This window comes from Triticum urartu, chromosome 3A, assembly GCF_056163025.1.
Source record: "Triticum urartu cultivar PI428250 chromosome 3A, HENAU_Tu73, whole genome shotgun sequence".
Classification (NCBI taxonomy): Eukaryota; Viridiplantae; Streptophyta; class Magnoliopsida; order Poales; family Poaceae; genus Triticum; species Triticum urartu.
In genome coordinates this window covers 309,969,688-310,041,776 of record NC_141875.1, presented here as the reverse complement: position 1 = coordinate 310,041,776, position 72,089 = coordinate 309,969,688, and the positions used below count along the sequence as shown (strand labels likewise).

General features: G+C 46.5%; 1 protein-coding gene across 1 annotated transcript; it reads right to left on the bottom strand.

Annotated features, from left to right (window-relative positions):
- Positions 1–12,825: 12,825 nt before the first annotated feature.
- CLPP3 (CLP protease proteolytic subunit 3) lies at positions 12,826–49,476 on the bottom strand. The gene is made up of 5 exons (XM_087546996.1): positions 49,138–49,476; positions 47,934–48,048; positions 21,026–21,201; positions 13,446–13,541; positions 12,826–13,360 (listed from the first exon to the last, which is right to left on the bottom strand). Exons 1-5 carry the CDS (start codon positions 49,393–49,395, stop codon positions 13,082–13,084), a joined length of 924 nt encoding a protein of 307 aa, XP_087403122.1. The 5' UTR covers positions 49,396–49,476; the 3' UTR covers positions 12,826–13,081.
- Positions 49,477–72,089: the final 22,613 nt, after the last annotated feature.

Genomic DNA, 72,089 nt, shown 5'->3' with positions numbered 1-72,089 from the left:
AACTATCATATTACTTTGCTACTGATCACGTTGTTGTAGATAATTAATCTCCAGGTGTGGTTGAATTGACAACTCGGCTGCTAATACCTTCAAATATTCTTTGGTTCCCCTTGTGTCGAATCTATAAATTTGGGTTGAATACTCTACCCTCGTAAACGTTGCGATCCCCTATACTTGTGGGTTATCAAGACCTTTTTCTGGCGTCGTTGCCGGGGAGCATAGCTATATTTGTTGAGTCACTTGGGATTATTATCAATTTATCACTATGAAGATTCTGAAGGATGCTAAGACTAAGATTTAGCCCATTTTGCGTGACCTTCCTATCGAGAATAGCCATTTGAGTATTGCCGACAACGTTACTTGTGCACATTTGTGATCATACTTTCCCGTTGCATACATACCATATCATAGTGGTACAAACATCTTGATGTCATCTCTTCTGTCACAAGTTTGTCACCGCATATACACAGTTGCTACATTGGTTTGTGAATTCTTGCATAAGTGGCCACCAAAAGAGCTCAAAAGAGAAAGCGCCAACAAGCTTTTATGCAAAAGCAAAAGATAATCAGAGAGCTTTTAAGCAAGAACCATAGCATCATACTACATTAAGATTGTCATACTCGATCATCTTGGACCATATCATCGGAACACCATACATATAGCATACTTAGGATAGAAGTCGTTGCATTTTGCTTAGTAAGTTGTGCACAAGTCTCGTATCTGCCTATTGTGCAATCGTGCTAGCGTCTCTCTAGCATTGTGCAACAAGAGCATTTTTCATGGATTCCACATTTTGGCTTGTTCCTTGGTTGCACAACCCCATCTATCTATCTGTCTGTGTTTCCATGTGCCACATATTGCTATTGGTGTACTTGTTGCATTTGTGAATTTGCGAATCTTTTTCAACATTATTGAGTCTTGCTAACATTTGCATCAAATTATATGCCACCATCCTCACGAAGCTCCACAAAAGGCTTTATTTGTGTAGGTGTGAGAGATTGACGAGATACAGTACCAATTGTGCTATTTCCTTGTTACATCATTGAGTGATCTTTGATCCATTCTCAACATCGGTCAAGGTACATTTGGTACAGTTCTTTTCTTTCTCCCACTCACACATTTACTTGAAATGATGGATAGGCAACTACTTCTACCAACCCACTCTTCATCAAGCAAGACGAGGACCCAAACACCTATGTAACCAAGAACCACCTCTTCGGCGCACAAAGAGCTTTGCATCAAGAACAACAAGCCTTGAGCGACCGCATCGACAATCCCGCCACCGACTTGCGACATCACGAGCAACGCACAAGAGACTACTTCGACAACAAGCTCGACGAACAAAAACAAGAAAGCAATGCAAGAATGAACGAGATTTGTGCCTTGTTGGTCAACCGCTCTTCTACCTCTTCGTCACATTCAAGACGAAGTCACTCGAGTCTACATTCCTCCGACACCATCTCCGGCTCAAGTACACCGACATCGAACACTCTTCGTCGAGCCGCATGCCACGACCATCAAGCAAACCGCAATCCTCTACATGGCACCGATCCTCAAGAGAATCTTGTAGAGCAAGAACATCAGCGTCATCACAATCGAGCTACCCTCGAGCAAAACATAAGAAAGGCAACGCTTACGCCGCCAAGAGGAAGAGCGGGCGCGCCAACACCAAGATGCACAAGATGTCGAAGCACAACGTCAACAACAACAACAACAACAACAACGGCGTGAAGCTCAAGCACTTGAGGCGCAATGTGCCCTCAGAGACACAAGTCGCGTTGTCGCTACACGCAACCGGCATACTCGTGAGCAAGAAGAAGCACTTCGCGACGAAGTTCAAGAGAGGAACTATCAAGCACGGTTGCACCGACAAGTTCCACAAGCTCCTGCACAAGCTAGACAAGAACCACAAGTTCGTCAAGAGCAACAAGACAATGTAAATCCTCCACGCCAAGAGCAACTAGAGGGCGACAATCCTCCGCATCAAGGGCGTCATCACCCCTGACCCCAACACAATGAAGAACAATGCGACGGCAAGATCAAGTTCACCATGCCCAAGTTCTCTGGAATCAATGACCCCGAAGAGTACCTTTCATGGGCGTTGAAGGTTGACAAGATCTTTCGTTTGCACAACTATGAGGAAGAGAAGAAGATCGCCATGGAATCCCTTGGGTTCCAAGACTATGTCCTCATTTGGTGGGAGCAAGTCAATGAGCGTCGAGAAGCAAGAGGTGAACCACCAATCACAACTTGGGATCAAATGAAGGATGTCATGAGAGCATGCTTTATGCCAAGTGCCAACATACTACAACCGCGACCTCTTCAAGCAACTACAAATCCTCAAGAAAGGAACACAGAGCATTGAAGAATACTACAAGGAAATGGAGATAGCCATGATACGAGCCAATGTCACGGAAGATGATGAGCAAACTATGGCACATTTCTTGAATGGACTCAATCATCCTATCAAGAAGATCACCGACTTCCAACCTAACTCCAACCTCATCGAGCTAGTGCATCAAGCTACCAAAGCGAAGTGACAAGTGAAAGATGACTTCAAGTATGCCAAGTACTATTCCAAGAGCTACGGCCCCTACAACCAAGCTTTAATGACTCCACCGACTTCTACCTCAACCAAACCTTCTACAAGCACCAGCGACAAGTCAAGTTACAAGAAAACATCGACAACCTCAAGTCATCCTCCTACTACAATCAACTTCAAGCCGAGAGCCTCATCATCTACAACTCCACTGGATGAGACCATCAAGACAAATTCCATCAAATGCTTCACATGCGGCGGCCGAGGCCACAAGTCCTTTGAGTGTACCAATAAACGCACCATGATCCTCAATGACAATGGCACATACGACTCCATGAGTGAAGGGGAAATGGAAGCCATTGAGCATGTGGCTATGCACTGGCAAGTTAATGAATATGAATATGACCAAGTCTATTGTGACAATGATTCGAGCCCCGCTCTCGTTGTCTCCAAGGTCTTGACACTTCAACACCAACAACACGAAGACCAAAGATGCCATATCTTCCACACAAAGGCGGGCATCAATGGAAGGTCCGTGAAGGTCATCATCGACGGAGGAAGTTGCCATAACTTGCAAGTGAAGAGCTATGTTCCAAGCTACAATTGGTCAAGATGAAGCACCATCATCCCTACATGGTCCAATGTCTTAGTGACTCTGGAACTATTCAAGTGGAGCACATGGTTCAAGTTTCTTCAAGATTGGAGCATATGAAGACACTTTGGAATGCGACGTGGTTCCTATATCCGTTTTCCACCTCCTACTTGGACGACCTTGGCAATTCGACCGAGGTGTCATCCACAACGGGCGAACCAATCACTATAGCTTCAAGATGAAGGGAAAGGAGTACGTGCTACGACCTATGTCACCAAGTCAAGTGATCGCAGACAAGCAAGCAACCAACCATCGTGGAGAGAATAATGAGAGAGCGAACCACCCAAAAGAGAGTGAGCACCACAAGCCCAAATTGAGTGCCTCCACGATGAGCGACAAGAAAAACTTAGTGTTATTCGCTACCAAAAGTGAGATGAGAGAAGTGTGTGAGAACCCATCAAATGCTATGCACTATGTCCTATTGTGCAAGGAAGAGGCACCTAAAACTAACACCTCTCACCATCTACATTTAGTGTTATCTTCTCTATTGCAGGAATTCAAGGACGTTTTTCCCGATGAGCCACCTCCGAGACTACCTCCACTATGAGGCATCGAACACCGCATCGACCTCATACCCGGAGCACCTCTTCCTAACAAGGCTCCCTACCGCGTCAACCCCGAGGAAACCAAGGAGATTCAACGGCAAGTATAACAACTCATTGACAATGGGCATGTGCATGAAAGTTTAAGTCCATGTGCCATACCGGTAATCCTAGTTCCCAAGAAAGATGGTACATATCACATGTGTTCCGATTGTCGTCCTAATGCTATCACCGTCCGCTATAGATATCCTATTCCTCGCCTTGAGGACATGCTAGAAGATACTTAGTGGAGCCACAATTTTCTCTAAAATTGATCTTAAAAGTGCCTACTATCAAATACGCATCCAAGAAGGTGATGAATGGAAAACCGCTTTCAAAACCAAGTTTGGCTTGTATGAATGGTTGGTCATGCCAATGGGTTTATCCGAAGCACCCGGCACCTTGATGCATGTGATGTGTTTTGTTCTTTGCCCTTACATTGGTGTATTTGTTGTGGTCTATTTTGACGATATTCTTGTTTTTAGAAAATCTCGCAAAGATCATGTCACCCATCTCAGAACCATTTTGCAAACTCTTAGAAAAGAGCACCTTTATGCTAATATGGACAAATGCCTTTTTGGTGTTGATATGCTAGTTTTGTTCGGTTTCGTTGTCTCTTCTAAGGGTGTTCATGGAGATGAATCTAAGATTGAAGCTATTAAAACTTGGCCCCAAACAAAAAACTTGCAACAAGCGCGTAGTTTTCTTGGTTTAGCTGGATTTTATCGTCGTTTTGTGAAGGATTTTAGCACCATTGCTTTACCTTTGCATTGCATGCCTTGAGTAAGAAAAATGCACCATTTGTTTGGGGACCATCTCAAGATACCGCATTCAATGAGCTTAAGAATTTTCTTACACATGCCCCTTTGCTTGCATTGCCAAACTTTGATAAACCATTTGAGATACATTGCGACGCTAGTGGCTACGGCATAGGAGGTGTGTTGATGCAAGAGAAGCGTCCAATCGCTTACTTTAGTGAAAACTTTCCGGAGCACAACTTAACTACCCCATCTATGACAAAGAATTGTATGCCTTAGCAAGAGTCTTGCATGTTTGGGAGCATTATCTCTTCCCTCATGAGTTCATTCTTCACACGGATCATGAAACACTTAAGTATCTTAAAGGTCAAAATAAGTTGAACAAGTGTCATGCTAAGTGGAGTGAATTCATTGAGTCTTTCCCTTATGTCATCAAGTAATTCAAAGGCTTTCCCGTAGATGCATGCTTGTTACCCAACTTGAATTGAATGTCATTGGCTTTGAGCACATACAAGAGTTATATGTGCATGATCCTACTTTTGCTATCCCTTATGCCAAATGTTTGACGCATACATCTTGGGAACGATATTACATCAAAGATGATTATCTTATGAGAGCTAACAAATTATGTATCCGCGAGTCTTCTCTTCGTTTGTTACTTTTGCAAGGATCTCATGGAGGAGGACTTATGGGACACTTTGGACGCGACAAGACATTTGCCACACTCTCCAAGAACTAATTTTGGCCCAAGATGTTCCGCGACGTCTCACGCTTTGCCAACCGATGCTCTACATGTCGCAAAGCTAAGTCTAAAGCTCAATCCCATGGTCTATATATGCCACTTCCTATTCCATATCACCCATGGGAAGATATTAGTATGGACTTTGTGCTTGGTTTGCCTAGAACTCGAAATGGCAAAGATTCCGTGTTTGGTGTTGTGGACTGATTCTCTAAAATGGCTCATTTCATCCCATGCAATAAGATAGACGATGCTTCACATGTTGCAAATCTTTTTTGTAGGTAAATCTTGCGTCTACATGGAGTGCCCAAGACTATCATATCGGACCGCGACGTCGAGTTCCTTAGCTACTTTTGGAAGACCTTATGTGCCAAGCTCGGAATCAAGCTTTTGTTCTCTTCAGCATACCATACACAAACCGACGGCCAAACGGAGGTCACAAACCGGACACTATCTACTCTCATACGCGTGTTGATCAAGAAGAACATCCAGGAGTGGGAAGAGTGTTTACCCATCCCCGAGTACGCCTACAATCGAGCACGACGCTCTACTACCGGCAAGTCCCCGTTCGAGGTCGTCTACGGCTTCAATCTGTTGTCCCCATTGGACATTCTACCTCTACCACTACAATAGCGCACCAACATGGACGCGAGCGCTGGAGCGGGCTATCTCAAGAAGGTGCATGAAGATACAAGGCACACCATCGAGCACCAAGTACAACGCCTCGCGACCAAGCTCAACATCCACAAGCAACCTATGGTATTCCATATTGGAGATCTTGTGTGGCTACACCTTCCCAAGGACCGCTTCCCCAATGAACGTGATGTAGGGTGGAACCCTAGACGGCCGATCTTTCACGAAAGGAGCGGATCCCGCGATGAACACGAAGAACACAAGGGGAAACACGAGGGGAAATCACAAAGGGAAACACAAGGGAACACTCAAACCAACAAGTATGATCACACATGTGCTAGATCCATGAACACAATGGGAGATACATGATCCACGATCAACAAGGGACGATACACGGTAACCGGTTCTTCTCCAAAGGAGGTCTTGATGGGGCCACCCAAAAGGGGGCCTTGAATCCAAGGTGGATCTTCTCCGAAGAGGGGTCGCGGTCTCTCTCGTGGAGTAGATCTGTAATGGATGAGCAAAGCTCTATCTCTAATGAGCTACTACTTTGCTAACCCTAGCTAGGAGGAGGGAGAGGTCTATTTATATTCGTAGTACAAAAGGGGGGCAAAGTGAAGGGGTACATGGGCCTCAGCCCGCAACTGGACACAGCCAGGGACTGGACGTCCGTAAGGTGTCGGTTGTCCGAAGGCTCGCAGAGGTCCGGACGTCCAGTGTTCCTCGGACTTCCGTAGATTCTGGCTTGGTCACTGAAGTACCGGATTTCCAGAAGTGGCCGGTCGTCCGGTCGCCGGTCGTCCAGAAGTGGTGCTTCTCTCGCGGACGGAGAAGGAAGTGTTGCCCTCGCTTGTAGGTGGTCGCCTCGTTGGTGAAGATGCCGATGTAGGCGAACTCATGGGAAGTAGGCTAAGATGTCGTACATCCGAAGGCGAAGATGCCTCAAGAACACTTGGCGAAGATGCTGAAGTGTTTGGTGTAGCCGTAGCTCCGTCTTGGTGGTGCTTCTCTCGCGGTCTTCTCTTATGCTCATGAAGGTTGGGCTTGGCATGAAGTAGGGCTTGTTGGGACTTGTGCATTTGCGCTTGGTGAGCATCATCATGATAATGTTGGTGTTGTCGCACTTGAGCTCGTAGTAGATGTCGTTCGTCGTTGTCGTGCACATGTTGCTTGGAGGTGACTTTCCCTTCATGACAAGGTGGATCACGAACGTGATGGTGGTCGCCATGGAGATATGGACATGGATGACTTGCGCTTGCATTATTTTTGCGCTCCAAAGACTTGTGACTTGAACGTCGCCGCCTTGAGGATGATGAAGGGGAAGAACGGTTGATCAACAAGGTCCAAATCTCCTCCATCCTTGCATCTTGATCCTCTTTTTGTGGGAAAGCTTCTTGTCGATGTAGTCCATTTTCCTTGCTTCGGAGTGGTGAATGTCGATGGAGATGTTCTCGATGCGCTCGCGCAATCTTGATTGTGTGCCTTGCATTTGTCGTTGTAGATCGAAGATTGACGCTTTGGTGATGTAGTTGTTCATGCCGTCATTGTTGTGGAAGACCGGAGATGAAATGCCTTGCCTATCCATCACAATACTCGAGCAAATATGAGTGGAGAAAGGAGAAGAACTTATACCAAATGTACCTTGACTGATGTTGAAGATGGATCAATGATCACTCAATGATGTAACAAGGAAATAGCACAATTGGTACCAATTCTTGTCGGTTTCTCACACCTACACAAAATAAGGGTTATGGTGGAGCTCGGTGAGGATAGTGGCACAAAAATTTGATGCAAAATGTTAGCAAGAGCCAATAATGTTGAAAGAGATTCATAAATTTGCAAGTGAAACAAGTAGACCAATAGCAATAAGTGGTACACGGAAACACACACACACACAGATAGATAAATGGGTCGTGCAACCAAGGAATGAGCACAAAATGTGGACTCCATGAAAAACGCTCGTGTTGCACAACTCAAGAGAGACGCTAGCACGATTGCTCAATAGGCGGATAGGACACTTGTGCACAACCTATGATATGCAAAATGTATCGACTTTCTATCCCAAGTATGCTATGTATGTTGTTCCGGTGGTATGATCCAAGATGATCGTATATGACAATCTTATATGCAATGTGGTATGATGCTATGTCTCTTGCTTACAAGCTTCTTTGCTCTTTCTCTTTTGCTTAAAAGCTTATTCTCTTTTCTTTATGGCCACTTTTGCACAATGCACAAACCAAGATAGCAATTGTGTATATGTGGGAAGAAACTTGAGGCACACGAGATGATATGATACCAAGATGATACCTATATGGTATGGTATGTATGCAATGGAAGGTGTAGATCGATGATCACTAATGTGCACAAGTAATGTTGCCGGCAATACTCAAAGGCTAGTCTTGATAGGCAAGTGACGCAAAATGGGGGTTATCAATGCAATGGCAAGGGGAATATACAATGGAGGGATACCACGATACCAAGAGGCAAGATGATATGGAGGTTACCGTCCTTGGCGATGATGAGTGGCGGTGATCTTGATGGAGACTCGTCCCTAAGTAGCCGAAACACCTTGGGAAACGGGAAAAAAACCGTGAACTCAAAATCTCAAAGGCAAATGTCAAATGGTGGTAGCAGGATGCGGTGGTGGTTGCGGAAGCTCAATGGGATTGCGGAAATGGAGGGTAGGGTGGTGGACTATACACAGTGTCGGAGTTGGAAGCATAGTCCCTTAGTAGCCGAAACACCTTAGGAGACACAACTCACAACACAAACAAAATTGGGTTAAGTCTATGTGGCGGAAGTGTATGGTGGGTAAGCCTATACGGTAGTAGTGGTGGTGGATGATGAAGAAGCAACCATCCCTAAGTAGCCTAAACACCTTAGGAGACTCAAATCACAACTCAAACAACCACTAATGCGAAGGGGAACAAAATTGGTTAGGTTGCGGAAGTCGGTGGTGGTGTAGCGGATGATGTGGTGGAAGCCCTAGGCAAAGATGCCAAAGTTTCAAAAATTTGATGGAGTCAAATGATGTTGGTGGTATTTTTGTGGGAAGGGGGATGTCAAGAGCTTCAAAACGAGCTAAAGAACGTCAAAATCCGAGTTTGGATGAATTAGTTATGGCCGAAACAAGAATCGGCCGAAGTCTGAAACTACAGGTTACGGACGTCCGTAAAAGGACGGATGTCCGGGGGCCAGACGTCCGGAGGGCTCGAAAATCCGTAAATTCTGCTCGGGTTAGGGGGTTCCGGTCGTCCGGAAGGTTGCGGACGTCCAATCGTTCCTGGGCTCCGGACGTCCGTAAAAGTGACGGTCGTCTGGTGTATCGGGGTCAACGCGGGATTTGGGATCCGGGACGCGATTTTGGGCGAAATTTGATGATTTGGGGGTCAAAATTGATGATATTTCGTGGATGAAAGATGGGGAAACTTGGGGAGATGCTAGATCCACTTGAAACCAAGCAAATCCATGGATCAAATCCAACAAAACTTCGTCAAACCAACAAATCACAAAAAAAAATTGGGGCTATTTTTGGTGGGGATTTTCGAAATTGGGGAAGAACACAATAGAATTAGGCTAGAAAACGAAGAGGGGAGGCTCCGAAATCGTGATCAACATGGCTCATGATACCAAGATGATGTAGGGTGGAACCCTAGACGGATCTTTAACGAAAGGATAAGATCCCGCGATGAACACGAAGAACACGAGGGGAAACACGAGGGGAAATCACAAAGGGAAACACAAGAGGAACACTCAAACCAACAAGTATGATCACACATGTGCTAGATCCATGAACACAAAGGGAGATACATGATCCACGATCAACAAGGAACGATACACGGTAACCGGTTCTTCTCCAAAGGAGGTCTTGATGGGGACACCCAAAAGGGGGTATTGAATCCAAGGTCGATCTTCTCCAAAGAGGGGCCGCGGTCTCTCTTGTGGAGTAGATCGTAATAGATGAGCAAAGTTCTATCTCTAATGAGCTACTACTTTGCTAACCCTAGCTAGGAGGAGGGAGAGGTCTATTTATAGGCGTAGTACAAAAGGGGGCAAAGTGAAGGGGTACATGGGTCTCAGCCCGCAACTGGACACAGCCAGGGACCAGACGTCTGTAAGGTGTCGGTCGTCCGGAGGCTCGCAGAGGTCCGGACGTCCGGTGATCCTCGGACTTCCGTAGATTCTGGCTCGGTCGCTGAAGTACCGGAGTTCCGAAAGTGGTCGGTCGTCCGGTGGCGTCAGACGTTCGCTCGTTTGGCTCGGGCTTCAGGCTCCGGATTTCCAGAGACGTTCGGACGTCCGGTCGCTGGAGGGGAGTTCGGACGTCCGGTAAGGACCGGTCGTCCGACGGCTGTAGCCTCCGGGTAGCTCCTTCTCTTGTTCCTCGCACTTGGTGTCCTCGCCATCTTGTCCATGGTCTTCCTCTTGGTTCCTGGTCATGCATAACACACATGTTTGAGGTAGTAGCCATGTCTCATATGTGGAAAGTGACGATTCGGAGAGGAGCGAGTTCACCTTGTGTCCGATGTCATATCTTCGAGGTCTCGTCGTATGTCCTCTTGGGGTTTGGAGAGTAGTCGGAGTGTACATGGGGATGAACATGGGATGCTCCGCATCAGAACACAAGCCAAAGCTTCTACCTAAAGATGATGGACCCTTCAAGGTGCTCAAACGCTACAACAACGCCTACAAGATCGACATTCCACGCGACAAGTACAACGTGAGTGATATCTTCAACGTCAAGGATCTCTCTCCCTACCATGGTGATGAGGATTTCGATCCGAGGTCGGATCTTTCCCAAGGGCGGGAGATGATGCAGAGCATCCCAAGGTCATCCCCATGGACCTACCATCGTCTCACCAAGTGCCAAGTGGACCTATGACTCATGCACGTGCAAGAACTCTCGAAACCAAGGTGGCATCTCTTCTCTCGCAATCCCCCTTCGATGCACATGAGACATGGCCACTACCTCAAACGGAGACACTATGCATACTCAGGTACCAAGGACTTAGCCATGGAGAAGCTAAGGAGCAAGGAGGATCGAAGGAGAAAGACATACGCGAAGACGGAGAAGAAAACGACCAAGTCTGCACTTGCCCAGACGATTCGAACCGTCGTCCGGATGATCCCGCCTCAGCCCGGACGATCCGGACCCCGGCCCGAATGATCCGGATAAGTGGCACCCGAGACCAGCAAGCCTCCCCGCGAAGTTGGGCGATCTGGACCGACGCCCGGATCATCCGAAACCATCCGGACGTCCGGACCAACTCCCGGTCATCCGGACCCCCCCCCCCTCGACGGCTATGACACATCCGGACAATTAGGGCGGCTACCCGGATCATCCGGACTCCTGACACCCGGATCATCTGGGCCACCATCCAGATCATCCGGACAACCACCTGCGTGTGCGTTTTGGGCCGAAGCCCATGTACCCCTTCGTCCCCCTAGCCTATATAAACAACTCCACCTCCACCTTTCTAAGGTTAGCAATGTGATAGCTCATTTTTGGAGATAGAGCTTTGCTCATCCACTCGATACTTTCTCCTTCGAAGACCGCGGCCTCTACGGAGAAGATCCCCCAAGTGGATTGAAGACCCCTCACGGGAAGACCCCTCAAGACCTCCTCACGGAGAAGAACTACCACCTCTTGTATCGTCCTTTGTTGCGTTTGGATCTTGTATCATTCTTTATGTTCATGGATCTAGCACATGTGTGATTGTTCTCGTTGATTTGAGTGTCTTTCTTTTGTGTTTTCCTCTCATGTTCTTCGTAGGATCCTCTCCAAATCGTGAAAGATCGGCCTTGGGGTCTCTCTCTCCATCTCCCTCCCTCCATCCCTCCCTCCATCCCTCTCTCTCTCTTTCTGGCGCCAAATCCACCAACTTCGGTCGACGATTTCCGCGCGCACAACCCCTCTGCGACCACCTCGATGTTGAGCGGAGGACGCCGGCGTGGTGGCCGAGGGGGCCGCGGTGGCTCGCCACCACACAAGCAAGCCCACCACAACAACGAGACCAGGAGCTTCATCCATCCAACGTGCAAGAGGGGAATACCACGCCCGAGATGGCCTCGACGCCTCGCTGCCGCACAAGCAAGCCTGCCACGACGATGAGGCCGAGAGCTTCAACGCTCCCCGATTGAGGAATGGCACCGCGTGCAGGCGAGGGAGTAATGCGCCCTCTCCTGCAATGGCGGTCAGAGGACGTGGAGGGAGTTCAACCGCCTCGACGACATCCTTTGGCCGACCACCAAGCATGCAATGGTTGTCAAGAGGGCGTGGAGGGAGTTCAACCACCTTGACGATATCCTTTGGCCGACCACCAAGCGCTTCCGCAGCATGAGCTCGCCGAGGCGAATGAGGCAGTCACGGCGGCAAAAGGTGCCGCCGCATGGCTCGAGGCAATAAGGAGATCGAGCTCCCCTTCGTTCTCTCCAACTCCACAATGGAGTTTCATCTCCATGTCAAGGACTAGAGCAGTTTAGATTAGGTTATGTACTACGTTTATGTTTGTGCGATGAACTTCCAGTGAACTGTGGTGGCGAGAACTATGTTTATCTACTATGTGTGAATTATGCAGTATGGTAAGAAGGATCCGCTCTGCCATGCCTTCCGCGGTACCGCAAAATGGTTTCACAGTAGCCATTAAACAAAAATTGCGGTACCGCGAATTACAGGATCTGCCAGAGATGCACGTGTACCCCATGACAAAAACAAGTATACATCAAGGGCGCAAAATAAGCAAGGGGTGCTACCTGTTTGTTTTGGCTTTTGCTTTTGCTTTTGCAGCTTTTCCACTTTGCCAAAAAAAGCCATAGAAGCTCCTAAATAGGTGTTTTTCGAGCTTTTTTGGCTTGAGCCAAATAAGCTCCAAAAGCACCTATTTAGGAGCTTCTATGGCCAAAATGGAAAAGCTACAAAAGCAGAAGCAAAACCCCAAACAAACAAGGCCTATATTCTCCTGCAAAATGATGGTTGCACTGCAAGATCAAAAAAAATCAACCGTATACAGGAAAAATAATACAATACAGCATACAAACAGCACTACAGCCAATCTTCGAGTACCGGCAAGGCATACAGACCTGCACCCTGAAAATTGCACATTGTATGATCTGGCCTGTATAGCAAGCCACATCTTTGATCCTAAACCCATGGTGATGCTGTAAGCTGGTAGACATATCTCAAGTTGATGAGGCCTCCTTCAGCATTCCATCAGCTCCACTTACACTGCCATTGCCATTTCGAATGAGCTTTTCCTCTGAAGGTAGATTTTTCATTATTTTTCTAGTTGGTCCTGAAGCGTTCCACAAGTACCACACACGTGATTTTGGGGGTGGCACAGCTCCCGATACAGGAGCTACCAATCCAAGTTTCCCCTCATCTATAATGCTGTCAATTATTCCATAATCCTTGGCCTCCCAAGGACTCATGAAACAGTCAAACTTCGTGTCCTCGTCAATCTACAAGAAACAGCAATCAGCACAATGCAGTTTTCTGTTGCTGTTGGATAGGCAAAAGCATGGGCAACAAGTTCTGGAGGACTACCTGCTCTTCAGGCTTTCCAGTGATCCTTGACATTATCTTGTTGATCTTTATCTTCTCATAGAGCATTTCTGTTATCTGCAATCCCATCTCTGTGGCCTGCCACATGCATGAATCAACATATTACGCTTTTGAAGAAAGAATGGCTGTGAACTTGCAGATCAGGATCACCTGCCAGGATAGCACTTGCATGCTAGTCAGAAATGAAGATACCCCAGCCTGATTTCTAAAATGTAGGCCATCTGGCAGTCTTGTTCAGATACTAGGAAGTATAATGGCACGTTGTAACTAATACTTTCAAGTCTCACTTTTTCCACCAATTTCATCTCAAGTGTGCTATACGTTGCTCACACTAGGCCTCCCATCTCAGAACTTACAAAATAAAACATCATTTGAGGAACAGCGAACAACTTGAATGATGAATAAAGATAGCATATTATCGATATTCTCCATACTTTACCAGGATAGTAGATCACTAACCACTGGTCTAAGGAACCTGCATGTGCATAAGACCAACCACTGGCTAATATGAAACTGTTTCACTAATCTTAGCCAGAAGCAAATTGGATTATAACATGTGCACACTGATAAAGGATAAGAATCAATGTAATGCGTAGTGTGTTTGTATTGGGCCTCTCCGGCGGTCTATATGGAGTACAAAATGATAAATTTAGGTGCTTCAGGGTGTATTTATCAAGTATATTGCACATCCTACATCTAGGTAGGGTTCTAGTGCATCGTCTTCAAAAAGTAATGCATGGTTATGAAAAACTTCAATTTACTTTCTGGAGACAAGTTTACACTGAAATCTATTTATTTTTTCAATGAGTTTGTATTAACGGAAATGCTATTTGGCGAACGTTCACCTGGAGGCTGATGCTGGCGAACACCCTTCCTGCCATCTGATTTGGCCACACGGATCTTGGCGCAAATTTGACACCACGTCAGCTCCCTAAAAGAGTTCACTGCAACTGCTCTCCTGGCGAACGACCTTTTTACTTTTTTTCTTCAAAAAAAGTGCGGATCGAACTCATGCCCTCCTGCAGTATAGCTACGCGCACTCACTAGTTGGGCTACAGAGGTGTTTGTGAACACTTTGCGCTCAAACACCTTTTATGTATTCAAGTTATTTTGTTTTTATATTCATTTTTTATTTGAAAAAGAAAAAAATCCCTAAATTTCCCATTGTTTGAAAGAACAAAAATCCTTTATTTTTAGAGGTGATTTTTCCCCCTAAACTTGCCATGTGCATTTTTATTATATGTAGCATGGCAATTTCCATGTCTTTTTCAATGCACCCATGAAAATTTTTATTAAGAGCATGGCATTTTAATAATTAGTAACATGAAATTTTTATGATTAAGAGCATGTCATTTTTATTACTAATAATATGGCAGTTTTCTTATTAACAAGGGGCATGGCATTTTTTTATTGCATGGCAGGTTTTTTTGGGGGCTTATCCAGATAAAATATTTTCTCTAGAGGATGTCAGTTTTATAAAGTAGCACGGCAATTTTCAATATTTATTCAGAGCATGGCATTTTTACAAATTTGTGCATTTTTTTTGTTCATATGACATTTTTTATATAAAGGATGGCAGTTTTAAAGTTTAGCATGGCCGAAAATATCTAGATCACTCGACATTTTTTTATTTCAAAGTTTAACGTGGCAGTTTAGAAAAAACACTTAAATGGGCCTTATGTGTCTCAGGGTCACCCTGACACCCTACCCTGGCGAACGACCAGAAATGGTCGCTGGGAGCTGCTCCCAGGGCGAACTAATCGTCACATGGGAGCTCTCCCCTAGCGATCACTCAATATTAGGGTCAAGTGGGAGTTGCCAACAAAATGGGTCAAAATTAGGTTAAGGTGGTCGAAGAGTATGGTGGGTGGTGTATGCGAAAAGGAAACAAAGATGGCAAAATGGCAAAATTTTGATGGAGTCAAATGGTGGTGGAACCTATCTAAATTGAAGGTAGATGTCAATAGCTATGCAACGAGCTAAAGAAGACGAAATCGGACTCCCGATGTGAAAGTTATGACCGAAACGATGAAGCGGTGCCAACTGGGGGGGTCGTGCGCACAGGGTGTCCAGAGACTTTTCGGGGGCCGTGGGCATAGGGGTGGCTTAAATTTCACGATTTGAACCACAGATTTGAAGGGGAAAAGAAATTTTGGGGGTGAATTTCATGGTAGGGAGATGGGGAAGGCCAAGATCTACTTGCCAAACAACAAAATTGTGGATCAAACACAACAAAATCTCACAAGAACCAACAAATGGCAAAAAAATTGGTGAGACTATTTTTGGTGGGGATTTTCAAATTGGGACAAAAACAAACAAAATTAGGCTACAAAATGAAGGAGGTAGACTCCAAATTTGCGAGAACCTAAGCTCTGATCCAAGATGATGCAGGGTGGAGACCCTAATTGGTGATATTTCACGAATTGGAGGGGAAATCCACGAAGAACACAGGGAGGAATGTGGAGAAATCACAAGAGGAACACTCAAGAACAAGCACAATCACACATCAACTAGATTAACAAACACATAAGATCCATGAGGTACATGAACAATCAAAGGGAACAAGGATACATGGTAAGGTTCATCCCAAATCCAAGAGGACATGAGGTCTTGATGATCTAGAGAGATCCTTCTCCCATAGGAGGTCTTGATGATCCTATGATGGGGATCCTTCTCCCTTAGGAGGTCTTGATCCAAGGAAGAGGTAGATGAGCAAAGCTCTCTCTAAATTATATCATATCCTTTGCTAACCCTAACAAATGACCTAGGTACGGAATATATAGGTGGCTGGAGGTGAGGGACAAAGTGGAAGGGTAAAAGGGGCATTCCCCGTTCAGCTCACGGGCAGGCCCATGCGCACGAGCTAAAGTACCCCCGTGGACACGGGGTCCCGTGTGCACAGTACAGGCCCGTGCGCACAGAGAGGTCAGCAGCTCCAGCGGGTGCCTGTGCGCATGGGGTCTAGGGGGGCCGTGCGCACGGGGTATCCGGAAAGTCTCTGGATAGCTCGTGCGCACGGGGTCCAAAGGGGTCGTGCACACGGGGTCGTCTGTGCGTCGCTTCTTCTTCCAGTTGTTGGGCTCCTCCTTCCATGTGCCCTTCTAGCTCCTCTTCTCGGACTTCGTGAGGTTCCTTAGATCCTTGGCGGGGGTCGTCCACGTACCTAAAGACACACGTGGTTCCACAATGAGGTAGTAACCAAGTCCAATGGATATTCATGCCAAGCTCAATTGAGCTGATATGCAATGGCACATGCATGAGCTCTCATGCTAGGTCTACTTGGGGCTTGGGGAGATGTTGAGGTGTACATGAAGATGACCGTAGTTAATTACCAAAACAAGGCTAAAACCGATACACCCGCCCTCGCTGAGCGTCACGGAACATGACAGTCTCAAGGACACCATCAGCCGACCGAGCACACAACAGAAACAGCACATACACACCATCGAGGATAGAAATACCACTAAGATAGCACACATCATCATCACTCCTTGAGCAAGTGACTCAAACTTTGTTACCGACAACAACAACTGTGTGAAGCCGTACTAAGAAAAAACAATTAACAGGCCACAAACACTAGTGATAGGACTCAACACGTCGAGGACAAGGCAGCTCCGACTTCAACGATGAGCCTCGTATCAGAAAACTGCAAACTTTGTGCTGGAGACCGTCATACAAGAAAACCGCCTTTCTCGAGGCATAGTTGCCGCAATGCTGCCCGCAACACCTGTAGCTCTGACTTCACCGCTACACGACAAGAACATTGCACGGACAACCCAAAAGACCAACAAGCGATCAACGACAGAGGTCATACCGCGACCCAATTCCGCTCGTCACCACCATCATTGCCACACAAGTCGCTCAACTCCATCTTTGCTAGATGACGCCAACAAAGCAGCCTCAAACTATTGGACCCATCAGCCGGATCCGGCTCCGAGCCAATGCGCCCAAGAGGTAACACAACACCGAGCGTTGTCAAAGTCCGATCTTGTCCTGGTATTTTCCTGACAATATCCATCTAGGGGTAGCGCTGGTGTCGGAGATCCGGATGGTGCACATGAGGAAGATTTACCCAAGTTCACGCCCTTCGGTCGAGGTAATATTCTACTTCTTGCTTGTCTGTATTGATGATCTCGCCTCGCATGAGAACTAGGGTTTGTATGGGGGGGGGGGGGGGGGGTAACTGCCACGCCTTATATGTCGTGGCTAGGTTGATAGGATTCCCAAGTCGGTTAGTATATGCCTAAATACAGAAGAACTAGCTAGATACGTAGCAAAGTTCTTGTCTTGCCCACCAAGGTGGCGATGCGCCCTGTATTGCCAGAGGAGTCCAAGGAATAAAGTTGGGGCACCCTGTGGTTGTTGGGCTTCTTCTGTCCTCTGGGGCATGGAATTGTCAGTAGCCCCAAAGCTCTTCAAGATCTCAGTTGTTGATACTTCATCTAAACTGAGGTTTAGAATCGTTTTCGGACTGAGCGCGCCTGCGCCTTGTCGTCGATCGGCAGACTAGCCTTGATGAGCTCAAGAAGTTCATGAAATAAGATGATTAGTAATTCATAGGTCTAAACAACCTCTATCCTCGGACGAAGAAGCCCGCGGCCGTTATGTGAGTAACAAGTTAATCGTCTGACTTTATTCTCACCAATTATCCTGAGCACGCCATGAATTCAGACAGAACTCCTGCAAGGTATCTAGCGTAGGAGTCGGTCATGTTGCTAGCAAGAGCCTATGGGAGGGATAACCTAAGAACTCTCATCCTAACCAAAAATTGAAGTCAAAATGCTTCTTGGTCAAATTTGTTGTCGTCTGACCTTTCGCTCGTAGGGGAGCAGACACTATGGATTCCCTTCACAGGAGAGCTTTCCAAGACTGTTGTAGAACCCTTGGTGGGTTGCCACCAATGGTTTTCCGAACAGGCAGAGCTATTCTCGTACCTTTAGAGCTACGCTCCGAAAGTTTGACGTCATCGGAGCGAGGCTCTGGCGATTTAACCACCATTAGGGTGCCCTGAAATTTGCATAGCTATTAGAGCTCAACTTTGAAATCTGCGTTTTATCAGAGTTGTTGCTCTGGCGAACTAATTGTCGTCAGGGTGATGCACTGGCATCTATGTCCCCGCCAAAGGTGCTCCGTTAGTCCAAGTTCAATCAAAGCGAACGACGGCGCGTGACGCCCCAGGGTCGGGCTTGAATAGAATGAACTGGTCTAAGCCCGTTCCAAGCAAACGGGAGCTCTAAGAGTCACCAGGTCTAATTGAAACAAGTCAATGTTGGTCAAAGGAGCACCAAGAGACATGCCAATTGTGTGTGACGTCAGCGGTTGCCATGCATGCCCATTAACCTCCTCGATCTTCGCACGTCATGGGATGTTTCGGAGAAATAGTGGGGCACATGGCAAACAATCGGTGACAGACGCTTCAATGTCTTTGGTCATGGATAACAAAGAGGGGATTTTTACCTTTTACCGCGCTCCATTGCTCTTGCATGGGTCTTCCTCGCACTGCATTAGCAAGCTTCGAGATTTTGGCTTCCACCAAATCCCGCGCTCTCACCACCCAACTCTTGCTCCGCTCAGATGCGCTGCAGCAAGGGCGAGGAGCAATTCGAGTTCCAAATCAAGGAGCCGCTTTGGGACTGCAAGGAGGAAGTTATCCCGTGGGAGACACTCGACCTTCTGGACTTCATGGCGTCGAACTTCAAGGAGTCCACCGTGAGCATCCACGATGTTGACCTCCACCAGGCTTCTATTGCTGGCGATTTTGACCCTACGGCACTCTGCACAAGGAATTGCTGCTTCGGCACCTCGCCCCGACGAGGCGGCTTCTCCACCGCAACCACCGTCTATGACCATTCGTAGCCCGTGCACAACTTGCGGGGGCTGCCCTTCTTCAACGTGTTGGAGCTGCACAATCTCAACCTCAGCTCGATCCTCCATGTGGCGATCTTCATCACGTCTTGCAAGTGCCTCATCAGCATCCGCCCCCACTTCAACTTTTGGCGCGCCTGCGTGAAGCCGCAGCCCCAAGTGGGCAAGACGAACGTTTGTGATGGCGCTATCTTCCAGATCCGGTTGGATCTAGGGGACAAGACAGACATCAAGATAGAGTATTTTGGAGTATACTGTGAACAAGTCGGTGAAGAATTGGCGGGCCACCTGGTTCTACATCGCCAATGGGACTCCAAGTCTGCCAAAGTTCACCATGACTCCTTCGGAGCCAAGGGACTACTTGTCGAGAAGCCAGCGACCAAGGTACTCCTCAAGATCAAGCGGCTAAAAGAGGGAGCGACCGTGTATACACTCCTAATGGCATTTCTGTGTCGCCGAATCCGGCCCCTAAGGGTCAGGTACGACTGCATACCAAAATATCCTAGTTAGGAAGACCCTAATACAATGATCAGCACTCCTACGGACAAGGAGGCCGTCAAAGCTAGGATCGCTAACTTCTTGGAGATCCCCAAGGAGGACCACGACCACCTCTACGTGCTCGGTGAGGGACGTCATGGGTTCAACACAGTCAATCCACCGCCAATAGGCAAGTATTTTTTCCTTCGATTGATTTTTGCTTCCTCCATCAAACTCTGACTTGGTTTTTACTCCCTTGGACTTTCGAAGGTCTTGCCTCTGACCCTCCACTGCCGACTCGTGCTATGTTGCACCACCCCGGTCATGCATCAAGCTATGCTGGCGCAGGCGGCGGTGAAGTCGAGTCCAACAGTGGTGCTAGGAAGGCGGCGTCATGAATAGTCTTCGAGGAAAACTACCGCTAGCGCGACTGGCGAAGGGAAGGCGGCCCCACCTATCAATGCGCACAAGAGGAAGCCTACTATGGGATCCGCATCAAGGAACCCATGGAGGCTGTCCCCATCCGCCAAGCGTCCCTGCAAAGCCACTCTACGGCGGCCGGAGGTGAGCCTGCGGGCTGTGCCAGGCTGACAAAGCCCTCCTCCACTCTGAAAAGGAGGTAGAGGTTGGGCTTTAACCCGCCCAAGGCATCGCGTAAGTACCTTGCCTCTTGTTTGATATTTTATGTATTAATCGTGAATGACTAACACTTATTCTGCTCTGACAGCCTCGAAGAAGAGGAGACCGCTACGTGGAGCGGCAGCGTTGTGGCCGAGGAGCACTTGCAGACCAAGCTGCTGCCTCGAAGAGTTTAACTTTGATCATAGCCCTCTATATCACACAAACTGATCATAATTTTCTTCTTGGCACATCTACCTCGAAGAATTTAACTTTGAAATCACACTTGTTTGCCTCAGTCACATCACATTGTAGTGTATATTTTTTAAAATTTATTATATATTGAAAGCACATAAGGAATGCACGGATTATGCCCCCACAAATTTGACACCTCACGAAACAGTCAAGGTACTGTATCAGAAATAAGGTTTGTTAGTTCAATCGGTACTGGGCCATTTTAGTTTCCAGACTTCAACATAAGCTGTTTGATAATACGACACTACATCCATTAATCAAAAAACATACATATGATTTTTTAGCAAGCTAATTCATGATTCCATCACTAACTATTTGCAAAAATGAACTACATTAGGAAATCCTACCTTCCCACCAGCTCCCCCTGATGGCTGATGGATCATAATTCTCGCATTTGGCATGCAAAATCTCTTTCCCTTTGTCCCAGCAGCTAACAAAAATGCACCCATGGAAGCCGCCAATCCAAAGCAAACAGTTGAGATATCAGCCTTGCAAAATTTCATGGCATCATAAATCCCCATTCCTGGTAATTGATGTGGCAGAAGTTATACTAGAGCATACAACATCAATTAGAAAAGACAGAAATTTGGGAAATGGTTACAGAAGTTATCAACGAGTTGTAATTTCAGTCGGTTTAACTGTTAAGGCAGGCTAAGACACTCTAACGTCATACAAAAGGAAGGCCAAGAAACTTTGAACTAGAAAAAAAAAATCCATGTACAGAAGGTAGGCTAAGACAAGCTGAACTAAACAGATAAAGAAAGCTCACTGAGCTAGCAAGATTTCGATCAAATAAGTCGAAATGGTTAGCTTCAAGGAACCGTGCGGAGACGCTGAGCTTTCTATAAACAGCCTAAAAGTTGTGATGCTGTTTAGCAACTGCACTTGACATTCTGGTAAACAAGTCATGTGCTCTGATGTTTCAGGACATGCTTTAAATGTATTGGCATCTTGGCACCTCTGCAGCTAGTGATGGCCACTTCGACGAGGCCTTGGAGACATCCTCGAGCCAGCGCCAAAGTACGCCCAATAGAGACCATCAGCTGGCGGTGATCACGCCATGTACTACTATGGCAGAACCTGTGTGTACTGACTGATTGGTTGGTTCTGTACTTGAATTTCCTGGGAGCAAAAGGAAGGGTAGTCAAAGGATGATGCATCCAGCAATAAATGTGAGCCATCAGCCACTTGCAAGACATGCAGGATATGGTGGATGCTGACATTAGCTGACTGATGGATGAATCGGAAGGGGGAAGGGGCAGCGATGATGCAAATTGCAATGTATTTTTACTCACATATAGGGAAAGAGTTGATCCATAAGATTATTTCTTTATCCGCAAGTTGGTGCCCATGAAAGAAATGGTCAGCTGGGTCAATGGAGTTGATAAAAATATCCTGAGTTGATACAGGTGTATTGACACCATGGCTTGGATGTTGCCAGTTTGCCATGATAGAGAGGTGGCAGGAGCTTGTGTTACTGCTACGTGAGAGACTAAATGACTTGGTGATGAGAAAACCATAGTGATGAGGTGGCAGTTATTGATTGGAAGGCTAAGAGCAAATAGGCGTGCTACAAATTTTATACTTCACCTATGTTGTCATCTTTGATTGGAAATTCGTTGTAAGCTTGCAGTGTTCTATTTCAACAGCAGTGGCTATGGTTGCCTGGCTGCTGGTTTAAAGATTTTCATTTTGCTCCTGACAATGTATAAGGGTAATCTCAGCACATCTATACCTACTAATAAAAGGGCTATTGCTTCTTACCACCATAATTTCGCCCGTGTTTTCGTCCGTCCATCCGCCCCACCTTTTTCGTACATCGCGCGCCACTGGGCCCTCAAATTGTTGCATTGTCAATCTTTTCTAATGGGCCACGGATGGGCCTTTTCGCAGGCACACAAAAAAATGGCCAACATCAGGGTTCGAACTCGGGACCTCAATTGTCGTCGAGAGCTGCAGCAACCAGCTGAGCCATCTATATTACATGTTCAATTATCCCACCTCGCTGCTTTAGACAGGATTCTACCAGTTTATAGGACCGCAGCTTCCCTGCAATATGAGCAGGGCGTCCTAAAAAGGAGAGTGGGAAAGGAGAGTGGGAATAGACTTGAGGCTAAACGGAATTGTGGGCTGTCTTTCACGGTATTAAAGGAAGGAACTATGGATTTCCATAGTTGAAAGGAAGGAATTGTGGGATGTCTTGGGGCTATTATTAAAAAGGAAGGATGAATCTCGGTTGATGCCGATGGCGACGCAAGCGAGGAGACAAACAAGACGATAAGCTTGGAGGAACGGAGGCAACCACCTCGCCGGAACATGCATAGGGTGAGATGTAAGGGGGTCTCGATGGGGGACATTGGCTTCTGAATCGGCGCCGCCGGGGAAGTGAAGAGAGGAGGAGCGGGAACATGCGCTCCATTGCCATGGATGCGGAAAACCAGACGACAACAACGGCAGCCGAGAGTCCAGCGTCCAGAGCTACGGGAAGCGCGGCGCCGAGCTAGCCGCCGCTCCTCTCGGCGGCCCCGAACTGACTGCAGGCGGCGCATCCGAAGCCAGGCCCGCTCCCCGAACATCGCGGCGAGACCCTCGGCGCCGGCGCCCTAGAGCGTCTCAAAGAAGCCGGCGACCCGTGCACTCCACACAGGGGGGCGCGAATCAAACATTCAAATGAGCAGGAGCAGCGCGGTTGCTGCAGTCTGCACGACCTCCGACCGACCGCATGAACGCGGGGTCGCGGGCGTGGACCCAGAGGCCGAGCACACCCAGGCTCCTCCAGCCTGCCACACGCTCGACGTCGGCCAGCGGCCATATGGGCCATGCAGCCGCTTTGACGAACAAGGAGCAGATAGAGCGGTGGCTGCCTAGAAGAGAATAAGGTTGGCCGTCTAAGTGTATCGATGTGAAGAGATAAGTCTTCTCCGGAAGAGGTCAGGATGGGTCCATGTGCTTGAGCTAAAACCATTCACCAATGGAAATCAATATGTGTACATACTAATACGTACTAATATCTTTACTTTCAGGAACGCGGATGGGACAAATAAAATGCATACTAAAAGGATGGACTGATTGCCAACTCATGCTCCCATATAATCCCTCTGTTTCTAAATATAAGTCTTTCTAGATATTTCAATATGAACTACATACGGATGTATATAGACATATTTAGAATGTAGAGTCACTCGTTGAGTATTACATAAGGTCCAAAAGGCAAATGCAATATCTTTATAAGTGTATGCGTCACTCATCCTAATATACTCACACATTTAAAATAAGTGCATATATGATCTACCACTTGCTATTTGCTTACAAATCATGACACATAATTTTTGGTTTTTTATCGACTTATATCTATATGGGTTCATGAAAGGGGAGTAAATTTCCCAGTAATACTACTCTAACCTTTTGCTACATTTATACAAGATGTGCTTGGTGGACCATGAAGATGACAATAATTTTTCCCACACCTTCCCTCTGCTTGGTGGTCGTGCTAGCAGGAGTAAGATGTGTCGGTTGGCTACGGCGGGAGCAGCAGATGGGCGGGTGTTGCGCCATCATCTTGTGGAGAACATGTACACGATGTGTGTAGTGCGCGATATGCCACCACGTCTTCATTAGCGATCCAGTTATCGCTTGTCACTGAAGCGTTCCTCTCCTGGGCACCGCCAAATAGAAGCTCGCGTCACTGAGGAGTGAAGGTCTTGAGACACTATTATCAGGGCTAGAGTCTGTGATATTCTCCCGTTGCAACGCACGGGCCTTTTTCCTAGTTTAGAAAAAAGGTCATCACAACAACTTAGGGTGTGTTTCGTTTGAGGGATAAGCCAGGGTGGGCTGGGGCCATCCATGGTTTTGACCCTCATCCACCTGTTTGGTTGGGAGTATCAAGTGGATGGTGCGGCCAGAAGAGGAATATTCTACAAAAATTCATGATGGGGAGAGCCATATGAGGTTGCTACCATCACCAGCATCTTCACGTGATAGCAAGTGAAGCTTAAGCCTCACCTTAAAAGCACCTGAAGCATACGTCTCCTCTTTCTCACCACCATCGTTGAGATGGGGTCCAAAGCAATGGCACCGGAATCAGGCCGTGGCTACACTTTTTTTTGTAGCCTTTGCATCACTGCGATGCAAACAGCCATTGTTATTAATTATTAAGTAGAGTACAAACCTAAGACAACTACAACATAACCATTACAAGAAAAATGAATAAAACATCTATGACTAAGTCGACTTCTTCCATAGCAGCGCCTTCAAGAAGGGTACACGTCCTTGCACCGTCGTCGCCACATCCGACATTGTTAGGACAAGGATTTTCATCCTGGTTGCCGAGACCAACCACTAAAAGCCGGTAAATCAGACAAGGAGGCAACGCCTTGAACAAAGTAACGACGCAAGTTCGTTGCTGTTGAGCCCAACCAGTAAAGGCCAGAACAAGAGTTTTCACCCCGGATATGAAGCGGTGTTTCAACCAGCATCTTGATGACGGGTCTCTTGACAGTCACCTTTGCCAGTACTCCACTGCATACGGCATAGTTGCGCTAGCTGATGGGTGGGACGTCTTCCCACCAAAAAAGACGGCCCCTGCCGTCGGGGGGCGCCCATGTCGTGGCGCTAATCTGACCACTGTCACACCACAACGTCGTGAGCTGACGTGTAACATCCACCACATTTCCGGGACCGTTGCCCCGGCATCCTCCATATGTACAGAGGCAGATGCCATCAAGCATGATGTCGATGAGGGAGCGTTGTTGCACTCCGTCCCCATCAACAAACGGAAACCTTGTCGAGCAGACGACAAGTGTCCGCCCTCGGGCCGAACGTCCATCCCAAGGACACCGACACACCACCGTTGAAAGCCATCAACTGCGGGATCAAACACCTCGCAAGTCAACAACAACAAATTGTCCTTCACCGATGCCATGGCCTAGCCACATGCCGTGCATTCTCGCAACCAACTTGAAGCTATGCCCGGGCACATCGTTCCACCACCCTCCTTGTCGAGGCCGTTGCCCTAGTCTCCCCGTCCTATACCTCGGCCACAGTGTCGCACCCCGGCCGCCGCTGGAGGACGCACAACAGCCATTGCACAAGGCTGCCACTGTTGCAATCTTGTTTTTCTGTGATGCGCCGCCATGCTCCTGCAACGATGATGACCACAAGATGGTCCGTTCCGCCACACCTACACCACATGATTCGACCTCCAAAGGTAATAATATAGGTGATGGTGATGCTCTTGTCCCATTACCGGACATGGATTGCTCGCATGATATTAATGCCCCTCTTGCTATGTCGCATGCTATTATGCCTTTTACATGCTTTGATTTGCCACCCGTTCATGATGAGCGTGATCATAAGTATGTGATGACTAGTAGTTGTGATGCCATGCTCCATAGGATATCTTGTGATAATTTCGTATGTGATATCATGTTTGCAACTCCACAATCCTTGTCATGTGCTATGAATGAGATTTCCGATATCAAATCTTTGAGCTCATTTAGTAGTGACTATGTCATTCCATTAAAATGAACTTGATATGTGAATATGGCATAGATGACAAATTCTTGGTTAGTGCTATTTGCATATGTTGTGCTGATATTGCCATGCTCCCTTTACATAATTTGCGCAATTCTTCACATACCCCATACCATGACCGCCTTGCTTTGAATATGCATAGTTTTGATGTTGTTCAATTTCTCCATATAGCACTTGTCTTGATTGCAACCATGCCTATACTATTGCTCATGAGGAAGCCCCCATAGTTTCCTCATGCATGTTAGGAGATTTGATTCATCCTATGCATTGCATGCTCCCCATATTTGTGTGCACAATATGCTTGACTTTGATATGGATGATACAAACATTAATATTGATGCACCATATACTTGCTACCCTTTGCGTCCAATCATGTTAAGCATAATAACTATCAATACATGATGGATGACATTCTTCTACCGTGCATCAAATTTCTTTGAGAATTTCATCGTTTGTTCTAACCCTCACGCAGTGGCAGAGCTAGAAGAGAATCAAAGGGGGGGCAAAGAGAAAATATGCACCTTTGGGGAGCCAAATGACAGCAATCTTTTTAATTTAAGGCTCTTATTTCCTTCCTTCGGTAAATATGCTACAGCTGGGGGCAGCGGCCCCCTCGGCATTGCACATAGCTCCGACACTGCTCTCGCATGCACATACACATCATGATGGATGATGTGTACATATACCACGTGCACACAATGTTTCTTTTTCAATGTTGTGTAGGTACCACACTTCCTCGTCAACCTCGCAAGCGCACGAGTTGACAAAAAGAGCTCTAGAGAGCAACCAAGTTGTGCGTCACCATGGAGTGCTTATTCTCCACCATTTCTCTTCACGCAAGGATTTCACGCACCTCTTCGGTTATTGTCCAATACATATCTTGTGCTCATTTACCATGTTCACATGGCATGCTTCGATCATTTTCATTTCGTTGCCATGCCTTTGTGACCCATGATTTGCATTATACATGATATACCCCTCTATTGCTTGTATGTGTATTTGCAAGCTTGGTGGAGATATTACTTGTTATTACCATGTCCCATCCTTCATCCATGCTATTGATGTTGATTGTATTGGGAGAGTCATGTTGACCAACTGTTCTTTTCATAGGACATCTCGCCAATACGATGACGATGATTTTGCCATGATTTGCTTTAGAGCTTGTGATATGTCAAGTGCATTACTTATGCCCACTATTTGCTCACATGACATGATTAATACTTGCTCTTTTCATGCGGTCGATGGCACCTATTTTCATGCTTTGGACATGATTGTTATCGAATGTTGTCATATGTCCCTTTTAGTTGTCTCTATCATGTTTCTATGTATTGAGTGCAACCATGCTATTAATCTTCCATATGAGAATGCCCCCATAGCATTCTCATATATAATTGGAGCTTTTGACATTTTTCATGTGAAGCATGCTCGTTGTCCTTCTTTGCACAATATACCTAGTGCCATAAATATAAACATTGTTGCATCAAATTATTCATGCACTTTTGATCCTAATGGTTATGTGCAAGAGAAGCGACACATCATGATGGATGATGTGTTGATCTACCATGCGCATACGTTCTTTGCTTTGTTGTGTGCATGTGTAGGAACCTTGGAACACTCGACAACTCCTACTCACCATGAGGTGACCATCGAAGCTCTTGAGAGCGGGCCACATACACCCTCCACCGACACGCTTCTACAACATATTTGCTTGTGCATCGACATTGGGAAGAACGCACAAGGACAAGCATTCAAGGTGACATCCTTCTCTTTTGAGAATCCCAAAACATTGAGCATGGCTATTGTGGATCATACTACATGTGTTGTTTGTACCATGACACATATTGGTCATCTTCGACCACATTGCTTGCACACATGATAGCAATTTTTGCTCTGATTTGTCATTGCCACTTTTCCATGTTTCTTGATATATATACCTTGTGTGTTGCATCAAACTTATTGATTCCAAGCACTTACCATATGTTTGATTGCAACAATGTCTTTTTTTCTCACATGCTATGCACTCTTGATTGCCACTCCCCTTGATCTATATTAATTATGGTTGTACTAAATCAACAACAATGGATATGGACAGGAGGGAGTACATGATTCACTTGGTTGCCTCGCGTATGTTGAACAATTGCTCTTTCATTTGTGTTAAGTGTAACAATACTTTCACCACACCCTATGCACATTATGCTTGGATTATCTTGCACTTGAGATTGCCTATTGCACATGCTCTAATGCACTTGATGACCCTCTCATTGCCACTTCCCATGCTCTTACCAATTTATAGGGCTATAAAGCCCCCTCTCTAGAGACTTGGAGATCATCGAGGCATTTCTAGGGTTTCCCCCTTCCGCCGCCAGTGTTCCTTGTTGGCTAGTTCCTCTTGTAACGTGCTTGTAACCTCAAATCCTTCCTCTGAAAGTGCCATGATAATGCAAACTTAGCCTGAATGTGTGAACTTAGTTCATCCGTTCTACTCGGGTCTGCCAATTGGTAATCATATCTTGATTTAGTCCTTGGCGGTGGTTGGATCTGGGTGCCGAGGAGAAGTTGGAGGAGCTGTAAAATCCTTCCCCTCCCTCCCAAATCTCGGCGACGGTGTGTTCTTGGTGGCGCAGATGGCGACGACTCATTTGGGTGCGGGTTTGGGAGGCGGCACCCAGATCCGGTGTACCTAGGCGACGGGCGCAGGCGGCGGCGTACGGTGGCAGGATCAGCAACAGCAAGATCGGGTTGTAGCTTTTGCTGTGGTAAAATTCCTCCTTTGTTTCGCTGATTTCTTCAGTTGAGGTGCTTAGTTCTCTGCCAGAGCGTAAACCCCCACGGCTTTAGGGTGTACTCACTATGGGAGGCCCAGCAAGTTCCACGGATACTTCTAAATTGGAGTTGCAGTCCCTTCAGCTTGATGTGCAAACTTTGCAGTCCAATAGAGAGGATGATAGGCAGGAGTTCTTGGATTTCAGAGAGCATGTCAACACTAATTTCCAATCCATTCAGAAGACCTTGGGAGATTTACAAACATCTCTGTCCCAGTTCATCACAACATTCCCAGCCCCAAGAACTAACCCTCCCAGTACTCCTGAAGTAGCACAGGGTAGTGGTCAAAATGCAACACCACAGGGAACATTACACACCCCTCCAACAGCTAGTTCTGCAGCACTGCAAGATGTTCTTTCTGGCAAAGAACTCAACTTGAGTGTGAATCTTATCCTTGTTGAGTGAATCATCTTTGTTTGTTTGTGTTTTTCTTCCTTACATCCATCTCCAATTCATGAAGACCGGGCCACCCTGATGCGGAGCATCCTACGGACATCACCATGTCAAGAGCCCCTTCGCCAAGTGACACGTGCTACATCTACTTCATGCATATAAAGGTGAATCATCTCCATTACTCGTGTCCACTTGTACCCTTCAAGGATGGTATGCTACTTGACCCCTCGTGTGCATACATAGGTGCGGAGCTACACATTCATCGAGGAGTCCTCCAAGCTCAAGAGGGCATGTACACCATCATCGAGGTTGACCACATCGAGGGAGCTGATGAGCCTCGCCAAGTACAAGAGGAGGAATGAGAAGGCTACACGGAAGAAGGCCGGCAGCTGGAAGAAGAAGTGCCCAGGCGACCCCGTGCGCACGGCCTCCCCGGATATCGTGCGCACGAGCTATCCAGAGCCTCTCTGGACACCCCCTGCGCACCGGCCCCTTGGACCCCATGCACATGGGCCCTCGCCGTAGCTGTTGTCTACCCCATGCGCACGGGCATGTACCATGCACACGGGACCCCCGTGCCCACGGGGTCCACTTAGCCCGTGCGCACGGGCCCTCCTGCGAGTTGGTCGGGGAATGCCCCTTTTGCCCCTCCACTTCGTCCCTCACCTCCAGGCACCTATATATTCCGTCCCTAGACCATTTGCTAGGGTTAGCAAAGTACATGATATGATCTAGTGGAGCTTTGCTCCTATCTACCCTCTCCCATGGATATCAAGACCTCTAGGAGAAGATCCCTAGTGGATATCAAGACCCCATCTAGGGAAGGATCTATCTAGATCATCAAGACCTCATCTCCTCTTGGGTTTGGGATGAACTTTACCATGTATCTTGTCTCCCTTTGATTTTTCTTGTACCTTGTGAATCTCTTGTGTTTGTGAGTCTAGTGGATGTGTGATTGGGCTTGTTCTTGAGTGTTCCTCTTGTGATTTCTTCGTGTTCTTCGTGGATCCCCCTTCAATTCGTGAAAGATCATCAATTAGGGTTCCACCCTACAACATCTTGGTATCTAGAGCCACGTCGATCACGAATTTGGATCCCCCCCCCACACCGTTTTCTAGCCTAATTTTGTTTGATTTTGTCCCAGTTTGAAAATCCCCACCAAAAATAGCCCCCCCCCCCAAATTTTTTTTTTTGCAATTTGTTGGTTCTTGTGAGATTTTGTTGTGGTTGATCCATGATTTTGTGGTTTGGCAAGTAGATCTTGGCTTTCCGCACCTCCCCACCACGAAATCCACCCTCAATTTTTCTTTTCCCCCTCAAATCTGAGCCCAAAATCGCGAAATTTCCACCACCACCGTACCCACGGGCCCCCGACCACGTTCGCACGGCCCCCTGAAGTCTCTGGACACCCCGTTCCCACGGCCATGTACCGTGGGCATGGGACCCCGTGCCCACGGCCCCCTCCCTCCCACCCCAGTTCAGCCACCAGTACTTCACCGTTTTCGTCATAACTCTCGCATCCGAAGTCCGATTTTGACGTTCTTTAGCTCGTTGAGTAACTATTTACATCCCCCATCCATCTAGATAGGTTCCAACATCATTTAATTCCATCGAAATTTTGACATTTTGGCATCTTTGCCTAGGCCCTCCACCATATCATCCGCAAAACCACCATAGCTTTCCGCAACCTAACTCATTTTGATCCATATAGCATTTGTGGTTGCTTGAATTGTGATTTGAGTCTCCTAAGGTGTTTCGGCTACTTAGGGACGGTTGCTTCTTCATCAACCACCACCACCACTTCCGCATTGCCAACTCCGAAACCACCACCGCATTCCGCTACCACCATTTGACATTTGACGGTTAAGATTTTGAGTTCACGGTTTTTTTTTCCGTTTCCTAAGGTGTTTCGGCTAATTAGGAACAGTTCGACATCAAGAACACCGCTACTCATCATCGCCTCGGACGCAACATCGACAACGACCATATCATCATCCATTCTTGCTTACACTCGACAAACCACGGACGGTAACCTCGACGGCATCATTGTATATTCTCCCTCGCCATTGCATTGATCACCCCAAACCTATTGTGTACCTTACCTATCGAGACTAGCGAGTTGAGAATTGCTGGGCCACACTATTGTGCACCTTAGTGATACGCTTACGCTGCATAGCTAGTTTTAGCATGCAATCATCTTGCAATCATCATTGTGCCATAAGTCCCTCCCGTGCATATCTTACATACTTGTCTCATATCATACTTGGCTCGAGCATTAAGCATATAAAAAAGAGCAAAAAGCTTTTAAGCAAAAGAGGAGATACAAAAGAGCTTGGAAGCAATAGAAATAGCATTGAGCCATTTTGCATAGTACATACACTTGGAGCATACATACATAGCATATTTGGATTTTTAGATGGTACGTTCACTCTCATAGGTTGGTGCACAAGCGTATCTTGCCCATTTGAGCAATCGAGCTATTGCCTCTCTAGCATCCGTGCAGCAAGAGCTTTTTCCATGGTAACACATTTTGTGCTCATTCCTTGGTTGCGCGGATCCCATCTATCTATCCGTGTGTGTGTTTCTTGTGTCACCATAGCTATTGATCTTTTTTTTTAAACATATGGACTTTATTCAACCGAAATAACAGATACATCGTTTGTGAGGAATGGTACAATCTCAATCATAGGCTCCTTAAACCAATCAACAGTGGAAGAAAATCTAGCCAACCTAGCAAGCTCGTGCGCAACCTTATTGGCTTCCCTATTACAATGTTCAAACCTAGAGGTAGGAAAATCACACGCCAAAAAAGCAATCATCAAAAATTGCCACCGCCGCTCCTGCTGACCGTCCGCCATTATTCATCGTTTCAATAACCTCCAAATTATCAGAATTAATAATAAGGCGATTGCAACCCGCACGTTGCGCTAGTGAAAGACCGAATCTGAGAGCCCAAGCTTCCGTTGTTAGAGTATCGACGCAATGATCAATTTTCCAAGTACCCCCTGCAATAAAAATCCCTTTGTCGTTCCTCGGGACAGCCCCAGTCGTACCTTTAAGAAGATCATGATCAGAAGAAGCATCAACATTAAGTTTCACAAAACCCACCGGGGGACGAATCCAACCCCTTCTTTTCATAGAAGCCCTTGGACTGGAAGCAACAACATAATTAGCCGTAAGAGCTTGTATCCCCATTGCAATCTGTTTTGCATCTTGAATTCTCTCCTTGTGCACTAATTTACGTCTTTCCCACCACAAATACCAAGACGTAATGGCAATCATCTCCCGGATATTCTGGGACCCCATAATAGATAAATCTTGGTCAGGATGTGCAACAAAAAACCGAGGACCGCCTCTCCAGCACCGTCAACTTCACAAGCTTGAGCAATGATCTCGTCTAAGCCAAGCCTTCTCTAGACCTCTTTTGCCTTCTAGCACTGAAACAACAGATGCTTTGTATCTTCTAAACCAGAAGCACAAAAAGGGCATAAAGGTGAAACTTTCATGTGTCTATTAGCAAGCGTAACACGACATGGAAGAGTACCATACAGCGTTCGCCAAATAAAAAATTTCACCTTCGCTGGACAAGATAACTTCCAAATCTTACACCAAATTGGATTAAAGTTTGTTCGACCCATTCCATTAGTACGACGAAGTTTCCTTCCATGTTGATAATCCCACTCAACAAAATATGCAGACCGAACAGAAAAAAGCCCACTCTTAGTATGACTCCAGGCAACAAAATCTGACATATCAAACTGAGGCAGAGGGATAGCAAGGACCCGCTGTGAATCAACGGGCCACAAGGTTTGTCTGATGAGATCCTCATCCCACCTGTTTTTTTTTGACTGGGGACTGTAGGGAAAACCCCCACAGCATATCAAAACTTTATTAAAAGGCAGAACAAGTACAAGTACAAGTGGGATTACAAGGGGTAATCAAGCTAATCTAAATAAAGGAGGAACAACAAACAGGCTCAAGGTGGTAGAAAAGAGATCCATTTGAGGAGTTCATCCTTATAAGCAGGCTTAATCCTATATTGCATTAAAGTAATATCATGTAGAAAAGCTGTTCTCCATTTATTAAATCCAGCTCTCTCATGCCTAAAGACCTTAGCATTTCTGACAATCCATATATTCCAGCAAGCTATGAAGACCACTTCAGTGAAGAAAGGTTTCCTAAAACTCCTTTTGGCATTGAGGACCAGCTCCTTCATCGAGTCACCTGATGACCAATCAATTTGCAAATAGTTCCAAACCCTGACACTAAAATTGCAATTGAAGAACAGATGATCTCTTGTTTCCCTAGCCTGCAAAGGGCAGAGAACACAGTTTACTCCATCCTCCAAATGCCAATGCCTCCGTTCCACCATATCTTTGGTATTCAGCCTATCCATGAAATCCGACCTGTTCGAAGAGGGGTCAATGAAATCCGACACTTTTGATAACAAATGTTGCCCCTTTGGAGTGATGACTTTTCTGTTAGCACAGTTAAGGATCCAAGCATCTTCCCAAATGTCAATTTTCTGACCATTTCCAACTCGCCAAATATAACCATGTTTTAAGGTATTAACCCCTGCCATAATACTTTGCCATGTGAAGGATGATCCCTTTTTTAACTTTGCGTTCAATAAATCTCCATCGGGGAAATACTTAGCTCGCAAAAAGGTGGCACACAAGGAATCTGGGTTCTCAAGGAGACGCCAAGCTTGTTTAGCCAACATCGCCAAATTAAAACAATGAATGTCATGAAAGCCCATTCCGCCTTGGCTTTTCGGGACACACATTTTCCACCACGCCATCCAATGCATCCTTCTCTGGTTATCGTCATCACCCCACCAAAAATGCGACATCTCGTCAGTTATTCCTTTACAAATTTTTTTAGAAATTTTAAAGACCGACATAGCATAAGTTGGGATAGCTTGAACAACAGACTTGAGAAGAACTTCCTTGCCTCCAGTGGATAAGAGTTTTTCTTTCCATCCGCTAATTCTCATAACAATGCGATCAATCAGATATTGGAAACAATCGTTCTTATCTAACCCCACATGTGCAGGCAGGCCCAGATACTTATCATTGAGAGCTTCGATCATGATATTCAAAATTGAGCAAATTTGTTCTCTAATATCCCCACTCGTATTTGGGCTAAAAAATATGCTAGACTTTTCAACGCTCACCATTTGTCCAGACGCATCACAATATAAGTCCAAAATTGATTTAAGTGTCTCTGCATTTTTTTGATTAGCTTTCATGAGGATCAATGAGTCATCCGCAAAAAGGAGATTTGTGATAGTAGGGGCCTCTCTGCAAACCTTGACTCCTGAAATATTCCCACTCTCCTCCGCATGCGCCAAGAGAGTAGTAAGGCCCTCCATGCATAATAGGAAAAGGTAGGGAGATAATGGATCACCTTGTCTTAAGCCTCTTGTAGGCTTGAAACTTTCAGTTTCTTCATCATTAATCCGTACCCTATACTCAATAGTAGAGACACATTTCATAATAAGATTTACCCATCTCTCCTGGAAACCGAGTTTCAACATAATTCCCTTCATAAAAGGCCATTCGACTCGATCGTAAGCTTTGTGCATATCAAGCTTGATAGCGCATAAACCCTCTTTTCCCACCCTCTTATTTTTAATAGTATGAAAGCTCTCATAAGCCACTAAAACATTGTCTGTAATCATTCTACCAGGCACAAAAGCACTTTGGGTCGCGCTGATAATATCAGGCAGTAAAACCTTCAAACGCGCTGACAACATTTTGGAGATAATTTTGTATACCACATTGCAAAGACTGATAGGTCTAAACTGGGTTACCTTCTCGGGTGAGTTGACCTTGGGAATCAACACAATCGCAGTATCATTCCAACCCGGTGGAATTGTACAAGTATTCACTGCTTGCAAGACCTCATCCACCAAATCATCCCCTAGTATGGGCCAAAATCTTTTATAAAAAATAGCATGAAGACCATCTGGCCGTGGAGCCTTTAAATCATAGCTATTGATCTATCTATCTGTGTGTGTGTTTCTTGTGTCACCATAGCTATTGATCTATTTGCTTTACATTGCAATTTTGTGAATCTTCCTCAACATTTTCAATATCTTGGACTAACATTTGCTTGAATTTTGTGCCACTTGTCCTAACCAAGCCACTCGATAAGCTTTAATTTGTACGCGTCAGTGAACAAGTCCGGTACCAATTCCACTATTCTCCCAATTCACATTGAGTGACACGGGATACATCCTCAACTTTGGGAAAAGGTATCTTAGTATTGTTTATCTCATTTCCTACTCACCTCTACTCGAGTCTTGCGATGGATAGGCAAAGCACATCATCTTTGGTCTTTGACCGCATCGAGCGACTCGCCATCGACATACGACACTCCGAAGCAAGGAAAAGGGACTACCTCGCCGACAAGTTGGACGCACACATGGATGACATCCTACACGTGTTGGCCAACTACAAGTCTTCTTCCCCTTCGTCATCTTCAAGGCGGAGACGCTCAAGTCACAAATCTTCGGAGCGGCCATCCGATGCAAGTACCACGCGGCACCGTCATCATCTTCGAGACGACCGCCAAGACGCCCGCAAGCCAAATGTGCACGACGACGAAGAGCACTATTGACCACAAGTTCAAGCACGACAACATCACCATCAAGATGAATACGCTCAAGTTGCGCACACCGACAAGTCCCAACAAGCTCTACATCTTACTACGGCCAACCTTCATGAGCACAAGCGAAGACCGCAAGACAAGCACCACCAAGTGGAAGCTACAGCTACCACCACCACTTCGACATCTTCGCCAAGTGTTATCAAGGCATCTTCGTCTTTGGACGTACGACATCTTCGCCTACTTCCCACGAGTACGCCTACATCGACATCATCAAGTCCAAGGCGACCACCTACAAGCGAGGGTGACACTTCCATCTTCGGAAGCCCTTCAAGGAAGATGGCCGAGCATGGGAAATCCCCTTCGGTCATGGAGACGAGCTACAAGGTGTCACATCATATGGGCCTCCTACAACAAGACGGTCGAGCAAGGGCCATCCCCTTCGATCACGGCGACAATCACGAACCTCTTTGACAACACGAAGACGGCATCCCAATGGGACTCATACTCCGAGTCAAGCTACGACACCGCACATGAGACCTTCTCTTTGGTCTCGGAGGAGAGTGATGATTTGCCACTTACTACGGCATTCATCTTAGGAGGCGTTATGGATGAGGAGGTTGAGCATGGGACTATCCCTTCAGCCAAGGAGGCGAAAGGAGTCGAGTATGGAGAAATTTGCACCTACATCTCTCTGACACCCACATATGACGAGATGCCCCAATTGCCACGTGAGGAGAGCCACCGCGACATGAGTGAGACGAGTGACTCCATCATATATGACATTGAGCGCATTTTCTATGAGAGGATGAGTGTGATCACCACTAGCCCCACACACAGAGCATGCCACACATCCTATGTGAGGTTGAGAGCCATTTGAGTGACTCCACCAACCATATGAGTGTGATCACCACTAGCCCCACACACGAGAGCATGCCACACATCCTATGTGAGGTTGAGAGCCATTTGAGTGACTCCACCAACCATATGAGTGACAGCATCCTAGTGGGAGTGAGTGAGACACAACACTTAGTGAGTGAGGTAGTTGAGAGGTACCATCAAGTTGATGAAGCTATTGACCAAGCGTCAATTTTTGCCACCTCACCTACAACACATGAGCGGAGCTCTAAAGGTAACATAGGTAATGGTCCTTCACTTGTCCCACTAGTGGACTGTCTTCACATCGATTGCTTGCATGATGATGATCACCTTATGGATTCACCACATACTATGTCTTCTACATGCTTAGATGTGCCACCTATTTATGATAAATATGATGATGAGCATGTCGAATTGCCTAGTTGTGACGCTATGCTCCATAGGATATCATGTGAAAATTCTATCGGTCACGTCATGTTTAACAATCCATTAAACTTGTCATATGCTATGAGTGAGATCTCCCATATTGCATCATTTCAATCTCAACATAGTAACTATGCATGCCCCATAGAAATAAATCCCATTTGCACTTATGGCATAAATGACGAGATGATGGTTATTGGATTTTGCTTCTCTTGCGATGATATTGCTATGCTACCTTTGCAAAATGTGTGCAATTCATCCCATACAACATGCCATGAACATGAATGTAGTTCGCATGATTCCATCCCTTGTGTGCACCATATGCATACCATTCATGACAATGCTCTAGACATTACTAGGGATGCATCTCACACTTTGAGTCTCCATTATGCTATACATAATAACAAATCTTTCATGATGGATGACATGTTTCTATATCATGCAACTCATTTATTTGAGCATTGAATATTTTGTGCTAACCAACACATGCATGTGCGCATCATAATGGATGATGTGTACATATACCACGCGCACACAATTATTCATATCACCCAGGACACCTATCCTCTGCTAGGCTTCATAAGTCCTCTATATGCTTTCCAGACTTAGTCTAATTTTCTGATTTCCCAATCTCTGCTCCAGCCACCGGACATGGCGCCTACCCGTCACCAGTCACCACTGGCCTCGTCCTCCGATGAGTTACGCTTACAACCCCCAAAGTAAAGGGCATATCGACCACATTGTCAAGTCTTATACATCTGAAGCTCTTTAATTAAAATTAATCATTGTAGACAACCCAATGTCCATCCTCATCGCTCAAACCAAACAAAATTTAGGCTCATCCTTGTCGACGTACTGGGATCGGGGGTACCCAAACTTGTCTGCCTGCGGCCCACGGCGTGGCTCTGCCAACGGCCCAGTACGGCCCAGCTCCAACATCGACAGCTCAAGACCCTCATGAGGGGCCAAGCCTCGCGAGGCGGACGACACCAAGACCTCCCTGGGGAGCAGCCTCACCAGGCTGGCTCCCGAGGAGCGGAGATATCAATGCAAGGTGCACCTCGCGAGGTTCATGTGACATGAGCCATGACGACCAAGGCCAGGCAGACGCCAGCGGACGCAGTGTACCAGTTTCCTTTTTGGTGCTAAGGAGGCAAGCGTAAGCGCGGAGTCCCGAGGCATCAAGCAAAGGTTTCCATTTCGATGCAACAAGACCAAGACCGTCAGGACGGCAGAATGGAGGTCATCGCGGAGCCCACCGCGGCGTCACGACCAGGAGCTTTTGCAGGCAAAGACTACTTTTGTCAGGATAACTTGTACTAATTGTCTCCCTTTGAATTTGTCCGTTGTGGGATCCCTTCCCGCCTACATTTGGGAAGAGGACAACGGCTAATCTTGGAACGCAGATATGCTACGCCTCAGTGGCACACCCCAGGAGCAACGGCCAAGCTGAGCGCGCCAACACGAAGGTCCTGAGAGGCCTCAAGACAAGAACCTTCAAGAAGAAGCTTGAGGCCTGCGGCAGGGGCTGGCTCGACGAGCTCCAGTCCGTGTTTTGGTCCATCCGCACCACCGCCACCAAGCCGACGGGTGAGACTCCGTTCTTCCCCGTCTACGGAGCCGAAGCGGTTCTCCCTCACGAGGTCAAGCATCGCTCCACGCGGGTCTTGGCGTTTGACGAGGCACGCCAAGACGCCACGCGGGGGATGGACCTGGTGCTGGGGGAGGAACGCCGCCGTCAAGCCTCGCTCCGGGCGGCAAGATACCAGCAGGCGCTACGGCGATACCACTGCCGCAGCGTCCGTTCCAGGCACCTTCGGAAGTTTTACCCATGAAGCAAGGCCCCGTACCTGTGAAGGCCTCCGCTCGTGACACTCTCACGTAATAATGAGTGGGGCTGTACACGCTCCAGAGTCTCCGGAGAGCCGCCCTCGGGCCTCGGGGGCTCCTTCCCACGTCCTAGTGGCAGCACTTAGCTCCACGCTGGTGAGAAGACTAGTCTAGATGCCGGACGCGGCTGTTCGTTTGCTTGCTTTCTGTAGTTGGTTTTCCCCCCTTTCTTTTAATGGAATTTGGAGTTCTCGCGTTTTCGATTGCTAAGTTGGATTTCCCCTTCGCCTTCTCTCTTGCCCTTCGGTCTTAGCCCAGGAGGAGCGGCAGTTGCTCATCGCTCTACCTCGCGCGCGTCGCACAGGGGCTGGGCAGGTGTGTGCGTGCGCGGCGTTGGCCCCGCCCCGCGCCGCAAACACATTTCGCCACAGCCCTGTCCCCCAGGGCCATGGCTTTTCCTATCCTCGCGAGACACCCTCGAACGAGCTTGTGATTTGTGCATCTTCTTAAGTCCGTGCCCCTCGTGTACCGTGACGCGATGCACTAAGCCACGACTAGCCCACGCCTGAGGACTCGCGCGAGGAAGAACAGGACACCCAACAAAATTTTCTAACAATTCTGCAGCTTCATGATGTCTCCTGAGGCCAGCGACCCCTGAGCCAGCAGCAAGGGGGCCTCACGAGACGATGGAGGGCGCGCCATCGCGAGGCGCGAGACTACCACGAGTGTATCAAGCTAAGTTATTTTACCGCACCTACCCGGATATGAACATCACAGCATACATCAAAGCAATAAGCACAACATAGTGGCATAAGTATCATGGTTCATTACACGCCCCAGCAGGGCCCTCTACCTTTTTTCAAATGCAAGGAAAAGGAAAGGCTAAACAAAAGTGGCCCGTGCAACCACAACAGCTCCCTAGGCCTCCGAGCTCAGCCCGAGCCTTCCTCCCGCTTCACCAGAGTGCGGCGACGAGACGATCCGCCACCGTCCTCGAAGCGAGCCCGGCGACGAGGCGGCTTGTGGTAGCCGCCGCTGCTCGTGCTCTCGCTGGAGGAGCCGCCGTCGTCGCCAAGGGCGAGCTCACCCTCGGCGTCGTCGCGGCTACCGTCAAGGCCAAGCTCATCATCGCCACCGTCGTCTTCGGGGCAGCACCCTGCGTGACGGCCGTCCTCCCCAAACACCCTCACATAGAGGGTCGCAACGCCGTCGAACTTGAAGTGAAGGATGCACCTCCCGCTCAGGCCGCGCGCGCGGGCAAACGCCTGCCAGCCGGACACGTTCCCGACGGCGGAAACTTCGACCCCGACCCATGAGGCCTTGTTGCAACAGCCATCAGCCTGCAGCTAGAGGCCGTCAGGCCCCGCGGCCGGCAGCTCACCCGCAAAGAAGCGGGGAAGCGGGAGCCAGCTGCCGGCTGGCCTCTCCGACCACACGACGAACTCCGGGAGCACCTCGGCCGAGTGGAAGCGAGGCCAAGGAGGCTAGGCAACCATGGCACGCCTCCCCTCGTCGCAAGGGCTGCCTCGCCCTTGGCGGCACCCGCGGCGAGAAGAAACACCGCCACGGCCGGCCAAGGCGCGCCTGCACCCCCGAGAAGCCGCCACAGGAATCGCGACGTGCTTGCGGGGGCGGCCTCACCCTCTCTTGGGGGTGGCGAGTCAGGTCCCTCCTTGGGGGCCTTCCCCTTCTCGGCGGTGGAGAACTTCCTCGTCGGCGCCATGAGGACTACAGCAAGGCGGCAAGGCAGAGAGGAGAAAGAAGAAGCAGGCGGCGGGAAGATGGAGATGAGCAAGGGGGCTCCGCCCCTCTCTTCATTTATAGCCAAGGGAGGCCAACCGCTGGCCTCCATGATCCCACGCAATGATGGCTTTCTCTACATGCAGCACGGTCTTGTCAAGTCGAACGGTTGCCGAGGAAGCGTGGGGAAGCAGAGGCGCCCACGTCCCATCAATCGCCACGCGTCGACCAGGGCCGCAGGCGGTTAGGGCCCGCGGCACTTCGCACTTAACCTTTGGCTTCGCTTCGAAGCCAAGTTCGAGCGCACCTTGGGCCCAGGGACTACTGTCGGCGTACTGGGAACGGGGGTACCCAGACTTACCTGCCTGCGGCCCACGGCGTGGCTCTGCCAGTGGCCCAATACGGCCCGGCTCCAACATCGACAGCTCAAGACCCTCGCGAGCGGCCAAGCCTCGCGAGGCGGACGACACCAAGACCTCCCCGGGGAGCAGCCTCACCAGGCTGGCTCCCGAGGAGCGGAGATATCTGTTAAATTGTGATCCAAATTATACTGTGTTGGACTAGACGTAGTACAACTGGTGTGGGCCTTTACGTTGACGTCGACGTGTACGAGTACAACTCGGTTACTTGTCCTCCAAGGACTCTCATGTATTGCCCTCATATATACCCCATGTAGTCGCACCTCAGACGACCTGTCGTCTCGTGCTTGTAATACTCCTCCTTATAGTGATTGCGCCTTCATGCGTCCGTGGTTTTCTCCCGCAAGGGTTTCCACGTAAAAATCCGTGTCTCTTTGTCTCGTTCATTTCTCGTTATTATCTAACAAGTGGTATCAAAGCTAGGTTTCTATATGAGATTTTTGAGACAGGAGATTAGGGTTCTGTCGTGCGCGCCGCCGCACGCGTCTTCAGGCGATCCGCCGATTCGAAGCCGCATCGATTTCTACTGCTGCCGCATGTCGCCGAAACCGACAGGCGACAGGAGTCCCGACGCGACCTGCTGCCGCTGCTGATCCAGTACGCAGGGCCCCGTGTGCTGCTCCTGAGAAATCAACCGTCGTTGCTGCTGCTAGTACTACTTTTCCTCCACGTGAAGACCAAATCCACATCGGTGGTGAGTACTACTTGTGCTACACGCACACAAATCGAGATCTGATTGATCTCTACTCCCCACGTGAAGACAAGGCTGAATTACTAGTCCAAATATTTTACTTCTCAATTGCTACAGCCACCGAGAGTTCCAGGTGCTATTTTTTCAACTCCGTTGCTCCGCATTAATTAATTCTATCAAGAATTTTTCTACGACTTGTACTACTTTGTGCACAGTTTATCAACTCATGGCATCCATGAAGTACGATTTTCCGCTGCTGGATCGTGACACAAGGTTTACCCTATGGCAAGTCAAGATGCGGGCGTTGTTGGCACAGGCCGGCTATGATGTAGCACTGGATAGTTTTGGGAAGAATCGAATTGAGGACTGGACTGCTGAGGAGAAAAGAATTGATTGTAAGGCTTTGTCACAAATTCAGCTCCATTTGCATAATAATACTTTGCAGGAAGTTTTGAGCGAGAAAACTGCCGCCGCTCTATGGTTAAAGCTGGAAGGGATTTGCATGACTAAAGATCTCACTAGCAAGATGCATCTGAAACAAAAATTATTCCTGCACAGGTTACCCGAGGGAGGTAATGTTTTGAATCATATTTCGGAATTTAAAGAGATCATATCTAATCTAGCTGCAATGGAGGTTAAGTATGAAGAGGAAGATACTGCTTTAATGTTACTTTGTTCATTGCCAAGTTCTTATACCAATTTTAGAGACACCATATTATACAGTCGTGATACTCTCACACTTAATGAAGTTTATGAAGCTTTGAACTCTAAGGAGGAGATGAAACTAATGGTGCCTCATGATGGTTCAAGTTCATCCCAAACCGAGGGATTATCTGTTCGTGGCAGGACAAAGGAGAAGAACTCACATAATGGAAACAGAGGCAAAAGTAAGAACGGCTACAGGGGCCGGTCGCAATCCAGAGACAAGAAGTATTGCAGGTATTGCAAGAGAGACGGGCATGACATCTCTGAGTGTTTCAAGTTGCAAAACAAGGAAAAGAGGAAAGGTAACAAACAAGGTGAAAATTCTGCTAACGTTGCTCGTGATGATAGTTCTGATGATGCTCTTGTCGTTATTGCTGGATGTGCTGAGACCAATGATGAGTGGGTACTTGACACCGCATGCACTTTTCATATGTGTCCACATAGAGATTGGTTTAATACTTTTGATTCCACTAGTTCTGTTGGTTCCGTTTTGGGTTTTGATAATTCACCATGCAAGATTGAAGGCATAGGTTCTATTCGAATCAAGATGTTTGATGGCATAATCAGAACTTTGACAGATGTTCGGTATATTCCGAAGATGAAGAGAAATCTTATCTCTGTTAGTGCCCTTGATGCAAAGGGGTACAAGTATTCAGGTGGAGATAGTGTTTTGAAGGTCACCAAAGGCTCCCTTGTTGTGATGAAAGGTGACTTAAGTTCGACCAATGGTCCTTATTACCTTCGAAGTTCTACCGTTTCAGGTAACGCTACTCCGGTTGTTTCAAGGAATTCTGATTGTGATGCTGCTAACCTTTGGCATATGCGTCTTGGACATATGAGTGAACTTGGTTTAGCAGAGTTAAATAAGAGAGGTCTTCTTGATGGATATGAACTTGGTAAATTGAAATTTTGTGAGCATTGTATCTTCGGCAAGCACAAGAGGGTGAAGTTCAACACTTCGACTCATACAACTGAAGGTATTCTTGATTATGTCCATTCTGATTTATGGGGACCATCTCGCAAGAAGTCACTAGGTGGTGCTAGTTACATGCTGACTATTATTGATGATTATTCGAGAAAAGTATGGCCTTATTTCTTGAAGCATAAATATGAAGCATTCTCAGCTTTTAAAGAGTGGAAGATTATGATTGAAAGGCAGACTGAAAAGAAGATAAAAATACTTCGCACTGATAATGGTATGGAATTCTGTTCTAAGCAATTTAAGAATTATTGCAAGTCTGAAGGCATTGTCAGACACTACACCGTTCCTTATACTCCTCAACAAAACGGTGTTGCTGAGCGCATGAACAGGACCATTATTTCCAGAGCCCGTTGCATGTTGTCCAATGCAGGTTTGCATAGGCGTTTTTGGGCTGAGGCCGCTTCCACTGCTTGTTATCTCATTAATCGTTCACCATCTATTGCTCTTAATAAGAAAACTCCAATTGAGGTATGGTCTGGTTCACCTGCTGGTTATTCACAGTTGAGAGTTTTTGGTTGCACTGCTTATGCTCATGTTGATAATGGAAAATTGGAGCCTAGGGCTGTTAAGTGCATCTTTCTTGGTTATAAGTCTGTTGTTAAAGGTTTTAAATTATGGAATCCTGAAACCCAGAAGGCTGTTATTAGCAGAAATGTTATCTTTAATGAATCTGCTATGTTACATGATGTTTCATCTATTAATGTTCCCGTTGAGAGTGAACAACAGCCTATTGTTCAGGAGCCTACTGTTCAGGTGGAGCATGTTATTGATTCAGGTGATACATCTGGTAATGAAATTGTTGATGCACATGATGAACCCGTCGTTAATGATGATAATGTCACTCCCACTCCAAATCAGCCTATTGTTCCACCCAGTTGGAATCTTGCACGTGACAGAGTTGGACGGGGTATTAATAAACCTGACAGGTTAATTGAAGAGTGCAATATTGTTTCTTTTGCTTTATCTGTTGCAGAAGAAATTGAAGGTAATGCTGAGCCTTCTTCATATTCCGAGGCTATTATTTCTGGTGATAGTAATAAGTGGATGACTGCTATGCATGATGAGATGGAATCACTTGAAAAGAATGGCACTTGGGATTTAGCAAGATTACCTAGAGAGAAGAAACCTATTCGTTGCAAATGGGTTTTCAAGAGGAAAGAAGGTGTTTTTCCTAATGATGAGACAAGATATAAAGCAAGGTTAGTTGCTAAAGGTTACAGTCAGATTCCAGATATTGACTATAACGAAGTCTTTTCTCCTGTTGTGAAGCATAGCTCTATTCGCACTTTACTCAGTATCGTTGCCATGCATGATCTTGAGCTTGAACAATTGGATGTTAAAACTGCATTTTTACATGGAGAATTAGAAGAGGATATTTATATGGAACAACCTGAAGGTTTTGTTATTCCTGGAAAAGAAAAGCTTGTCTGTAAGTTAAAAAAATCTCTTTATGGATTGAAGCAATCCCTTAGACAGTGGTACAAGAGATTTGATACCTTTATGCTCTCTCAAGGTTTCAAAAGGTCTAATTATGATAGTTGTGTTTATTTGAAAACTGTCAATGGTTCAACTATTTATTTGCTCCTTTATGTTGATGATATGCTCATTGCTGCAAAGAGTATGTCAGATATTAATGAACTAAAGAAGCAATTGAGTAATGAATTTGAGATGAAGGATTTGGGTGCAGCAAAGAAAATACTTGGCATGGAAATATCCAGAGATAGACCATCTGGAAAAGTATATCTAAGTCAGAGAGGATATTGATATAGTTCTTCGTCGTTTTAATATGCATAATGCCAAGCCGGTGAGTACTCCGTTAGCTGCACACTTCAAATTATCATCAGCTTCATGTCCTAAGTCAGATGCAGATATTGAGTACATGTCTAGAGTTCCCTATTCGAGTGCAGTTGGTTCACTTATGTATGCCATGGTTTGTTCTCGTCCTGACTTATCATATGCATTGAGTGTTGTCAGCAGATACATGGCTAATCCTGGAAAAGAGCATTGGAAAGCAGTTCGATGGATTTTCAGATACGTGCATGGTACTTCTAATGCTTATTTACAGTTTGGGAAAACTAGAGATGGACTTGTTGGTTTTGTTGATTCTGATTTTGCTGGTGATTTGGATAAGAGAAGATCACTCACAGGTTATGTTTTCACCATTGGTAGTTGTGCTGTGAGTTGGAGAGCAACTTTGCAGTCTATTGTGGCTTGTTCCACTACTGATGCCGAGTATATGGCTATTTCTGAGGCATGCAAAGAAGCTATCTGGTTGAGAGGTTTGTATTCTTAGCTTTGTGGAGATTCATCTTGCCCTACCGTATTTAGTGACAGTCAAAGTGCTATATATCTTACAAAGAATCCAATGTATCATGAGAGGACAAAGCACATTGATGTCAGATTTCATTATATTCAAGATGTTGCTGAAGGCGATTTGAAGGTATGCAAGATAAGTACTCATGATAATCCTGCTGATATGATGACAAAGCCAGTTCCGACCAATAAGTTTGAGCTTTACTCAGGCTTAGTTGGTATTTCTCACTAGTCCTATGGACTTTGACGCACAAGGTGTTTATGCTGATTTGGATGGAGTTATCTACTTTCTTCGACTACTGAAGAGAATTTGGATCAAGGTGGAGATTGTTAAATTGTGATCCAAATTATACTGTGTTGGACTAGACATAGTACAACTGGTGTGGGCCTTTGCGTTGACGTCGACGCGTACGAGTACAACTCGGTTACTTGTCCTCCAAGGACTCTCATGTATTGCCCTCATATATACCCCATGTAGTCGCACCTCAGACGGCCTGTCGTCTCGTGCTTGTAATACTCCTCCTCATAGTGATTGCGCCTTCGTGCGTCTGTGGTTTTCTCCCGCAAGGGTTTCCACGTAAAAATCCGTGTCTCTTTGTCTCGTTTATTTCTCGTTATTATCTAACAATATCAATACAAGGTGCACCTCGCGAGGTTCATGTGACGTGAGCCATGACGATCAAGACCAGGCGGGCGCCAGCAGGCACAGTATACCAGTTCCCTCTTTGGTGCTAAGGAGGCAAGCGTAGGCGCGGAGTCCCGAGGCATCAAGTAAAGGTTTTCATTTCGATGCAACAAGACCAAGACCGCCAGGACGGCTGGACGGAGGTCATCGCGGAGCACACCGCGACGTCACGACCAGGAGCTTTTGCAGGCGAAGACTACTTTTGTCAGGACAACTTGTATTAATTGTCTCCCTTTGAATTTTGCCATTGTGGGATCCCTTCCCGCCTACATTTGGGAAGAGGACCAAGGCTGCTATAAATAGGACCTAGCCACTACCATAGAGGGGAACGGATCCATTCCACCCTGACCACCACACCAGCTCATCGAACCCAAGAACACCTCACCTCCTGAGACTGTTCATCCTTTGTACTAGTTCATCCTCAGCCCCCCGAGGCCAATCCACCACAAAGTAGGAGTAGGGTTTTACACCGCAAGGTGGCCCGAACCTGGGTAAACTGTTGTGTCTCTTGTTCGCTGGGTTCGTCTAGCTAGGCCGTAAGATCAGCGAGCAGACAGGTTGGGAAGAACGAGTTCTGCGCACGCACCCCAATGTTCGAACCTCTCAAGGGTCAACGGAACCCCGAGTCCGACAATCCTAACTAACTGTCATTGCTCCAACCAAACAAAAAATTGGCTCATACCACTCATGCAACCAAACAAGAGAATCGGTTTATCCCATCCACAAAAATCTGGATGGCCCGAACTCATCCATCCTTGCACTACAATCAAACAGACCCTTATACGTCCTCACCCCTTCAACGAAACAGAGGGTTAATTGTGCCCAACTCTTATCTTCCCACCCAAACTAAAAAGGGGGCTTGTACTCTCTGAATCTTTTATCTGGATGAACGAGCCAACCTTTACCTCAAAAAAATCCAAATTTGATATGAAAAGTTTGAATTTTTACATGACAAGATCATTAAAATTGAAATGTTGTTAAATTATTTCCAACAGAGGGCAGGCCTGGCGCAGTGGTGAAGTCCTCCCCACTTGTGCCAAGAGGTCCTGGGTTCGAACCAGCCTCTCTGCATTGCACTTTGCAGGGGTAAGACTAGGTTCCTATAAACCCTTCCCAGACCCCACCTTGTGTGGGAGCTTCTATGCACTGGATCTGTCCTTTTGTTAAATTATTTTCAACAAATAGTGTCAGGAATAGTTTTTACAGTAAGATTAAGAGTACCAACCTGCAGTAATGGAGCCTCCAGGTGAATTAATAAACAACTTGATATCCTTTGTGTGGTCCTTTGCATCCAATAGTAAGAGTTGACTGGTGATAAGATCCGCATTCAAATCATCCACCTGCTCAGCAATCAGCACAGGGCATTCGAAGAAACAGATGCATAAATATCTGGTTTAAACTCCATTTTAGGGGATTGACATAAGTACTTTAAGTTTTAACATGTGCACAGGAAACAATAGCTTGCAGACCAAGCATAATTTGATAACTGAGACAAATTGAATGGTGGTATTGTTAGCTTTGACTTTTGACACCATCCCACTCCGTAATATCAAGAACACATGTCCCATGTCCTATCATGGTAGTGGCGAGTTCCAACTAAAAATTATTCTACCGCGGGTATGCTATTTAAACCAACCGTGGAATTGGACCAGATATATGATAATCATCCTCAAATAAGTAGTTCTATTTCAGATCTGTTTGTGGTAAGAAAGATGAAAAGGGAAAAGGATGTACACAAAAAAGAATATCCCCAAGGAAATAACCCCTGTTTATATTAGATTTCCAAATTATCATCAGTCGACAACAATGGTAACAGGTGACTCAAAATTATTGCAAGCATGTAATGTGTTGCATATGGTGCAACAAGGTAACATCTAATCCATCAATAAACATCACTTATATGATCACATGACTTATGCTGGACAAAGCTTGCCCACAGTGCAGCAAAAAATACAAAAATATATTCCATTTACCATTTTGATGCCTATTAGAAAGAACTAATGATGATTACAACAACTGGAATAACCATGACGACAGCCAATAAAGGTCACACAACGTAGACATGTGATGAACTTCTACCATATGCACATAAAATGGCAGAATCCCCAAGGTAAAATGTTAGAATGCATAAATGAAACAAACCTACTGTGTATGTTCAGGTTGAAATGATTTACTGGTTAAATTTAATTGTACTGCATTCTTTTCAATACCACTCAAAATTTCCAGCAATCATTCTATTTATCTTGACTTATTAAACACAGGATTTATTTTATGGGGAAAGGCTAGAGGATCTCTCTACCTAAAAAAGTGACTTCAAAACACATGGAATTTCCTGCTTTTAAGCATTTATCACGAGAAACTTGACCTGGAATGCAAGAACCACATACCAGAAAGTGGGATTTGGGCAAGAAGTAAAGAAGGAAGCTAACCGGGGAGCCGAGAAAGATGATTCGCTGGCGGAGAAGCATGTTGCTGGTGTCCAACTCCTCGAGACGGGCTTTTCTAGCTGCCGGTCGCGCTCCCGACAGCCCGGACAGGTCCCATCCGGAGGAGAGCGTCTGCCGGGCTGCCGCCACCGCAGATGAGCGGATGGCCGCTCTTGGCGCCGACCTCGAGCAGCAATAGCTGCGGGTGAGGAACATACACGATGGAGAGGAGGAGCAGGGAGGCGCCGTGATGGTCGCCATGGCTGCTTCACCTTCCACTTTTTGTTATCCGGGAAGGGCTTACGGGTGGAAGCAACAGATTTATGGGGATTATTTGTATATGGGGATTATTTGTATATAAATGACCCTTCCCAAGTTGGATCGGAGTCCTGGGGCACAATGGCCTGGCCTGAGACATGCTAGAGGCGTCGGAGGCCTGAGCACTGTGCCTGAAAAATAATGCTGTCCGAGTGTTGCCCGAGGAGTTCGAATATTTTGTCCGGCCAGGATAGTATAGTGTAAACCTGTTTGGTTGCTGCCCTGGCCTGGCACTTTATTTTTTATTGCTTAAATACTAGTGATGGCTTTTTTTTTAATATCAGTACATACATAAGCGCTCATATACACGCGCATATACTCACCCCTATGAACACACACGCACACCCTACTTCTATGAGCACCTCCGAAAGACTGAGCCGGCATATCATCTTGAGATTTAGAACTACTTATGAGTTAGACAAGGCTCCAATCAAACCTTTATGTCACCTATGAGTTAGACAAGGCTCCACTACAGCAGCCCTTAGTGTTTAAATCATTGACAAGCTCTGTTAGAGTGTTATGTCAAGAGCAGCAAGTAATCAAAGCAAACAGTCCTAGTATGGCTGGCTAATGCAAACAAATAATTGAACAGATGTGTGAGTAAATCTTACATATCAAGAAAAAAAGTAAAGAAGGAGGCTTAAAGACCATCACTTGACTGACCAGATTTAAGAGGCATTTAAACATCATGTGCAACATATGAACTAACATAAACATTGCATATTTACAGATTCTACAATGGAATGCACATGTATTAGGTTATGCCATGTATGATGATGCCTAAATGTACAGATAGCAGGCAGGAGTGATTCATCATTGCACGCACAATTGAATTGCAGGTTAAGGGCCAGTTTGATTCCGCCTTTTCAGGGCATACTGTCAAAATAAGCCATAAAAGATGTAAAGAAGTCATTTTTGAGTTATGGGCTTGGGCTTAACTAATTTCGCTTTGGAGGGGGTGTTTCGGGTAGAACCTCACTAAAAATTGAAGGGAAGGGGAATAGTGAAATGATTCTGTTGTCTACCTATATTACACTCAAAATGCAACTGCTGACGCCCGTGTCACACCTGACCCTCAAGTAAAAACAAACACGCAAGCATTCATTGCCCTGCCCGCTTGCATCTCCTCTCCCCTTTCCACTATACGATGCATTGCTATGAGCTGCTTCTGCTGGTGTTATATGATGCATTGCTATGAGTTGCTCCTGCTGCTGCTATATGATGCATTGCTATGAGCTGCTCCTGCTGCTGATATATGATGAATTGCTATAAGTTGTTGTTGTATGATGAGTTGCTATGAGCTGCTACTACTATATGATGAATTGCTATGAGCTGCTGCTGCTATATGATGAGTTGCTACAAGCTGCTCTTGCTGGTGCTATATGATGAGTTGCTACAAGCTGCTCCTGCTGCTGCTATATGATGAATTGCTATGAGCTGCTGCTGGTATATGATGAATTGCAGACTGCTGCTGTTGCTGTATGATGAGTTGCTATGAACTGCTGCTGCTGCTATATGATGCTTTCAGGTGGTGCTACTATACGATAATAACCAGTCACTTGGACCATCGAATTTCAATAAACAATTGTTCTTCATTTAAATGTGGGTCATGCGTTCTTCGTTTAAATTAGGCAATGGGATCTCTATGGAAAACATTAACCAAAGTAGATTGTGCCAAGTAGATGGTATCTTTGTATTTGCATTTTGAGCAAATAGTGATGGTCTGTTTTCCTATCATATTAGTTACTGCACTGGGTTCAATTTGTGATGTTTGCAAGTCAAATTAATTTCCATATGGGCAGCAAAATGAAAAAAAATAATGCAATCTAGGCTTCCCACCGATCATACCAAAGATAAGCTGAAAACGCAATGAAAATAACTGGTTGGCTTATTACATGGAGCTTATATTCACAGGTGCTTATTTTCTTAGAATAACTCGTAATAACTGTCCCTAAGAAACTTGGCTAATAGAACTGGCATACAAATAACATGTCACGATGATTGCAATGGAGGAGTGACGTACCATGGCACACTGTATAGGCTGTGACGCCTGGATAATCAAGCTACAGTAACCTCTGCTAATAACGCCACGTCACCTCCGTTATTGTCGCTAATCTCGCGTTAGTTCGAAACAGATTCAAATTCAAATTCAAAATAGAGGCAAACAATAAAAGTTTTCAAATATTAAAACTAAAATGTTCGGAGTAATCCAAATATTGCATAGGTAATTGTGACAGAGAAACCAAACTTTGATAAAGTGCTTAAAGGCTCTAAAATAAATAAAACGGTAGTTTAAACATTTAAATAAATGGCTTTCATAATTTATAGAGTATTAAACTATTTTAATTAGGTGTGGACTTTTTGTGGCAGTGGTAAAACTAGTCCCACTAATTTAGGTGCTTTTGTATATATTTTGTAAAACAAAATTAAATGAGCATAATGATAAAACAATAAAGTAAAATTACTAAAATAAAAGGAAAACAACCCCCCCTCCCGACTGGGCCTTGGCCCAGTTGGCCGTGCGGCCCAGCTAGCCAACCGGCCCAACCGCACCCCCTCTCTGGCCTACAAGGCCACCTCTCCCACACCTGTAACCCTAACCCCCGATCCCCCCACTAGCAGCCGCTCACCCCCACCTCGTCCTCCCCCTCCCTCGATCCAGAATTGGATCGGGGCGCTCGACGCCGCCGCCGCTCGGAGGCGCCCGAACCCCGCGCCTCGCCGCGCCTCCGTCCTTCCCCCCGCGACCATCGCGCCGGAGCCCTTCTCCCTCCTCGTCGGCGCCTCATCATCCCGGCCGCGTCCGGTGCTACTCCCCGTAGCCCCGACGAGCGCGCCCGTGCGCGAGGACCGCCGCCTCCGCCCTGCAGCTTCTTCGTCTTCCTCGCACAACGCCTGCAACACCACTGGCCGCCGCCGTCATCGCCACGCCCCGCCGAAGCTCACCACTGCCTCGCGAGCCATGGCTTCCTCCTCCTCGCCCCATGCTGAGGACGTCGTCCCCGCGCTGCGTCCCCCAAGCCTTCTACTCGGCCTCGCACCTGCCGGCCCATCCGGCCGCCGGACCTCGCCGGCAGGGTTCCTCCGGCCTCCCCGAGCCCTCCTCTGCAACGATGTGAGCCTTCGGCTTCCCCTGGCCCCTCCCCTTTCTTCGCCGTGCCTCGTAGATGCCCTGTCGATGAGGCCGTGCCTCTGCCGCCACTCGACGCCGACGTGGTGGTCGATTCCGACCGTCCCAGCTCCTGCTAGAAGCTCCAGTGTGTGTGTGGTGAGGCCCTCGTCCGATCCATGACGACCACCGCTAGAATGTTCGCCGGAGGCGAGCGCACGGTCGTCGCCGGTGCGCTCTGCCTCAACGTCGTTACCCTGCTGACGTGGAACTGCGATTAGCGCTTAATTACCATGCTAATCAACCCACTATGTCATTGACCAGTGGGTCATCCCTGCTAATTCCCACTATTTAATAAACTTGTTAACTAAGTAGACAATAACATGTGGACCCCCAGCACCCAAATAACCCTTCACTTAAAACATGCCCCTGATAGTAGGCCCCACTACTTAATTAGATTAACTAAAACCGTTTAAAAACTTTGATTAACAAAAGGGTCCACTAACATATGGGTCCCACTACTAAATAAATCTAGTTAGTAAAATAGTTTAACTAGCAGTCTATGACATGTGGCCCCCACATGTCAGTTGGACCAGTCAAACCAGTCAACAAGTTGACTGTTGACTGTTGGCTAGGCAGTCAGCAGGGCCCACCTGTTAATCAAATAGTCATATCCCTGTGTACACTCCTGAGTACCCGTAGCATATAGTATTTAATATAATTTCAAATTAAATTAACTATAGAATTTCAGAAAAACAATTTAGACTTTAAAAAATCATAGAAAATAATCCGTAGCTCGGATGAAAAAACTTTGTACATGGAAGTTGTTCAGAATTTCGAGATGAATCCGAATACGTAGTCTGTTTGTCAGCCACGCATCCCTGGCATAGCAAATATGCAATATTTCACATTCGGTTCATTTGTTTGAAAATGCAAAACACCGGGAACACTTTCCCGGATGTTTCTCCCCTTCGCCGGTAGCACCTATTACCGCGTTAGGTCACCCTCGCACGACGTATTGTCGCGTCTTGCTTTGTGTTACTTTTGTTTGCTCTGTTATTTATTGTGTTCCCCCTCCATTACTCCTTTCCGGTAGACTCCGAGACCGCTGCCGATGTCCGTGTGTTCGACTACATCGGAGATGACCCCTCCTTCTTGCCAGAGCAACCAGGCAAGCCCCCCCTTTGATCACCAGATATGGCCTACTCTTCTCTATATTGCTTGCATTAGAGTAGTGTAGCATGTTACTGCTTTCCGTTATTCCTATCCTGATGCATAGCCTGTCCTTGCTACTACTGTTGTTACCATTACCTGCTATCCTACTGCTTAGTATAGGATGCTAGTGTTCCATCAGTGGCCCTACACTCTTGTCCGTCTGCCATGCTATACTACTGGGACGTGATCACTTCGGGAGGTGATCACGGGCATATACTATATACTTTACACAGTTACATTACCTGTGGTACTGTTCGGAGTTGGGGGCTGAAGGGGCAGGTGGCTCCATCCCGGTAGAGGTGGGCCTGGGTTCCCGACGGCCCCCGACTGTTACTTTGTGGCGGAGCGACAGGGCAGGTTGAGACCACCTAGGAGAGAGGTGGGCCTGGCCCTGGTCGGTGTTCGCGGATACTTAACACGTTTAACGAGATCTTGGTATTTGATCTGAGTCTGGCTACTGGCCTATACACACTAACCATCTACGCGGGGACAGTTATGGGCACTCGACGTCGTGGTATCAGCCGAAGCCTTCGTGACGTCAGCGACTGAGTGGCGCGCGCCAGATTGGACCGTAAGCCTGCTCTTGTATTAAGGGGGCTAGTTCTGCTTCCGGCCGCGTACGCAACATGCAGGTGTGCAATGGGCGATGGGCCCAGACCCCTGTGCCATAGGATTTAGACCGATGTGCTGACCTCTCTGTTGTGCCTAGGTAGGGCTGCGACGTGTTGATCTTCCGAGGCCGGGCATGACCCAGGAAAGTGTGTCCGGCCAAATGGGATCGAGCGTGTTGGGTTATGTGGTGCACCCCTGCAGGGAAGTTAATCTATTCGAATAGTCGTGATCTTTGGTAACAGGACGACTTGGAGTTGTACCTTGACCTTATGATAACTAGAACCGGATACTTAATAAAACACACCCTTCCAAGTGCCAGATACAACCGGTGGTCGCTCTCTCACAGGGCGACGAGGGGAGGATCATCGGTTAGGATTATGCTATACGATGCTACTTGATGATACTTGGAGGACTTCAGTCTACTCTCTTCTACATGCTGCAAGACGGAGGCTGCCAGAAGCGTAGTCTTCGAAAGGACTAGATATCCCCCTTATCCCGGCTTTCTGCAGTTTAGTCCACATATAATAGCCTTATTCCAGTTGATACCAATGCATACATATGTAGTGTAGCTCCTTGCTTGCGAGTACTTTGGATGAGTACTCACGGTTGCTTTCTCCTTCTTTTCCCTCTATCCCTTCTACCTGGTTGTCGCAACCAGATGTTGGAGCCCAGGAGCCAGACGCCACCGTCGACGATGACTCCTACTACACCGGTGGTGCCTACTACTATGTGTTGCCCGCTGACGACGACCAGGAGTAGTTTAGGAGGATCCCAGGCAGGAGGCCTGCGCCTCTTTCGATCGGTATCCCAGTTTGTGCTAGCCTTCTTAAGGCAAACCTGTTTAACTTATGTCTGTACTCAGATATTGTTGCTTCCACTGACTCGTCTATGATCGAGCTCTTGTATTCGAGCCCTCGAGGCCCCTGGCTTGTAATATGATACTTGTATGACTTATTTTATTTGTAGAGTTGTGTTGTGATATCTTCCCGTGAGTCTCTGATCTTGATCGTACACGTTTGCGTGTATGATTAGTGTACGATTGAATCGGGGGCGTCACAAGTTGGTATCAGAGCCGACTGCCTGTAGGAATCCCCCTTTCCACACTCCTTGGCCGAAGTCGAGTCTAGACATTACAAAACTTTTACTAACATGGCTGTGTGTCTTACGGGCACACGTCGCCATCGGGTGGTAGTAGGATCTTTTATTTCCCGACCTATACTCTGGGACTCTGACATCTCTCCTATTCGGGTTAAATGAATTTACTTAAATCTAACTTTAGGATCCCGTTACTACTTTCTCCCAGAGAGCCCCTTGGTACGAACGATCGCTTGCTTCACCAGAAGATTCCGAAGACACCCTACGATATTCTCTCGAGACTATGTGCCATCGCTTTTACCATTCCCTACCACCGATGTATCCTTATGGATATCTACCTACATTTGTCATTGATACATTCAACCCAGTTGATCTTGTTATTACAAGATACCTTGAAATCCTTTCTATTTGTTCCGCGAATATTTTATGCCTACTGCCTGGCAGTTCCTTGCCACCTGAATACCCCTACGGATAATTTCTCGCCCTTATCGAGTATCCGTTCATCCCCAGTTGTTCATGTGTTTCACAATGGTCTTCGAAATACTATTCGATCCTCCAAAAATCCTTAGTAGCTTATTCCTCTGCAATACTTGTCTGCTTGCATTATGGATGATTTCCATATGTCTGGCAATATTCGTTAGTATCCTTAGGCATCGTCTTTTTGGTCCTATTGATTCAACATGAGTGCGAATGCACTCAATCATCAGTTGATCCTTTTAAATTATCTTTCCGGCTCAGACGTTATTTTAAAACATGAGCTGGATCTCGACCAATCAAATTGCTGTCGATTGTACCCCTAAGGCTATTCAACTTATCCATCCCTAATCAGAGCATTGCTTCCGATCCCTTGTCTTGGAATTGATAATTCCTTTGCATTTGAACTTTGAGTTAGTCAGTTGTTTCCATAAACTGATCTCCTTGTATTCCTTCTTCCTCGGGTTGAGTACCGATGCTCACATCAGACCCCTTGTGGACCACCAGATCCTTTGTTGGATTTTATCCGATAGATTCCTTCATATTCTATAAGCTTGTGAGCCTTTCCTCAGATACATAATGCCTTTGGTAAATTGTATCATCTGCTTTCTCCATCATGCTCTACTCTCGAGCTTGTGTTATTTATTCCTGAAATTGTGGTATATGCTCCTAAGATGCCTCGATGGGTTGAACCTATGCCTTCCATATTATGTGTGAACTCGAAAGTTTTCACGAGTCATAGTCGTCTGGTATTTTGCCAGATAATTCAACCCTACAACTTCTTCGAAAAAGAGAAGTGAATGAAAGGTTATACACTGAAGAAGTGGGAGTCGACCTTGAACTTGTGTTCATGCCCATGGACACGATGTGTATCCTATCATGGAAGCTTCTTCTAATAATAACTATCCCCTTGATATAATATCATTTGGTATCTGTGAATTGATCCTTGCAATCGTGGTTCCGACCATATGTTCTTCTTTGATCCCATTTCTCGGGCAAGTTTAAGCGCTTGTCTTCTGTAGAGCAATACCCCAGTCCAACCTCTACTTTGATCCATCGTCGAGTATTACCCCCTCTGGTATCTCGAGATTATCACGGAACTGCATAACTTCTTATGAGTTCTTCTTCAAGTATTATTTCTCACTGATTCCAAAATTTTCCCTGGATTCTGAGTTGTTAGACACTCAAGGACACCGATAGTGAATTGAGTCTGTACTCCGATTCAATAACTACAAGTAATTTTCATTGCTTACGAGTTTAATAATCCTTCAAGTCATTCCTAGCCCGGTTGGCTATATCATTATCGAGCTAAATTTTAACCGTGCTACCTAGTCCAGATTCCTGGGTGCACCCTTCTATCATTGTTCAGTTGTCTATGTTTCCCTCGAGCATACATCATTATATCATTTGATCCGACAAATGATATTTCCTTGTTCACCTAATTGTGGAAATCCATCCTTTGGAAATCTCGATGATTTGTTGCTGAGCCTATCAGCCACCTCCTCATCCTCTCCTTGGTTTACTGATGAACTCTTGTTTCAGAGCTCACTTCCATAGATCATTTCTAAGAATCTCACAATGTCATCTCGTCAAATTGTATTGCACCTTTTCTTCTCAGGCATCCTGAGTCTGAGGTATCCTGACACCAATCAAATCTGAATCTCGGTCAGATATGATGGTTGGAACATATTTCCAAGAGTTATAACGTTGGTCTTTGTATGACCCGATAAGGTGGTGTCATACCTAGCCCACCTGGCCGGAGGCCCTATTGTTATAGTTCTTCCTTTTAGCAATATTGGCCATTCTTCCATGAGGAAATTGTAAGACTTATTCTATAAGTTGTTCCTGATGGATCCTTTTTGTTTCCAAAGTCTGATCTTCACCTGTTGACCATGTCAATGCTATCTCGAAGCATGTCTATGGTGCTCTGATTTTCAACAGGAACTTTTGAAGCCCAGTGCTAAATGTTTCCTGCTCAATTATCCAAACACCGCTGTATGGGTAATGTCATGAAAATTCTCTCCCCTACCTAAAGAGTTCTCTACATTATATCCTGACATGGATATCATGCTCTACTTGTCCTTGGGGAGGATATACCCTTGAAATATGTGTTTAAACACATTTTCCTTTCCATTGTTCTGTTAATCTGATGCTCACATTTCCTTTACATTGGTTTGTTTAGCCTTTCCGGTGATCTATATGATCTAAGAAGCAATATTCTACTGCTTATGTAAACACCTAGTTGCCCAACCGTGTCGGTAAGACCCTGTTACTATTGTTGATGACTTCCCGGTAGCCACCGATGGACGAGAACTTTGCCTATTGGTCCACCTCGTTTCAACGAGCAGGAAAATGGTTCTCTTCGTCCCTCGCCTTTGGTACCGACGTTGTTGCCGACATAATCGACAGGTTACCCTCTAACATGCCTTGCTATCATGACCATGCAAGATGTCACCACTCCTCCTACTTTTAACCCACATGGTGGGCCCATAACCCATTCCACAGGATCGAAACCTGACTCTCTTGTACACCCTGTTTCAAAGTTATCCCTTGCACTTGGTTTCGTGTGTAATTCGTGAGCCACCTTCCGAGTGATCTATTCTGGCATCACACACAATACTTGGTCCCATTGCTCTGAAACCTTTCACACTCTATTTCACGCAATGAACGATTGCCTATCCGCCCGAAACTTTTCATGATACCTTCTTACTTCGCTCTCGATATTTTCTAAGGTTTCAATTCGAGAGTTACTTTCCGCCACCTTCGCTGATGTTATCTACCAGATAAGCAACACTATAGTGGCCCGTTCTTCCGGAATACCCCCTTACCTATTCGTAAGTTCGATGTAGTTCCCGAAGAAAGGACGACAACTTCATCATGATGCACTAGAATAATGAATTGAAGACATCAATGAAAGGGATTAACTTCTTCGAGAAGATCCGTTAGGATTTCGTAACTAGACCTTCCCCCCTTCTCTACCTCTTAAATCTCGGGACGAGATTTCTTGTAGTGGAGGAGAATTGTGACGCCCGGATAATCAAGCTACAGTAACCTCTGCTAATAACGCCACGTCACCTCCGTTATTGTCGCTAATCTCGCGTTAGTTCGAAACGGATTCAAATTCAAATTCAAAATAGAGGCAAACAATAAAGGTTTTCAAATATTAAAACTAAAATGTTCAGAGTAATCCAAATATTGCATGGGTAATTGTGGCGGAGAAACCAAACTTTGATAAAGTGCTTAAAGGCTCTAAAATAAATAAAACAGTAGCTTAAACATTTAAATAAATGGCTTTCATAATTTATAGAGTATTAAACTATTTTAATTAGGTGTGGACTTTTTGTGGCAGTGGTAAAACTAGTCCCACTAATTTAGGTGCTTTTGTATATATTTTGTAAAACAAAATTAAATGAGCATAATGATAAAACAATAAAGTAAAATTACTAAAATAAAAGGAAAACAACCCCCCCTCCCGACTGGGCCTTGGCCCAGTTGGCCGTGCGGCCCAGCTAGCCAACCGGCCCAACCGCACCCCCTCTCTCGCCTACAAGGCCACCTCTCCCACACCCGTAACCCTAACCCCCGACCCCCCCACTAGCAGCCGCTCACCCCCACCTCGTCCTCGTCCTCCCCCGATCCAGAATTGGATCGGGGCGCTCGACGCCGCCGCCGCTCAGAGGCGCCTGAACCCCGCGCCCCGCCGCGCCTCCGTCCTTCCGCCCGCGACCATCGCGCCGGAGCCCTTCTCCCCCCTCGTCGGCGCCTCATCATCCCGGCCGCGTCCGGTGCTACTCCCCGTAGCCCCGACGAGCGCGCCCGTGCGTGAGGACCGCCGCCTCCGCCCTGCAGCTTCTTCGTCTTCCTCGCACAACGCCTGCAACACCACTGGCCGCCGCCGTCATCGCCACGCCCCGCCGGAGCTCACCACCGCCTCGCGAGCCATGGCTTCCTCCTCCTTGCCCCATGCTGAGGACGTCGTCCCCGCGCTGCGTCCCCCAAGCCTTCTACTCGGCCTCGCACCTGCCGGCCCATCCGGCCGCCGGACCTCGCCGGCAGGGTTCCTCCGGCCTCCCCGAGCCCTCCTCTGCAACGATGTGAGCCTTCGGCTCCCCCTGGCCTCTCCCCTCTCTTCGCTGTGCCTCGTAGACGCCCTGTCGATGAGGCCGTGCCTCTGCCGCCACTCGACGCCGACGTGGTGGTCGATTCCGACCGTCTCAGCTCCTGCTAGAAGCTCCAGTGTGTGTGTGGCGAGGCCCTCGTCCGATCCATGACGACCACCGCTAGAATGTTCGCCGGAGGCGAGCGCACGGTCGTCGCCGGTGCGCTCTGCCTCAACGTCGTTACCCTGCTGACGTGGAACTGCGATTAGCGCTTAATTACCATGCTAATCAACCCACTATGTCATTGACTAGTGGGTCATCCCTGCTAATTCCCACTATTTAAGAAACCTGTTAACTAAGTAGACAATAACATGTGGACCCCCAGCACCCAAATAACCCTTCACTTAAAACATGCCCCTGACAGTAGGCCCCACTACTTAATTAGATTAACTAAAACCGTTTAAAAACTTTGATTAACAAAAGGTTCCACTAACATATGGGTCCCACTACTAAATAAATCTAGTTAGTAAAATAGTTTAACTAGCAGTCTATGACATGTGGCATGTTGGGGAACGTAGCATAAATTCAAAATTTTCCTACGTGTCACCAAGATCTATCTATGGAGTCATCTAGCAACGAGGGAGGAGTGGATCTACATACCCTTGTAGATCTCGCGCGGAAGCGTTCAAGAGAACGGGGTTGATGGAGTCGTACTCGTCGTGATCCAAATCACCGATGATCCTAGCGCCGAACGGACGGCACCTCCGCGTTCAACACACGTACGGAGCAGCGACGTCTCCTCCTTCTTGATCCAGCAAGGGGGAAGGAGAGGTTGATGGAGATCCAACAGCACGACGGCGTGGTGGTGGAAGTAGCGGGATTCCAACAGGGCTTCGCCAAGCGCTGCGGGAGGAGGGAGATGTGTCACGGGAGGGAGAGGGAGGCGCCAGGCCTTAGGTTGGGTTTCCCTCCCTTCCCCCCACTATATATAGGGCCAAGGGAGAGGGGGAGGGCGCAGCCTTGCCCCTTCCTCCAAGGAAGGGTGCGGCCAAGGGGGGGAGGAGTCCATCCTCCCCAAGGCACCTCGGAGGTGCCTTCCCCCTTTAGGACTCTCCCCTTTTCCTCTTCTCTTGGCGCATGGGCCTCTTGGGGCTGGTGCCCTTGGCCCATATAGGCCAAGGCACACCCCCTACAGCCCATGTGGCCCCCCGGGGCAGGTGGCCCCACCCGGTGGACCCCCGGGACCCTTCCGGTGGTCCTGGTACAATACCGGTGACCCCGAAACTTGTCCCGATGGCCGAAATAGCACTTCCTATATATAATTATTTACCTCCGGACCATTCCGGAACTCCTCGTGACGTCCGGGATCTCATCCGGGACTCCGAACAACTTTCGGGTTACCGCATACTAATATCTCTATAACCCTAGCGTCACCGAACCTTAAGTGTGTAGACCCTACGGGTTCGGGAGACATGCAGACATGACCGAGATGACTCTCCGGTCAATAACCAATAGCGGGATCTGGATACCCATGTTGGCTCCCACATGTTCCACGATGATCTCATCGGATGAACCACGATGTCAAGGACTTAATCAATCCCGTATACAATTCCCTTTGTCTAGCGGTACAATACTTGCCCGAGATTCGATCGTCGGTATCCTGATACCTTGTTCAATGTCGTTACCGGCAAGTCTCTTTTACTCGTTCTGTAACACATCATCCCGTGATCAACTCCTTGATCACACTGTGCACATTATGATGATGTCCTACTGAGTGGGCCCAGAGATACCTCTCCGTTTACACGGAGTGACAAATCCCAGTCTCGATTCGTGCCAACCCAACAGACACTTTCGGAGATACCTGTAGTGCACCTTTATAGTCACCCAGTTACGTTGTGACGTTTGGTACACCCAAAGCATTCCTACGGTATCCGGGAGTTGCACAATCTCATGGTCTAAGGAAATGATACTTGACATTAGAAAAGCTTTAGCATACGAACTACACGATCTTTGAGCTAAGCTTAGGATTGGGTCTTGTCCATCACATCATTCTCCTAATGATGTGATCCCGTTATCAACGACATCCAATGTCCATGGTCAGGAAACCGTAACCATCTATTGATCAACGAGCTAGTCAACTAGAGGCTTACTAGGGACATGGTGTTGTCTATGTATCCACACATGTATCTGAGTTTCCTATCAATACAATTATAGCATGGATAATAAACGATTATCATGAACAAGGAAATATAATAATAACTAATTTATTATTGCCTCTAGGGCATATTTCCAACAATCTCCCACTTGCACTAGAGTCAATAATCTAGTTCACATCGCCATGTGATTAACACTCACAGGTCACATCGCCATGTAACCAACATCCAAAGAGTTTACTAGAGTCAATAATCTAGTTCACATCACTATGTGATTAACACTCAATGAGTTCTGGGTTTGATCATGTTGCTTGTGAGAGAGGTTTTAGTCAACGGGTCTGAACCTTTCAGATCCGTGTGTGCTTTACAGATCTTTATGTCATCTCCTAGATGCAGCTACCACGCTCTAATTGGAGCCATTTCAAATAACTGTTCTACTTGGAGTTATTCTAAATTGTTGCTCCATTATACGTATCCGGTATCTCTACTCAGAGCTATCCGGATAGGTGTTAAGCTTGCATCGTCGTAACTCTTTACGTCGAACTCTTCATCACCTCCATAACCGAGAAAATTCCTTAGTCCACTAGCTACTAAGGATAACTTTGACCGCTGTACTGTGATCCATTCTTGGATCACTCTTGTACCCCTTGACTGACTCATGGCAAGGCACACTTCAGGTGCGGTACACAGCATAGCATACTGTAGAGCCTATGTCTTAAGCATAGGGGACGACCTTCGTCCTTTCTCTCTATTCTGCCGTGGTCGAGCTTTAAGTCTTAACTTCATACCTTACAACTCAGGCAAGAACTCCTTCTTTGACTGATCCATCTTGAACACCTTCAAGATCATATCAAGGTATGTGCTCATTTGAAAGTACCATTAAGCGTTTTGATCTATTCTTATAGATCTTGATGCTCAGTGTTCAAGTAGCTTAATCCAGGCTTTCCATTGAAAAACACTTTCCAAATAACCCTATATGCTTTCCAGAAATTCTACATCATTTCTGATCCATAATATGTCAACAACATATACTCATCAGAAATTCTATAGTGCTCCCACTCACTTCTTTGGAAATACAAGTTTCTCATAAACTTTGTATACACCCAAAATCTTTGATCATCTCATCAAAGCATACATTCCATATCCGAGATGCTTACTCCAGTCCCTAGAAGGATTGCTGAAGCTTTGCATACTTATTAGCATCTCTCAGGATTGACAAAACCTTCCGGTTATATCACATACAACCTTTGCTCAAGAAAATCGTCGAGGAAACAATGTTTTGACATCCTATCTGCAAGATTTCATAAATAATGCAGTAATCGCTAATATAATTCCAACAGACTCTTAGCATCGCTATGAGTGAGAAAGTCTCATCGCAGTCAACTCCTTGAACTTGTCGGAAAACATCTTAACGACAAGTCGAGCTTTCTTAATGGTGACATTTACCATCATTGTCCGTCTTCCTTTTAAAATCCATATGTACCTAACAGCCTTACGACCATCAAGTAGTACTCCCAAAGTCTACACTTTGTTTTCATACATGGATCCTCTCTCGGATTTTATGGCCTCGAGCCATTTATCGAAATCCGGGCCCACCATCGCTTCTCCATAGCTCGTAGGTTCATTGTTGTCTAGTAACATGACTTCCAAGACAGGATTACGTACCACTCAGAAGTAGTACGCATCCTTGTCATCCCACGAGGTTTGGTAGTGACTTGATCTGAAGTTTCATGATCACTATCATAAGCTTCCACTTCAATTGGTGTAGGTGCCACAGGAACAACTCCCTGTGCTCTGCCACACACTAGTTGAAGAGACGGTTCAATAACCTCATCAAGTCTCCACCATCCTCCCACTCAATTCTTTCGAGAGAAACTTTTCCTCGAGAAAGGACCCGATTCTAGAAACAATCCCTTATTGCTTTCGGATCTGAGACAGGAGGTATACCCAACTGTTTTGGGTGTCCTATGAAGATGCATTTATCCTCTTTGGGTTCGAGCTTATTGGCCTGAAACTTTTCCACATAAGCGTCGCAGCCCCAAACTTTCAAGAAATGACAGCTTAGGTTTCTCTAAACCATAGTTCATACGGTGTCATCTCATTGGAATTACGTGGTGCCCTATTTAAAGTGAATGCGGTTGTCTCTAATGCCTAACCCATAAACTATCGTGGTAATTCGATAAGAGACATCATGGTACGCATCATATCCAATAGGGTGCAGTTATGATGTTCGGACACACCATCACACTATGGTGTTCCAGACTGTATTAGTTGTGAAACAATTTCCACAATGTCTTAATTCTGTGCCAAACTCGTAATTCAGATATTCATCTCTATGATCATATCATAGATACTTTATCCTCTTGTCACGACGATCTTTCAACTTCACCCTGAAATTACTTGAACCTTTCAATAATTCAAACTCGCGATTCATCAAGTAAATATACTCAACATCTACTCAAATCATCTTGTGAAGTAAGAACATAACGATATCCACTACACGCCTCAGCACTCATTGGACTGCACACATCAAAATGTATTACTTCCAACAAGTTGCTTTCCAGTTCCATTTTACTGAAACCGAGGCTTTCAGTCATCTTGCCCATGTGGTATGATTTGCATGTCTCAAGTGATTCAAAAATCAAGTGAGTCCAAACGGTCCATTAGCATGGAGTTTCTTCATGCATAAACACCAATAGACATGGTTCGCATGTCTCAAACCTTTCAAAAACGAGTGAGCCCAAAGATCCATCAACATGGAGCTTCTTCATGCGTTTTATACCGATATGACTTAAGTAGCAGTGCCACAAGTAGGTGGTACTATCATTACTATCTTTTGGCATGAACATGTGTATCACTACGACCGAGATTCAATAAACCATTCATTTCAGGTGTAAGACCATTTGAAGGTATTATTCAAATAAACAGAGTAACCATTATTCTCTTTAAATGAATAACCGTATTGCGATAGACATAATCCAATCATGTCTATGCTCAACGCAAACACCAATCTCGATGGTAGAGGGAGCGTGCGATGCTTGATCATATCAACATTGGAAACACTTCCAACACATATCGTCAGCTCACCTTTAGCTAGTCTCCGTTTATTCCGTAGCTTTTATTTCGAGTTACTAACACTTAGCAACCGAACCGGTATCTAATACCCTGGTGCCACTAGGAGTACTAGTAAAGTACACATCAACACAATGTATATCCAATATACTTCTATCGACCTTGCCAGCCTTCTCATCTACCAAGTATCTAGGGTAATTCTGCTCCAGTGGTTTGTTCCCCTTATTACAGAAGCACTTAGTCTCGGGTTTGGGTTCAACCTTGGGTTTCTTCACTAGAGCAGCAGCTGAATTGCCATTTCATGAAGTATCCCTTCTTGCCCTTGCCCTTCTTGAAACTAGTGGTTTCACCAACCATCAACAATTGATGCTCCTTCTTGATTTCTACTTTTGTGGTGTCAAACATCGCGAATATCTCAAAGATCATCATATATGTCCCTGATATATTATAGTTCATCACGAAGCTCTAGCAGCTTGGTGGTAATGACTTCGGAGAAACATCACTATCTTATCTGGAAGATCAACTCCCACTTGATTCAAATGATTGTTGTACTCAGACAATCTGAGCACAAGCTCAACAATTGAGCTTTTCTCCCTTAGTTTGTAGGCTAAGAAAATCGTCAGAGGTCTTATACCTCTTGACGTGGGCACGAACCTGAAATCCCAATTTCAGTCCTTGGAACATCTCATATATTCTGCGATGTTTCAAAAACATCTTTGGTGCCTCAACTCTAAACCGTTTAACTGAACTATCACGTAGTTATCAAAATGTGTATGTCAGATGTTCGCAACATCCACAGACAACGTTCGAGGTTCAGCACACTGAGCGGTGCATTAAGGACATCAGCCTTCTATGAAGCAATGAGGACAATCCTCAGTTTACGGACCTAGTCCGCATAATTGCTACTATCAACTTTCAACTAATTTTTCTCTAGGAACATATCTAAACAGTAGAACTGAAGCGCGAGCTATGACATAATTTGCGAAGACCTTTTGACTATGTTCAGGATAATTAAGTTCATCTTATGAACTCCCACTCAGATAGACATCCCTCTAGTCATCTAAGTGATTACATGATCCGAGTCAACTAGGCCGTGTCCGATCATCACGTGAGACGGACTAGTCAACATCGGTGAACATCTTCATGTTGATCGTATCTACCATACGACTCATGCTCGACCTTTCGGTCTCTGTGTTCCGAGGCCATGTATGTACATGCTAGGCTCGTCAAGTTAACCCTAAGTGTTTTGCATGTGTAAAACTGTCTTACACCCGTTGTATGTGAACGTAAGGATCTATCACACCCGATCATCACGTGGTGCTTCGAAACGACGAACTTTAGCAACGGTGCACAGTTAGGGGAGAACACTTCTTGAAATTTTAATGAGGTATCATCTTATTTACTACCGTCGTTCTAAGCAAACAAGATGCAAAAACATGATAAACATCACATGCAATCAAATAATAGTGACATGATATGGCCAATATCATATAGCTCCTTTGATCTCCATCTTGGGGCTCCATGATCATCATCGTCACCGGCATGACACCATGATCTCCATCATCGTGTCTTCATGAAGTTGTCTCACCAACTATTACTTCTACTTCTATGGCTAACGGTTAGCAATAAAGTAAAGTAATTACATGACGTTTATGTTGACACGCAGGTCATAAATAAATAAAGACAACTCCTATGGCTCCTGCCGGTTGTCATACTCATCGACATGCAAGTCGTGATTCCTATTACAAGAACATGATCAATCTCATACATCACATATATCATTCATCACATCCTTTTGGCCATATCACATCACATAGCATACCCTGCAAAAACAAGTTAGACGTCCTCTAATTATTGTTTGCATGTTTTACGTGGCTGCTATGGGTTTCTAGTAAGAACGTTTCTTACCTACGCAAAGACCACAACGTGATATGCCAATTGCTATTTAACCTTCATAAGGACCCTTTTCATCGAATCTGATCGGACTAAAGTGGGAGAGACAGACACCCGCTAGCCACCTTATGCAACTAGTGCATGTCAGTCGGTGGAACCAGTCTCACGTAAGAGTACGTGTAAGGTCGGTCCGGGCCGCTTCATCCCACGATGCCGCCGAATCAAGATAAGACTAGTAACAGCAAGCATATTGAACAAAATCAACGCCCACAACTACTTTGTGTTCTACTCGTGCATAGAAACTACGCATAGACCTAGCTCATGATGCAACTGTTGGGGAACATAGCATAAATTCAAAATTTTCCTACGTGTCACCAAGATCTATCTATGGAGTCATCTAGCAACGAGGGAGGAGTGGATCTACATACCCTTGTAGATCGCGCGCGGAAGCGTTCAAGAGAACGGGGTTGATGGAGTCGTACTCGTCGTGATCCAAATCACCGATGATCCTAGCGCCGAACGGACGGCACCTCCGCGTTCAACACACGTACGGAGCAGCGACGTCTCCTCCTTCTTGATCCAGCAAGGGGGAAGGAGAGTTTGATGGAGATCCAACAGCACGACGGCGTGGTGGTGGAAGTAGCGGGATTCCAACAGGGCTTCGCCAAGCGCTGCGGGAGGAGGGAGATGTGTCACGGGAGGGAGAGGGAGGCGCCAGGCCTTAGGTTGGGTTGCCCTCCCTTCCCCCCACTATATATAGGGCCAAGGGAGAGGGGGAGGGCGCAGCCTTGCCCCTTCCTCCAAGGAAGGGTGCGGCCAAGGGGGGGAGGAGTCCATCCTCCCCAAGGCACCTCGGAGGTGCCTTCCCCCTTTAGGACTCTCCCCTTTTCCTCTTCTCTTGGCGCATGGGCCTCTTGGGGCTGGTGCCCTTGGCCCATATAGGCCAAGGCACACACCCTACAGCCCATGTGGCCCCCCGGGGCAGGTGGCCCCACCCGGTAGACCCCCGGGACCCTTCCGGTGGTCCCGGTACAATACCGGTGACCCCGAAACTTGTCCCGATGGCCGAAATAGCACTTCCTATATATAATTCTTTACCTCCGGACCATTCCGGAACTCCTCGTGACGTCCGGGATCTCATCCGGGACTCCGAACAACTTTCGGGTTACCGCATACTAATATCTCTATAACCCTAGCGTCACCGAACCTTAAGTGTGTAGACCCTACGGGTTCGGGAGACATGCAGACATGACCGAGACGACTCTCCGGTCAATAACCAACAGCGGGATCTGGATACCCATGTTGGCTCCCACATGTTCCACGATGATCTCATCGGATGAACCACGATGTCAAGGACTTAATCAATCCCGTATACAATTCCCTTTGTCTAGCGGTACGATACTTGCCCGAGATTCGATCGTCGGTATCCTGATACCTTGTTCAATCTCGTTACCGGCAAGTCTCTTTTACTCGTTCCGTAACACATCATCCCGTGATCAACTCCTTGATCACACTGTGCACATTATGATGATGTCCTACCGAGTGGGCCCAGAGATACCTCTCCGTTTACACGGAGTGACAAATCCCAGTCTCGATTCGTGCCAACCCAACAGACACTTTCGGAGATACCTGTAGTGCACCTTTATAGTCACCCAGTTACGTTGTGACGTTTGGTACACCCAAAGCATTCCTACGGTATCCGGGAGTTGCACAATCTCATGGTCTAAGGAAATGATACTTGACATTAGAAAAGCTTTAGCATACGAACTACACGATCTTTGAGCTAAGCTTAGGATTGGGTCTTGTCCATCACATCATTCTCCTAATGATGTGATCCCGTTATCAACGACATCCAATGTCCATGGTCAGGAAACCGTAACCATCTATTGATCAACGAGCTAGTCAACTAGAGGCTTACTAGGGACATGGTGTTGTCTATGTATCCACACATGTATCTGAGTTTCCTATCAATACAATTATAGCATGGATAATAAACGATTATCATGAACAAGGAAATATAATAATAACTAATTTATTATTGCCTCTAGGGCATATTTCCAACATGGCCCCCACATGTCAGTTGGACCAGTCAAACCAGTCAACAAGTTGACTGTTGACTGTTGGCTAGGCAGTCAGCAGGGCCCACCTCTTAATCAAATAGTCATATCCCTGTGTACACTCCTGAGTACCCTTAGCATATAGTATTTAATATAATTTCGAATTAAATTAACTATAGAATTTCAGAAAAACAATTTAGACTTTAAAAAATCATAGAAAATAATCCGTAGCTCGGATGAAAAAACTTTGTACATGGAAGTTGTTCAGAATTTCGAGACGAATCCGAATACGTAGTCTGTTTGTCAGCCACGCATCCCTGGCATAGCAAACGTGCAATATTTCACATTCGGTTCATTTGTCCGAAAATGCAAAACACCGGGAACACTTTCCCGGATGTTTCTCCCCTTCGCCGGTAGCACCTATTACCGCGTTAGGTCACCCTCGCACGACGTATTGCCGCGTCTTGCTTTGTGTTACTTTTGTTTGCTCTGTTATTTATTGTGTTCCCCCCCAATTACTCCTTTCCGGTAGACTCCGAGACCGCTGCTGATGTCCGTGTGTTCGACTACATCGGAGATGACCCCTCCTTCTTGCCAGAGCAACCAGGCAAGCCCCCCCTTTGATCACCAGATATCACCTACTCTTCTCTATACTGCTTGCATTAGAGTAGTGTAGCATGTTACTGCTTTCCGTTATTCCTATCCTGATGCATAGCCTGTCCTTGCTACTACTGTTGTTACCATTACCTGCTATCCTACTGCTTAGTATAGGATGCTAGTGTTCCATCAGTGGCCCTACACTCTTGTCCGTCTGCCATGCTATACTACTGGGCCGTGATCACTTCGGGAGGTGATCACGGGCATATACTATATACTTTACACAGTTACATTACCTGTGGTACTGTTCGGAGTTGGGGGCTGAAGGGGCAGGTGGCTCCATCCCGGTAGAGGTGGGCCTGGGTTCCCGACGACCCCCGACTGTTACTTTGTGGCGGAGCAACAGGGCAGTTTGAGACCACCTAGGAGAGAGGTGGGCCTGGCCCTGGTCGGTGTTCGCGGATACTTAACACGTTTAACGAGATCTTGGTATTTGATCTGAGTCTGGCTACTGGCCTATACGCACTAACCATCTACGCGGGGACAGTTATGGGCACTCGACGTCGTGGTATCAGCCGAAGCCTTCGTGACGTCAGCGACTGAGTGGCGCGCGCCGGATTGGACCGTAAGCCTGCTCTTGTATTAAGGGGGCTAGTTCTGCTTCCGGCCGCGTACGCAACGTGCAGGTGTGCAATGGGCGATGGGCCCAGACCCCTGCGCCATAGGATTTAGACCGGCGTGCTGACCTCTCTGTTGTGCCTAGGTAGGGCTGTGGCGTGTTGATCTTCCGTGGCCGGCATGACCCAGGAAAGTGTGTCCGGCCAAATGGGATCGAGCGTGTTGGGTTATGTGGTGCACCCCTGCAGGGAAGTTAATCTATTCGAATAGCCGTGATCTTCGGTAACAGGACGACTTGGAGTTGTACCTTGACCTTATGACAACTAGAACCGGATACTTAATAAAACACACCCTTCCAAGTGCCAGATACAACCGGTGGTCGCTCTCTCACAGGGCGACGAGGGGAGGATCATCGGTTAGGATTATGCTATACGATGCTACTTGATGATACTTGGAGGACTTCAGTCTACTCTCTTCTACATGCTGCAAGACGGAGGCTGCCAGAAGCGTAGTCTTCGAAAGGACTAGATATCCCCCCTTATCCCGGCTTTCTGCAGTTTAGTCCACATATAATAGCCTTATTCCAGTTGATACCAATGCATACATATGTAGTGTAGCTCCTTGCTTGCGAGTACTTTGGATGAGTACTCACGGTTGCTTTCTCCTTCTTTTCCCTCTATCCCTTCTACCTGGTTGTCGCAACCAGATGTTGGAGCCCAGGAGCCAGACGCCACCGTCGACGACGACTCCTACTACACCGGTGGTGCCTACTACTACGTGTTGCCCGCTGACGACGACCAGGAGTAGTTTAGGAGGATCCCAGGCAGGAGGCCTGCGCCTCTTTCGATCGGTATCCCAGTTTGTGCTAGCCTTCTTAAGGCAAACCTGTTTAACTTATGTCTATACTCAGATATTGTTGCTTCCGCTGACTCGTCTATGATCGAGCTCTTGTATTCGAGCCCTCGAGGCCCCTGGCTTGTAATATGATGCTTGTATGACTTATTTTATTTGTAGAGTTGTGTTGTGATATCTTCCCGTGAGTCCCTGATCTTGATCGTACACGTTTGCGTGTATGATTAGTGTACGATTGAATCGGGGGCGTCACATAGGCTCACCGATGCCTCTCCTTTTTTTTGCGATGTTCCATGAAATTGCTACATACATCTTGTACTTTTTCATTGTGTAACCCTATCTGCAAGTTGACATGGCTAATTTCAGACATCTCTACATGATACTACATTGCATATCCCTTGCGCATATTTAAACCACCAATTAACGATTGTGTGCGTACCATAAACTAGCCATGACTCTGTATGCTGGACTAATAGGCACTCTAAGGGAGCCTAATGTAGTGCACTGGAATTCCTACATGCCACCTACGATTTTGTGTAATGTACTGCCCCTGTTCCTAAATATATGTCTTAGTAGAAATTCCAGTATGGACCACATACAGATGTATATAGATGCATTTTCGAGTGTAGATTCACTCATTTTGCTCCGTATGTAGCCTATAGTGGAATCTCTAGAAAGACTTATATTTAGGAATGGAGGTACGAGGTAGTATCATGTATGACATCTACATATCTAATTTAGCAGCCAGTAGTAGAAATCATTGTCTGCACAAAGGGATTAATGGTCGAAA

Bases quoted from the DNA above. Each gene is read 5' to 3' on its own strand.
- CLPP3 (XM_087546996.1), bottom strand. From the start codon at position 49,395: ATGGCGACCATCACGGCGCCTCCCTGCTCCTCCTCTCCATCGTGTATG. The intron at 21,202-47,933 runs GTTGGTACTCTT...ATCAATTACCAG, and splicing joins TGGAGGCTCCATTACTGCAG to GAATGGGGATTTATGATGCC. The intron at 13,361-13,445 runs GTAGTCCTCCAG...TGTTTCTTGTAG, and splicing joins CTGGAAAGCCTGAAGAGCAG to ATTGACGAGGACACGAAGTT.